General features: G+C 42.0%; 1 protein-coding gene and 1 long non-coding RNA gene across 2 annotated transcripts; both read left to right on the forward strand.

Annotated features, from left to right (window-relative positions):
* Positions 1 to 18,043: 18,043 nt before the first annotated feature.
* On the forward strand, positions 18,044 to 32,182 carry LOC122643425. The gene is made up of 3 exons (XR_006330178.1): positions 18,044 to 18,055; positions 21,419 to 21,422; positions 32,104 to 32,182. It is a non-coding gene; the product is annotated as an uncharacterized LOC122643425 (long non-coding RNA).
* Positions 32,183 to 54,807: 22,625 nt separating this feature from the next.
* Positions 54,808 to 55,215, forward strand: LOC122643520. The gene has a single exon (XM_043837135.1). The coding sequence runs from the start codon at positions 54,808 to 54,810 to the stop codon at positions 55,213 to 55,215; it is 408 nt and encodes a 135-aa protein (XP_043693070.1).
* The last annotated feature ends 16,874 nt before the right edge of the window (positions 55,216 to 72,089 follow it).

Consider the following 72,089-nt stretch of genomic DNA (forward strand, 5'->3'; position numbering starts at 1 on the left):
GTTCTTCACCAACACATAATAGTTACACTCCATCATATGACCTCTTGTAAAGAATGTCTTCTCATAAGACAAATTGTGTAGCGTATCTCCTTGGTTGTGGCATCCTTGGGATATCTCCCTTCCCTAATAAAATCCGCTACATTTGTATACCATGTTTTCCATCAACCTTCAAGGTATGGATGTGATTGGCATATGTCGGTTGATGTCTTAGCTTAATCAAGAATGGATGTTCCTTTGTTTCAGATTCCAGCTCAACCATGGATGCCAAAGTCTCTAGCGCGTCGGTGAACCGATTGTTATCCCTTAGTAGATAGGAGAAAGTGATCTCTTCGAATTCCCTAGATAGCATCTTAACATGTTCTTGATAGGGTATCAACTTCTCGTCCTTAGTTTTCCATTTCCCTTGCATTTGGCATATGACCAAGGAGGAGTCCCCATAGGCTTCTAGTCTCTAGAGTCCTATTGATAAGGCGGCCTCAAGTCCTATGGCGTAAGCTTCGTATTCAGCCATGTTGTTGGTGCATTCAAAGTTTAGCTTAAACGCCCAGAGCATGTGGGTTCTATCGGGAGTGATTAGTAGTATGCTGGATCCACAACCCTTATGATTGGCTGATCCATCAAATAGCAATTGCCAGACCGTATCGGTTTCCTTTAGTTCCAATTGAGCAATATCCTCGCTGGGAAACATGTCTTCCAACGGTCTAGTTTCAAGGGTTAGATGTGCTGATAAGTAATCAATGATTGCTCGTCCTTTGATTGACTTTTGTGTCACATGTTCGAATCAAACTCTGATAATAAAAGCAATCATCGTGCTAATCTTCTTGTTAAGGCAGGTTTCTCAAATAGGTACTTGATTGGATCCATCCTCGAGATCAAGAATACTAGGTGAGCTATCATGTAATGCCTCAACCGCCTTGTGGCCTAGATCAGAGCCATGCAGACCTTCTCTAGTGATGTATAACTAGTCTCATAGTCTATGAACTTCTTGCTCAAAAAGTATATGGCCCGATCTATCTTGTCATCTTCTTGATGTTATGCTAGCATTGCTCCCATTGCTGTATCGATTATAGACAAATATAGCAATAAAGGTTTGCCAGGTATCGGGGTGCCTATACCAGCAGGTTGGCCAGGTATTCCTTGATCGTATCGAATGTAACCTGATACTATTCATTCCATTCTTTTGGCTCATTCTTTTTTAGTAGCTTGAAGATTGGTTCACATACCATGGTTAACCGAGAAATGAACCGACTGATGTATTAGATTCTTCCAAGAAAACCCTGGATTTCTTTTTCGGTTTTTGGTGGTGGCATATCTATGATTGCCTTAATCTTGGTAGGGTCAACCTCAATGCCTCTGTGGCTGACTATAAACCCTAAGAGTTTTTTTACTGTGGTTCCAAATACACACTTATGGGGGTTTAGCCTTAGCTTGTATGTCCTAATTCTTTCAAAGAATTTTCTTAAGGCCTCAACATGTCCCTCACATACTTTTGACTTGACGATTATGTTGTCAACATAGACCTCGATCTCTTTGTGCATTAGGTCAATGTAAAATGGTGGTTTCCACCCTTTGATAGGTTGCCCCTGTTGGATAACCTAGAGGGGGTGAATAGGTTACCTTAGTGAAATTTTTATTCTTTTAAAATTTTACTAGAGTTTTAAAATAGTGCAATTTAAAGCAAATTAAAACAAGAGAAACACAAGCATTTATAGTGGTTCGACTCAACCTTGAGTCTACGTCCACTCCTCTCAACCTTGAGAGAATTCCATTAATCTTTTCTCTTTCAGTACAATAGGTGAGAAAAACACCTTTACAAATCTTTTTACCAGGATAAGAGGATCCTACAATCTTTTAAGGATAAGAGAATATCACAATCTTTTAAGGATAAGAGAATCCCTTACAAAACCTAAGTACAGTCTAGGAAAATGTAAGCACACCTTACCCATCTAGAGTCAACCTGACTCAAGAGTAAGAAAACAAATAATAAAAGAGATGAAAAGGAAAGAGTTATCTAAACGGAAGTATTCCAACTTACTTCATGCAATGTAATTGTGAATATGCAATGACAAGTATGAAGATGCTTGAGCTTTGAGCTTTAAACTAGAAGAAGATAAATCTTCAAGTGATGATGTCAAGCTTGAGTAGCTAAGCTTTCTTCTTGACTTCAAATACTAGCATTAAGAACTTGAATTGACCTTTTCACTTCCCAATAAAGTATTCTTTTGGACTGTAGTGATAGTCACAAGGTCTGACACGATTGGTATTTATAGGCATCATTTAATGCTCAAAACTATATCTCAAAATTGCTCTAACGGCTATAAAACGGCTAGTTTTTAGCTCAATCAGTCGACCGCTTGGTTCTGTCAGTCGACCGCTAGATATAGTCATCGGGGAAAATAGAATCGTTAGGACTCTTAAGTCCAACTGGTCGATAGTCGATCGACTGAGCAACCATTTGGGGGAACCAGTTGAAACTGGTTGCTCACTGTTTCCAGCGGTCAATTTAGCTCTATAGCCAATTGACCGATTGTCCGATCGATAGGGGTTTTTAGGCATTTGGCCAGCCCATATCTGACAGTCTTTGGACCAGTCTTTTCCCAACTAATGCTAAGGACTTCTAGGGTCTTTAAGTACCTTCCTAGAGTCTATATATGATGCACATGCAATTTTATTTGTACGTATACAATTACAATTATGCAAGTGTGTGAATGTGCATAGGAGCATCTTCAACTTGATTTCTTCTTTACAAGATGTTCTTTAATCGTCAAATAGTCTTTACTTTAAGAGCTATTTATCTTAGAAATTCTTTATAGGCTTTGTCTTGAGCTTCCTTGTGAATCAAGCATTGACTCGTTCTTCTTTATTATTGCATTAGACTTGTTGACATAATAGAACGCAATGGCTTATCAACTTGGTTGTTATCATCAAAACATTTATAGAGGGAGGAAAGAGTTTTTCCAACAGCCCCGGTATTCTTAAGCCCAAATGGCATAACTTTGTAACAGTATGTTCCCCATTGAGTTATAAAGGATGTCTTTTGCATGTCCTCGGGTGCCATTTTGATTTGGTTGTACCCTGAAAGCCCGTCCATAAAAGATAGAAAAGCGTGTTTGGCCATATTGTCTATGAGTATATCGATGTGAGGTAGGGGGAAGCCATCTTTCAGACTCGCTTTGTTCAAGTCCCTAAAGTCTACGCACATTCGTACTCGTCCGTCTTTCATGAGCACCGACACAATGTTAGCCAACCATTCAGGGTATTCTGTCACTTCTAGAAATCCTACTTCAAGTTGTTTAGTGACTTCTTCTTTGATCTTTAAGATCCATTCCAATCTCATCCGTCTGAGTTTTTGCTTTACTGGTTTTATTCCAGGGTATAAAGATAGACGATGTGTGATAATGTTTGTGTCAATTCCAGGCATGTCATCGTATGACCATGCGAAGACCTTTATGAATTCTTTCAAAAGTTCAATCAAAGGTTGGACCGCTTATTCATTAAAAGTTGAGCCAATTTTTATTTCTCTTGGCAATGCTGATGATCCTAAATTGATGATTTTAAAGCTCTCAGGGATTGGTTGAGCTCTTTGTTCTTCATTTTGTTGTATTATTTTTAGGAGATTAGGTGAGGATCATTGAACATTTCATCCTTATTGATGTAAGCAAGAAGAGTCACAATGTGCCCGGAAGAAAGTAATTCATTGAAATCAAACTCATCATCTACATCAGACTCAAACATGGACTCAGACGAACTAGAAGGAGGACTAGACTCAGACTTGGACTCAGAACTGAAACTAGAAGAGTTAAAATAAAAACTAGGACTAGGACTAGAACTATCGATGCCTTCATAGAAACGATATTCTAAATATTGGGTCCAATTGGGTATAGCTCCTTCAACTGGGTAGATCATCGCTTATGGGTTTGGATTCCAATCTTCAGGGCCTTCAAGTGCAGCGATCACTCTTCAAACAAGTCTTTAATATGAAAAGAAGTCGCTTCATCCTGCCAGCCTTTGTTGGAGTCCACACGATCTTCTTGAAGGATCTCTAACTAGTCCATTTGATCTGTAAAGAAGATTTCAAGACCTGCCATTAGTTGATGAGAAATTTCATCGTACCATGGTTCATTAAATCCACAGTAAGGGAGGGTATCCCATTATTTGATGAAATATCCATTGAGAGTTTTGGGGTAAGGTATGACAACACTTACCTTGGTTTTGATGCTCTTTAACTTCTTTACCCTCTTGTACTTCTCGGGGTCCTCTTTGTACTGCTTCTTCATGTAAGCTTCATTCTTCTTTTGTTTCTCTTTTTGGACCCGTTTGAAGAGATCTTCTTTGGTTGGGACATAGCCTAGACCACGGTACACTTCATTATGAGAGGGTAGTATGAGTTCTGACATTCCTTGGTGAAAACTTTCCAAGGACAATACCCGAAAAATACCCCATTTTCTTGATCATGTTTGGAACTGATACATTGTAACTGATGAGGTGTGTGAGGGAAAACTTCTCTCTCAAAGGTTGTGCCAAGTATGTAGCACATACTGTGTCAAACCAAAATCTGGCTAATTGGAAGTCTGTTTCTTTGCTGGTCTCTACATTGGCTAGCATGTTTATCACCTTAGGGTCGGTCAAGATGGTAATGACCTTATCATCCACTATGAACTTGAGCTTTTGGTGGAGGAAGGACAGTACTGCCCCGACTGCATGAAGCCATGGCCTTCCATGGAGCATATTGAAAGATGAAGAGATGTCAATAAATTGGAACTTGACCTAAAACTTGGTCGGGCCTATGGTAATTTTGGTGTTCAGGATTCCAATGGCATTCCTTCTAGTGTTGTCGTAGGCTCTCACTCCTTGTGTGGAGGGCTATAGCTTTGCTGGGTTAATCCCTATATGTTGGATGGTTCGTAGTGGGCAAATGTTCAGGGCTAAGCCGTTGTCCACTAAAACTTGAGGGATTCGACTTCCATTATAGTCGATTATGATGTAGTGTACCTTTGTATGGTTCAGTCCTTCAGGTGGAAGATCCTTATTCGAGAAAATGACTACCTTGACCGCATAGAGGGCCCCTACTATGTTGGCTAGGTAGGTTGGTTCCGTTTCAATTGGCACATGTACATTAGCTAATGCTTTTAGGACTGCCTCCCTATGGGTTCGAGAGCCGGTTAGCAAGCCCTAGATTGAGATACTAGCTTGAGTCTTTTTGAGTTGCTTAAGAACTTCATTTTCTGGCTTAATTGTTGCATGGTTCTGGTTCTGGTTCCTTGCCAACTCTACTGGATTATCAACATTGTGTTGGGCTCGTTTGAAATTCTTCCTACTTCTTGTGTTCACATTGTTACACTCTTCATCAGACGAGAAGCAAAGCTTACAATCGAATTGGGCTAGAAGGTGGTCAACATCCTGATCAGACTCTTCCAATTCCCCATCACTTATGATGATTATGTTGATTTTGGGTTCATTGGTGGTTACAATAAGTTCTTGAAGTTTGTCACATATTGCCCACACTAAAGCCTCAATGGTTCGGGTCTCATCATCCAATTCCTTGAGAAGGTCAAAGATCTCATCTTCATGGCAAGGGAAAGGCAAACTCGTTTGTTGCCTTGCGCTCAAGTTGAGTCCCCCAGGCACATTCTTGCGAATGTATGCATTGGACCCTTGGATTAGCTCATTGATGGCATTGACCTGATCTTGGACACTATTCCAAAGGTCTGTGTGCCTATCCCATAGTCTCCAATACCGGTCATCCATCCTTTAGTTCTTATTTCATAGAGTCTCGACCTGCTCCTTCTAGCTGCTATTATATTCTGGCTCATGAGGTTCAAATCCCTATCTTGGTTCTGACACTCTTTGAGAAATGCTTGCATGTGTTGTTGTTGATTGGCCATGTCTCTAGTATGCCCTTTGATGAATTGGGCCAGGTTTTGAGTTCTTGTGCTATCCCTGGTAGGGATCTGATGTCTTCGACCCGCTCGTATTGACAATAAGCTCTTCGAATGTGGGGTCCAAATGGGTTGGGACCTTTTGTAACATAATTCTGGAGAGAAGCATCAACTTCTTTTATGATGCCCAGGGTTACGCTACGAGGTGTAAGTAATAGGATTAAACCATGCGTTGTTGGCATTACCAACGGTGTGTGATAGGGTATGCAAAATATGATGCAAGTTAGTGCATAGAAGTTAACATTCAAAAGCACACAATAAAAGAAAAAGCATGTTACAACAGTACAACATATATGCCAAGCACATCAAAAGTCTGACCTAAATTACACAAGTAAAATTTGCATCCCCAATGGACTCACCACTATGAGGACAATGACAAGGCGAGGGATCGCCATGTGTCTCCACCACATCCCTCTTTCAGGAGAAGGTGAGAGAGAGGAGAATGTGTTGTATCTTTTGGGATTTTAATTTTATACTTGGTTTTTTAGCATTGTTCTTATTCATCTCAACTTTAAAGTTGAAAAGGGTTATTACTAGTGAGTTTAAGGAAACCACTAGGTTTGAATGTGAGCCTAAACACTTGGGTTGTTGTTGAACCTGGAAAAGCAATTTGTGTTGGTTGATAATATTTGATCACAATTAGCGGAAAGTCTAGGGTAGTGCCGCTTGGTAGTGGATGTAGGCATTGGCTGAACCACTTTAAATTGATTGTGTCAACAATTGTCTCTCCCCCATTCACAATTCGTTTTTATCAATCTCCCTTTGCTTTACCACTTTTATCATTTGGGCTATCAAGGTCTATGGGTTGAGTAAAATTTTAATTGTCCATACTTAATCAATTACCCAATTCACCCCTCTTGGGTTGCTTCGATCCAACAAGTGTATTGTACATAAAGGGGAAAAAAAAAGTTAGGTTACATTCTTGTTGTAACCAACCTGGTACAATAAGATTTTCCAATTATATTTGTGTGAGAAAAAATCTTTTTGTAACCAAAGTTGGTGAAAAAGAAGTTATAACCACATTTTTTTACCATTTTAGTACACTACACTTCTTTCAAAGATTGCAAAATCTTGTAATTTAACATGTGTACTTGAAAACACGTCCAAGATAATGACAACTCTTAAAAATGACATAATGGTAAGTTTTTTTTTTTCAAATTACTTAAAAATTCTATTTTTATCTCTAACTCAAAAAACTTTTAATAAAAAAAATAAGGGACAATTAAAAAAAAGGGGAAGATATAGGGACACCCCCTCAACTATGGCCTATTTTCATGTACACCCCCTCATCTTTGAAAGCAAGTAAATTAGTCCATCAAACTAACTGTCATTTAGTTTTAAATGTTAATACTCATCCAACCATTTTTTAAGACCAAATTGCCCAAATTAAAAGTTTAAAGACAAAAATACCCTTTAGGGGTAAATACTAAATACAAATCATGCCTCTTTTTTTTTTCCCTAATCTGCCATAGGGTTGGGCACATCTCTCCTATACCGCCCCCACCCCCAACCCCAACCCCATTTCTACGATCTTCCTCATCCCATCACTCCCCTGTACCGCCCCACCCCACCTCTATTGATTTACTTCACACCCCCATCACTCCCTTGTACCGCTTATTAGAAAAGGAAAGATGTTGGGTCAATATTGGATATTGGACCCAATATTGGATTCCTCTAGCAATAGGGATCTTTCTTTGGTGGGAAAGATTGGATGGGTTGGTGATTAAGCCTCGATAGGAAACTCAATATTCCTTGCCCATGTGTGCTAACAATTTGGGAGTGAGAGGGCAAATCACACATATTCATGAGATTGCCAAAATTCAAGAAACACTCTCTCATCCTTGGAAAATCGGTGGAGCACTCCCCTCCCTAGAACCGTTCTCTCTTCCTCTCCCTCTCTTGGTGTTTGATCTTGGAGAAAGCTTGGGTTTTGAGAACCTTTGTGTGTGGAGGAGTTGGCTTGATCGTGTGGGAACGCCAAGCTTTGCGTAGTGCGTGGAATGACTTTGAAAGGGCTATCATCGGTTGGAGGTCTTGCATCCGTGAGACTCTAGGTAATAATCGATTCCCCTATTGTTCTAGATAATTTAATAGCATTCTCCATTGATAGAATTGATCCTGCCACGCTTCTGCGAATCTATGTTGATCGCCTTCAGTGGCATCAGAGCCTTGCAATCAAATGGAAATGTTTTATTTTTTTTGTATCCATTATTACATGTGAGGCTCTTAGTTTAGATTCATTTAAAAAAAAAAAAATTGTTGTGGCTTATGGGAATCACGCATGAACCAAGGGGTGGGAATGCAAGCCCTAAAAAAAAAAACAAAACGTTTTCAATTTTTTTTTAATTTTTGAAAGAGGATGGTCAACTTTTCTTTTTCCCATGGGCTATCCCTGATGGGACAACAAGCATAGTAAAAAAAAAATTCAATTCTAAGGGTTTTTTGAAAGGAGACTCATTGGGGAAGATGGGAGAAGGGATTTTTCTTTTCACCCATCTTCACCATTTTACATAATGGCTTATTTATTGGTTTTTTGATAAGCATGTATGTGGTATTAATTAAATCATGATGGGCATTAGATGCTCATGGCCATCGTGACATGTTTAGTCATGGTAATGGTGTTTTTATATGTTTTTGGCATTTTTCACATAAAATATGGAATCTATAATCTTTGAGCATCATGTATTTAATGAGGACCATGGTTATGGGATTTAATAATTTACATGCATTAGATGGATGTGTGTGCTAGGCATGGTATGGATGTGATTTTGGATGTAATTATTATTTTTCCGTTCTTCTCCCCATCTCTCATGTAAAGGTTATGTAATTCCCCCTCAGGCAGTTCAAATTAGGGAACTGATTTTCTAAGTTTTATTTACATTTAAAGGGTTATAATAATTTTAAATTAGTTTAAATTATTTATTATAACCGCTTGATGATCATGATAAGATCAAGATCGTGATTTTGATCGTGGATCAAGGATCTTGACGGTTCGTTGGTGAGAAGATTGGAGGAGGGACTTGCTCACTTGGAGTGTCCAAGTTGTTTATAGTTTTGGATTTATTTTCCTGTAATAGTTAGTTGCATCTGCATTATCACATGATTATTGCTATGTGTGGGAGTGACATATGAGGCTGTGATTACCCTCATCCATCTTGTAATCAAAGTGAGTTTACATTGGATATGAACTCATGTTGATTAAAAATGTTATCCCATAGCCATTGGTATTTAATTTTCCTCGAATGGATGTATTTATGTGCTTATACATTGGATGTGTGGTTATGATTTTATGCGTTCCTGTAATCGTTCAATTTTAAAACAAGTGTGATATGGAAAACCCTGATTGGTGGGATTCCCATGGCCTCCCTTAGTTGGTGAGTATAGAAATTTCATTGATCTACTCTTGTAGATACCGATAGGATAATACTTGGATAGTTTGATGAAATTATCTAAATCCATCTCACATGTGATAGGTAGTTGTGTACTGTAATACCCAAAAACATCATAATTTCCTCCAAAATTAAGGGTATACACTTGACTTGAGTGTATGTCAGCCGATAGGAATGGGCATGACACTCAAGTGGCTAAATCACATTGGAAGTCTAAGTGATAGATAGAATAGTCCACTCAGCCAATATGCAAATGATGAACTCTGATAGGCTAAGTCAGGAGCATAAGAGTTGATAAGTTCCAATTCATACCCTATAAGCTAGAGGGAAGCTTTGGGTGTGATTGACCATTGATTGTTTTACCCCATTTTTCAATGGTTGTCGATCATACTAATCGTTATTTTTGTACAACGTATAGATTTTATACTATGTCGACCCAAATCAACTATACAACCCTCATAAAAGACCATATTTTGACCCGCCCAAACTAAGTTAACTGGAGGAGGAACATCAATTTACTCCTGACTGCAGAAGGTCTGATGTCAGTCATTGAGCAAGATGAACCTGAATTCTCATAAAACGAGAACCATATTGCTAAAGCGGCCTATGAGTTGTTTCGTCAGAACAATTCTACGGCCAAACTCCTTATATTGAACTCTGTGGAAAAGACCATCGTTGATTCTGTCAAGGATTTGTACTTGACAAAGGATATGATGGAGGAGTTGAAGGAGATGTATGGGAGAAAAGAAAGACATACCCATCATCAACTACTGACACTTCTCCATGGCACGAAGATGGCCCAAGGAACTCCAGTTATAGATCATGTGATGAAAATGAAGAACTTATTCTAAGATCTGGATAACCTTGAGACGTCTTTTAAGCTGAATTATAAGATGGATGTTATCTTCTACTCTTTGCCTCAGGATATCTATGGATCATTTATTGTTAAGTATAACATGAATAAACTCTCTGTTGAACTTTCTGAGCTGGGCAACATGTTGTAAGAGGTAGAGGCTGCATCCAAAAAGCAGAAAATGGAGGTCTTGACCACAGAGGAGAAGTCTTCTTCTTCTAAGCCTAAGGGTAAGAAGAAGAAGAAGAAGACTGACAAGGGGGAAATACCTAAGGTTGAGTCAAAGGGACCTTAGAAGAACACGAAAAAGGGAACTTGTTTCTCTTGCAAGATGGACGAGCATTGAAAAAAGGAATGTCGAGCTTTCCTGGCTACTCAGAAAAAGAAGCCAGAAGAAGGTATTTCTAAAATCTTAGTCCTTTATGAGTCTAATTTGTCGGAGGAACCTACTAATACATGGTTGGTGGACTCCGGGTCTATCGCCCATATTTTCAACATGTTGCAGGGGTTCAAGCTGACAAGAAGGCTGAGTAAGGATGAAGTTTGTCTAAAAACGGGTACTAGAGCTGAGGCCGTTGGAGATTTTACTTTATATTTTAACAATAAAATTACTTTGATTTTGAGAGGTTGTTTTTATGTTCACCTGTTTAGGAGGAACATTGTTTCTGTATAGTAAGCTAGTGATGGATGGTTATACTTTTCTATTTGTGATAAGTTGACTATTCCGTTTAAAATTTCTTTTGTTACTACTGGCTTACTAGATAACGGATTATATCTCTTAAAACCAGTGTTTGATGTGAATGAAATCTCCAATACATCTATAAAAAGAAAATAAGCCCAAGATAATTCAACATATCTTTGACACTTAAGGTTAGGTCATATTGGAGTAGAAAGGATAAGAAATCTGGTAAAGGATGGACTTTTAGATTCTCTGAAGGTAGAATCTTATCCAACCTGTGAGTCATGTCTATAAGAAAAGATGATCAAGAAATCCTTCTTAAATAAGGGAAGAAGAGCCCAAGCTGTGTTAGAATTGGTACACTCGGATGTGTGTGGACCCATTAATGTTTAAGCGAGGTATGGTTACGAATACTTCGTAACCTTCACTGATGATTACTCTCGTTATGGCTATATATACTTAAAGCACTGCAAGTCGAAAACTTTTGATAAATTCAAAGAATTCTGAGCGGAAGTTGAAAAATAGTTGGATAGTTGCATCAAGTGCCTTTGATCTGATCGAGGAGGAGAGTATTTATCAGATGAGTTCAGGGACTATCTGAAAGAAGCTGGTATAGTATCTCAGTTGACGGCCCCAGGGAGACCTCAACAAAATGGAGTCTCAGAAAGGCAGAATCGAACCTTGTTGGACATGGTTCGATCCATGTGGAGTTATTCAGAATTACCATTAAGTTTGTGGGGTTTTACACTAGAAACTGTCATCTATATACTGAATAGGGTACCCACAAAATCTATACCCAAAACACCTTTTGAATTGTGGTCTCAGAGTGTGGGGTTGCATAGCACATGTGCGGAAGCAAAAGATGGATAAGTTGGAATCTCATACTGATAGATGTTATTTCCTTGGATACCCTAAGATTACAATAGGCGACTACCGGTGAATCAGAAGGTCATAGTTAGTAAGCATGCGACATTTCTAGAGGATGACACCGAGACCGGATCCAGTGGTCATAAAAGAAATATCTAATGACCAGCTACCCTCTGCACCCACAGAAATTTCAGCTAGCGTGCCCACTGAGGAGCAACAACCTCAAGAGCCTAGATGGAGTGGGAGGTCTATACGACCACCGACTCATTTGAATCTTCTCATAGAGGAAGATCAAAGTGTGGAAGAATTCCACATAGTGTCTGATTGTTCAGACACTGATCCTTTTACTTATGTTGAGGCTCTAAAGGATGTTGACTCAGATAAATGGAAGGAAGCAATGCGCTCTGAAATAGACTCCATGCATTCTAACCATATCTGGACTCTTGAGGATCTGCCACAAGGGGTGAAAACCATTGGCTGTAAATGGATCTTCAAGAGAAAAAGATGTATGGATGAAAAGGTGGAACGTTTCAAGGCGAGACTGGTTGCAAAGGGATACACTCAGAAAGAGGGTATCAACTATGATGAGACCTTCTCACTAGTAGCGCTGATTAAATCCATTCCAATTTTATTATCGATTGTTGCATACCATGATTATGAGATTTGGCATATGGATGTACAGACCGCTTTCCTTAACGGATATCTTGATGAGGTCATATATATGGATCAGCCAGAGGGTAATGCTTCCCCAGGGGAGGAAAACAAGGTATGTAGGTTGTTGAGGTCCATTTATGGACTGAAACAGGTTTCCAAAAACTGGAACATCTGTTTTGATCAAACTATCAAGGAATTTGAGTTTGAGCAGAACATTGATGAACCATGCATGTATACGAAAATTTGTGGGGGTGCCGTCTGTTTCCTTGTCCTATATATGGATGATATACTTCTCATTAGGAATGATGTGGAGTTACTTTCATCTGTAAAGATGTGGTTATCCAAAACGTTCTCAATGAAAGATCCAGGTGAAACCAGTTACATCCTAGGAATTAAGCTTATGAGAGATCGCAAGAAGAGGATGTTGGGATTGTCACAATCTACCTATATTGACAAAGTGTTTAACAGGTTCAACATGCAGGATTCTAAGAGAGGCAATGTGCCTCTCAAACATGGAATCGGTCTTTCTAAGTCACAATGCCCTCAAACTTCTGAGGATGTTGAGAATATGAAAAGAGTTTTCTATGCTTTGGTAGTAGGAAGTCTAATGTATGCCATGTTGTGTATCAGACCTGACATTTGTCACGCTGTGGGGATTATGAGCCAATATCAATCCAATTCAGAACAAGAACATTGGACAGCTGTCAAAGGGATCCTCAAGTATTTAAGGAGGACCAAGGATTACTTCCTTGTTTACAGTTGTGATCAGCTGTCAGTAGTTGGATATACCGATTTGGACTTCCAAACTGGCAAAGATAACAGAAAGTCCACCTCTAGGATGGTCTTTATGATTGGTGGTGGTACAGTGATTTGGAGGAGTGCCAAACAAAAATTAACAGCCAATTCCACAACAAAAGCTGAGTACTTGGCAGCTAGTGAAGCAGCTAAAGAAGGTGTCTGGCTCAAGAAATTCTTAACCAACTTAGGGGTAGTGCCTGAGCTAGTGGAGCAACCCATACCATTGTTATGCGACAACAAGGGAGCTATAGCACAAGCATAGGAACCAAGAGCTCATCAAAGGAAAAAGCATGTGGAGCGAAAGTATCACTTGATTCGTGAGATCATTCAGCGTGGTGACATAACCATAGCTAAGGTTGACATGACAGATAATTTATCTGACCCTATAACTAAAGCATTATCTCCTATTGTTTTTGAGAAACATGTTGAAAATATGAAGATAAAGTTTATGGGTAATTGACACTGATGTACAAACTCTTTTTGAATTAATGAATTTAATTTTTTATTTGCATGATCAGTTGTTGTCCATAGGTATTCATACCTAAAATTGTTCACCACTAGGGATGGGACTGGACATCCTGCCCGACATGGTGGTCACACTGTGTGTGCTTAGAAAGGTTACTTTTCCAAGACACAAGGGTGAGGGTACATACGGTGTGTACATTGGATTGGATCACTTGAGAATTTCATATGTAGTGCACTGTCAGTTTATAAAGATAATGAGATTCTCTTAAGTAGTTCTTGATTGGTCCCTTAACCTAAGGGGCCCTTATTGTTGCATTTAGATGTTGTGTGTTTTGGTGCACCAATGGTTGATATCTATCTGACTATATATCGGTGTACTAGATTCACGGTGTCTGACTGTATTCGAAAGAGATGCTCAACATGGAATCCACAGCCCATACATTGGGAAAATGTTGAGGAGAGTATTCTATACAGAATTGGACACAAATCCGAATCTAGTAGCATTTTCAAATTTTTTTTGAAATGTTTTTAGATATATATTTACAAACCATTATCTATTTTCTTGAACATTTTGTTTGAAATATTTTTCCTCGATCCAATCAAAGTAATTAAATCTCTCAATCGGCGTATCGGTTCATTGAGGATTGACAGTCTCGAACACATGTCTTATATTGAACCATGCAACATTATTTTATGGGGAACTAATGCGTGTCTTAACTACTTACCTTGGGTGTTGATTGTTACACTTTGCTTGGCATCTTTGGTGATTGGACACTTTAGAAGCTGAGTAAAATCCCATTACGATCCTACCCCTTTCCTTTCGGTTCCATTCATTTATGCAGCACAGTTGATCATGATTTCCTTTTCGTAATCCTCTTGTAAGATTGGATCTTACAGTAGGATGGAGGAGATTGTTAGAAAAAAAAAGATGTTGGGTCAATATTGGATATTGGACCCAATATTGGATTCCTCTAACAATAGGGATCTTTCCTTGGTGGGAAAGATTGGATGGGTTGGTGATTGAGTCCCAATAGAAAACTCAATATTCCTTGCCCATGTGTGCTACTAATTTGGGAGTAAGAGGACAAATCACATATATTCATGAGATGGCCAAAATTCAAGAAGCACTCTTTCATCCTTGGAAAATCAGTGGAGCACTCCCCTCCCTAGAAACGTTCTCTCTTCCTCTCCCTCTCTTGGTGTTTGATCTTGGAGAAAGCTTGGGTTTTGAGAACCCTTGTGTGTGGAGGAGTTGGCTTGATCGTGTGGGAACACCAAGCTTTGCGTAGTGCGTGGAACGACTGAGAAAGAGCTATCATCGGTTAGAGATCTTGCATCTGTGAGACTCTAGGTAATGATCGATTCCCCTGTTGTTCTAGATAATTTAATTGCATTCTCCATTGATAGAATCGATCCTACCACGTTTTCGCGGATCTATGTTGATCGCCTTCACCGCTCCCATCTCCCACCTCTTAACAAAGGAGAATGAAATCTGATATTTTCATCAAGTCAACAACAAAAAGTGCTTATTTTTCCCATTCCATTATCTGATTATTGAAAAATAAAACCACAAAAGCCATGATGATCAGGAAAAAAAGAAAAACAAAAAAAGTGCTTATAAATGTGAGCTCAATTGGGTAGAAATCAAGGCAACATGAAAAAATCAAGTTGCTTTGGTAGTATATTGGTACAGTAATGGAACTTTCAACACAGTTGCTTTGGTAGTATTTTAACATTTCAACGCAGAAGATGAACTTTCAACACAGTTGGTATTATTTTTCAAAACCTGGTTTCTCAACTATTTCAGAGTTCTAAATAGAAAAAGCCTCAAAGTGGCCATTTTAAGTAAGGAAAAGGCAGCGATTGGGGCTTTTATTTGGGATTCTCAAGGCCTAGTGGTTGGTGCAAGCTGCGATCCAAGAAGCTCAGATGTTGCAGTAACACTTGAAGCGAAGAGCAGCAAAGTGAAATGGGGAATCCACAATCGAGAGAGAGAGAGAGAGATGTAAATCGGAAAATAAATTGGGAGAAAACCGAATACTTTCCATTGATATTAAATGTGAATATATACAAGAGTTTACATAGTTGGTTTCCTGAGATTGAGGGATAGAGATAAGAACTAATGAAGATATGAATGGTGAGTTAAGCTGTGGAGAAGAGCAGTTCCAATAGGAGACGCTGGAGAGTTTGCCACTGGGTTGGACGACTCCTATTGAGTCCCATAATAAGAGCTTAACTAAAGAGTAGTAGCGGCGACCGGAGATGCAAGGTAGACAGCAATCGGAGATGAAGGTGGGGGTCGAGGAGATAGTAGCGATGAGGAGGTTTCCTAAGAGATTTGGGAAATAGGGTAACTGGAAGGGTGGGAGGATTTAGGATAGTTTGGTCTTTTTGATTTTTAATGTATTAAGGTATAGATGGTAAATTAGTAACTTTATGTTTTCTGTTTGTTAGATAATGGTGAGTTAACTCGATGGACTGAGTCAGAAGATTTTAAATATGAGGGGGTGTACATGAAAATAGGCCTTAGTTGAGGTGGTGTCTTGATATTTTCCCCTAAAAAAAAGTTACAACTTTTCGGTTTACCACTTTGGTTGCAACAAGATCCATCCAATGTGTAATATTATTGGATAGGTAAACATATAAAGAGTATCAAAATAACTATCTTACCCTTAACTCAAAGAACAATAAGAAAAAAATAATAATGGGCAATTAAGACAGATTACAACTTTTTAGTTCTCCACTTTGTTTACAACATGATCCACCTAAAATGTAATATTATTAGGCAGGTACATATGTAAAGAGCATCAAAATAGCTTTCTTACCCTTGCCCTCCCACCTAAGCTTACCCTCAACTTCCAAATAAGGGTCAGAGACTCCGGTAAAATGGGTGAATTGGCAAAGGGATTTCACTTGCACCCGTTGATTACAACCAACAATGACGAGGGGGGAGGGGGGAGGGGGGAGGGGAGAGGAGGGAGGGGGGTTGGGGAGACACTCATGGGCCACGTAAAGGTGTCAATCAGCTGTTTGGTTCAGTTTGCAAAGTTACTAGGCCAACCTGAAATCATACCAATCTTTGGATAGGTTCCGATTTTAGTCTGATTTGGTTCAATTTTTTTATCAAGTTTTTGTTATCGGTTTGTAATCAGGCTACTATTGTCTTTGGTCTGGTCTCTTGTTAATATGTATGATAAGGAATATAATGGCGAAATCTTCTCTCTTTTTTTGGCTTCTTGTTTTCTTATCGGGTTACCATCGGTTTTGTCTTAGTTCTTTATCGGGTTTGGTCATGTTTTTCAGATAGGTCTTGGTTTCGGTTTTTATTAGTTCATAAAATCCCAACCCAAAATCAAACCAATAAAAATTTGGTTCAATCTGGGATGAACCAACTGACAGACCGATCGAGCTGAACTTTGACACCTTTCTGGCCATGCGTTATGCTTTTGGGTCCAGTAAAGAGTAAGGACCACGGTTCGGCCATCTTGTTTGTTGTACGGAATATGGCATGAGAGCTCCATTGCGTAACGTCTTCTTAATAGTAGTTTTTTTTTTCTTTGGAAAAAAGAACGCTAACTAGTGTTGTGTGTGGGCGTGTGTACCTGCGCCAAAAGACCGTCGCAGGTACACACCTACACAAAGCACCGGTTAGGTTGTTTCACCCTTTTTCTTTTTATTTTGAGGAAAATATAGGGACACCCCCTCAACTGTGGCCTCTTTTCATGTAGACCCCCTCAACTTCAAAATCTTCTAACTCAGTCCACTGAGTTAACTCACCGTTACCTTACTAACAGAAAATATAAATTTATTAAAATACCCTCTATACCTTAATACATTAAAAATAAAAAAGAGAACAAACTACCTGATGGGACAAAGAACATGACCCCGCGAGAACGGGTTGGTGCCGGCTCGAAGCGCGGGTTGAGATCACACCTGATTCAGTGCGGGCCAATAACTCGCCCTGCACGAGTCTGGGGAGCGACATACGCAGCAGGGTGCCTGGTCACACTCCAGCTCGTGCCACTATTCGGAGGGCATCGTGCCCATACCCAGATGGCAATGACCTGGCCTCAACCAAGGATAGGAGGGACAACCTCCATACTTTGCATAAATAATGCAAAGATTGCCAGGGGCCAGCATAGCCCGAGATTCTCGCCCATGTTCCGCCTAATCAGGCGTGTGGGAAGTTATGGTTAAACATTATCCCACACATCACTCCTAAACGTACTCACTCCACTCCGAGAATCCATCCTTCCTATTCAGGCACGATTCTACCCTCAACCACCTTAAGTAAGGGAGGTAACACTCATCCCAACTATCTGAATTCTCTTGGAATCATCTGTTGCTCAGAGATCTAATTTAAGCATCGGAGTGAGATCACCGGTGACGCTTGATATTCTCTGCTAATCTTGTCTTGCAGGCAGTGCTCGCTCCAGCAGGTTTCTTGACGCAACAGTTTGGCGCCGTCTGTGGGAACAACAGTTGCAAAGCTTTAAAACCTCTACCAACCAATTAGTGCAGATCATGGCCGGTGAACAAAACGCCGTTCCTTCCAACACTGAAGTTCCACCACCTGTGGAGAACCCAGTAACGCGTCGGGTGATGAAGAACACTCACGGTGGGGGGCAAACCAAAAAACAGACCCTGCGGCAAATAAACACTACACCCACCGGATCCCAACTACCGGTGGCAAGAGTCGTGCCAGGATCCCAACCATCAGCAACTGAGGAGGTTGGAACAAACCCAACCCAAGAACAAGGCAAATCCAGCCTAGGTCCGAGGGCACTACCCCCGCCACCACCAATGTCGGAGGGATTTATTCCTACGACCGTGGACCCTAATGCCCTAGCATCTGTGGGTCAGATCCAGGACCTGTAGTGGCAAGTTCTCCATTAGAATGAGTTCCTTAAGGATGTGGTCAAAGAGCTGTAAGCTTTAAGAGCAGCCAACCTGATAGCCGCCGCAGCCGCTGGCCTACCTTCAGTACCAGTTCTGCCCCCAACGCCAGCATTGGTGCTCCCCAGGACTGCACAGGAGAACCCAAGGTCTACTAGAGATGACGCGCGGGCGACATGGAGTAGGGTCGGATCCTCACACCCATCTAGGAGAAATTTACCTCCACCGAAGATCGTCCGTATCGAAAACCTGCCCACTAAAAGCAGGCCCTCGTGCATAGGGGAGCACTCAGCTTCCACCAATCGGAGGACCCATAGTAGAACGGAGTGAACTCTCTCCAAAGCCTTCGACATGTGGACTGAATAAGTCAGCCAGCAAAGGCCACCCCGGCATGACCTCTGGGACGAGTTAAATGTGCATCGCACGTGCGTTGACCCCATCACCAACCAGATCGTGGAGAGCGAGCTTGACCATAAGGTCAGAGAGATGAATACCAAGATCGAGGCCCTGGAAAAAGGTAGCACCCCCAAGGAGAGTTTTAGGCCTGACCAGCATCCCTTCACGGCCGAGATCATGAGGGTCAAACTCCCCAGGGGCTTCAAGCCTCCAACCTTTAAGGCTTACGATGGGAAGGGTACCCTAATGACCGCATCAGTTACTTCAACACCATGATGACTGTATATGGAAGGTCTGACATCGTGCCGTGCCACTCCTTCCCAACCTCCCTTAAAGGACCAGCAGCGCTCTGGTTCACCAAGCTGAAGCCCAACTAGATCAGAAGCTTAACCGAGTTGGCCATAGCGTTCGTGAGCCGCTTCCAGAGCAGCATCAAGCAAAAGAAGACCGCTGCCAACCTCTTGGCAGTCAAGCAGCGACCTGATGAGTCCATCAGGGATTATATCACGTGCTTCAATGGAGAGGCACTGGAGATTAAGGACCTAGACGATGCTAGGGCATTTAACGCCATGCATAACGGGATCACCAACCACGACCTGGTAAAGTCACTTACCCTGGACCTAGTCAGCACCATGTCACAGTTGCTGGGTCGATGGTATCAATACACCAACATGTTCGATATCATGAAGGCGCAAAAGGCGGTGGATCCAAAGGCTCTAGAGAAGAAAAGAGCGAGCGAGAAAGATGAAAAGAAGAAAGACACAAAAAGGGCGAGGTCAAACCAAGATCAGAGCCCAGATTATACACCTCTCAATACAAGCAGGACCAAGATCCTGATGGCGGTGTATGACCGAGGTCTACTGCAATAGCCCAGGCCGATGTTCTCTAAACCTGAAGATAGAAATAAGAACAAGTACTGCAAATTCCACAAGGACGTCGACCACGACACCGAGGATTACAGGTAGCTGAAGAGAGAGATTGAGGACATAATACAGAAGGGCCATCTGAGACGCTATGTCAAGGAGGATGGGAAGGATAACTCCAGAGGTTGTGAAGCCACGAGAAAAGACCATAGAAGAGATGACAGAGCCAGGAGGAGCAGTGATTAGGGCCATCGCGAAGAGAGGCACGACGATCATAAGGAAGCCAGGAGAAATGATAGTGAAGCCAACACCTCCACAACGCCTGCATCCTCACCATCCTGGGGGGACCAGGACAGGAGTCGTCGTGCAAGGCCAAGGCAAAAGCACGGTTTGTGTCAGTGGCCGAAGTAGCCGAGAAAAGGTCACAAAAAGAACCCATGATTACATTCTCCAATGAAGACATGGAAGGGCTGAGTGGCCACACGACGATGCTGTAGTGGTTCAGGTAGTGATAGCCAACCATCCCGTTCACAGGATTTTGGTGGACACAGGGGCGTCAGTTGACATGCTATCATATAACGCCTACTTGCAGTTCGGGATCGAGTCAGGCACGTTGAATCCCGAAGCTACACCCTTATACGGGTTCTCAGGAGCACCCACCCCGATCGAGGGGTCAGTAGAGCTCCTAATGACAGTGGGGACCGCCCCTTGTTAGAAGACCATAAAGGTAAACTTTATGGTAGTTCGGGTTGCGACGGCCTACAACGTTATCTTGGGTAGGCCAAGCTTGAACGAACTGGGAGCAGTGGTCTCCACCAATCACTTGAAGGTCAAGTTCTCCACCCCCAATGGTATAGGGGAATGCCAGACAGAGCAGAAGAAGGCTCGCAAGTGCCATGCTGCCTTCCTGAAACAAATCAAGGGTAACTATAGGGGAACGGCCTACATTGGAGAGGTCACAGACAACCGTGAAGGAGATAAGAGCTACCAGCGAGGCAAGCCAGTTGAGGACCTCATTAAGGTCACGCTGGATAACCAAGACCCCATGCAGGTCATAAAGATTGGGTCACTATTGAAGGCAGAGGAAGCAAGGGAGCTCACCTCGTTCCTCCGAGAAAATAAGGATGTGTTTGCCTGGTCAACAGCTGACATGCCAGGCATACCACGCCACATTGTAGAGCACGCCTTACATGTGGACCCGGCCAAAAAGCCAGTCCAACAGAAAAGAAGAACATCTGTCCAGGAAAGGTAGGCCGTGATGAAAGAAGAAATAGAGAAGCTGAAAGCATCCGACTTCATCAGAGAAGAGCAGTTCCCCACTTGGCTCACCAACGTGGTGATGGTCCCCAAGCAATTGGGAAATGGAGGATGTATGTGGGCCACACCGACCTCAACAAGGCATGCCCTAGGGATGAGTATCCGTTGCCAAGAAAAGATCTCCTGATAGACGCGACTGCTGGGCACGAGAGGTTAAGTTTCATGGATGCATACTCAGGATACAACCAGATCCTGATGTAGGAGGGGGACGAGAAATACACTGCGTTCCGTTCAGACCAGGAGAACTTCTGCTACCTGGTAATGCCTTTTGGCCTGAAAAACACTGGAGCGACCTACCAGAGAATGGTGAATAAGTTGTTCAAAGCCCAAATTGGCAGGAACATGGAGATGTACATGGATGATATGCTGGTAAAAAGCATATGAGCTTAAGACCATTTGGCTGATCTGGACGAGGCATTCCAGGTGTTGCGAGCTCACCAGATGAAACTAAATCCAGCCAAGTGCGCCTTCAGGGTTAGCTCTGGCAAATTCCTGGGTTACATGGTATCTCAAAGGGGAATTGAGGCCAACCCAGCCAAGATAAAAGCCATCCAAAAAATGAGCCCACCCAGGACAGTTCGTAAGGTACAGAGGCTGAATGGGAGGATAGCAGAACTAGCACGGTTTATGTCATGGTCTGGAGATAAATGTCTACCGTTCTTCAAGACTCGGAAGAATCTGAAGGACATCAAGGGTTTTGCATGGACCTAAGAATGTCAAAGGGCCTTTGAGGATCTGAAGGCATACCTTGCCAATCCGCCCCTATTGGCACGTCCGATCCCTGAGAAGGAGTTGCTATTGTACTTAGCTACCTCGCCCGTACCAGTAAGCGTGACCTTAGTACGAGAGGAAGAGGGGGTACAGAAGCCAGTGTACTACATCAGCCACGTGCTGCTGGATGCTGAGACCCGACACCCCCGGATCGAGAAGCTTGCATTCACCCTTGTTAAAGTGGCTAGGAAACTAAGGCCATATTTCCAGGCCTACCCAATAGTAGTCATGACTGATCAGCCACTGAAGAAAGTACTCCACAAGCCCAATGTGTCTAGAAGGCTGACCGCGTGGGCAGTAGAGTTGAGCGAGTACCAAATCGAGTACAGGCCCAGGACAGCCATAAAGGGCCAAGCTTTGGCTGATTTTGTGGTCGAGTGTACCCAGGGCGTGGACGTGCTAAACAAGGGGGACCAGAGGGAAATAAAGACCAGCCCAGAACCATCCTGGACCATGTTCGTAGATGGGTCAAGCAACTCGGAGGTCCATGGAGCAGGCTTCATCCTGACGAGCCCTAAAGACTTCAAGATTCAGTTCGCACTACGCTTCAAGTTCCCAGCCTCAAATAATGAACCAGAGTACGAAGCGTTGATAGCAGGCCTAAGAATGGCCAAAGCCATTCAAGTCAGAAGGCTAGCAGTCCGGGCTGATTCGCAGTTGGTCGTAAACCAAGTGAACGGGCACTATGAAGCCAAAGATGACCGCATGGTGGCCTACCTCAAAGTGGCAAAGAAGATAGCTAGCTCATTCGATGTGTTCGAGATGAGCAACAGGGTGCCGAGGAGCGAGAATGAAAAGGCAGACGCACTCCCGCGCCTCTCAACAGAAGCACTGGCTCAATTAGATGGGTCGGTATACATCGAGGATATAACTGAGCCCTCCCACCAAGTTCGAGAGGTCGCGCTAGTCGACGTAGAACCCAGTTGGATGGACCCAATCGTCACATATTTAAGGGACAACATCCTACCAGAAGATAAGAGTGAGGCGCGTAAGATTCGAGGTCGCGCAGTGCGATATACCCTGGTGAAGGGGGAATTATATAAAAGATCAATATCTACCCCTTTGCTGAAGTGCCTAACTCCTACTCATGCCTTAAACACCTTGATCGAGGTACACCATGGGATATGTGGTAGTCACATGGGAGGACGCCATCTAGCCTATAAAGTGCTAAGGGCGGGATTCTACTGGCCAAATATGTAGAAGGACGCTATCCAGTATGTGAAAAGATGCGAGCAATGCCAGAAATTTGCGTCCATACCACGCCAGCCTGCCACGAAGCTGACCTCCATACTCAGTCCTATCCCATTCGCTATGTGGGGAATGGACATTCTGGGTAACTTCACCCCTGCTTCAAGGGGAAGGAAATATCTAGTTATCGCGGTCGATTACTTCACCAAATGGGTAGAGGCAGAACCGATAGCATCGATTATGCAACAATAGATGGAGAAATTCTTTAGAGACAAGGTCATCTACCGGTTTGGGTTACCAAAGATATTGGTGACAGACAACGGCCTTCAATTCAACAGCCCGCAGTTCAAGGCATTCTATGCCTAGTACGACATTGAGCTCAGAATGACCTCAACAGCCTATCCATAGGCAAATGGCCAAGTAGAAGTCACCAATCGTACCCTACTGGCCGGATTAAAAAGAAGGCTGACAGAAGCAAAGGCAAGGTGGGTGAATGAGCTCCCTAGCTTCTTATGGTCGTATCGAACCACTGTCCGAATGCCCACAGGGGAGAGACCATTTCGGCTAGCCTATGGAACTGAAGCACTAGCCCTAGTTGAGGTGGTAGCGGGCTCGCTGAGGAGCCTTAACTTTAATGAGAGAACATACCAGAATGGGTTGAGGGCAAATCTAGACTCCCTTGATGAAGTCAGAGAGGACGCTTTAATGAGAAACATGGCCTATAAACAAAGAACAGCTTGCTACTACAACTTTAAGGTCAAGGAAAGGACGTTCAGAGCTGGAGACTTAGTATTATGCAAAGTAAGCGCTTCCCAACCACAACACCAGGGCAAGCTGGACGCCAACTGGGAAGGACCTTATGTGGTCTCCAAGCAGATAAGGTCGGGCACATATCGTTTGAAGACCCCAGGGGGCAACAATATACCACGACCTTGGAACTCAGAGAATTTGAAAATTTTTTACCAATAAGGTCGTTGTAAAAAGCTGTGTTCAGCTATTCTATTCGCGATAAATGAAATCTCAGTTCACGCCCTCAATCTTGTGTCTACGATTTTGCGTTTACCTAGAGTAGTCACTCTAAAAAGACTAGCCCGTTGTGCTGGCACGAAAGTCCAACCTTAAGGTTGGCACGAAAGTCCAACCTCAAGGTTGGCGTGAAAGTCTAACCGCAAAGGTTAACACGAAAGACTAACTGCAAAGGTTAGCACGAAAGACTAACTGCAAAGGTTAGCACGAAAGACCAACTCTTAGGGGTTGGCACGAAAGACTAACCTAAAAGGCTAGCACAAGCACAAGAAGCCACGCCCTAAAAGAACAACCTCGGGAGGTGGCACACACAGGTAACATACTAAAAGTGGCAAGATCGCGACTTAAGAAAATGCAAAGGAAGAACGTGCTCAAGCTAATTAAGGAACGAGCTGCGATACTTGGAAAAATATCTTCTATTGATAAGGACGGCATTTAAAAAAAAAAAAAAAAAAAAAGGAGATACAATGTCTTCATTTTTCAGCTGGTGGTGGAAGATCAGAGGCAGAGGCCATGACAGCTAAAGATGAATTCGCAAGAGGAGGATCTGAGGTAGTAGTCGAGTCAGTAGGGACCGGGTCAGAAACAGGAGGATCGACTGGAGTAGGGGGGTCGCCCTCGGCAGCCTGGCCTTCGGGCGTGGGAGCAGCAGGCACTTCTAGAGTCGCGGGCACAGGAGGGATGTAGTACTTGAAACCCAAGAAATCGTAGCTCGAGGTCCCCTTGAGGACAAATTAGACCGTGTCATTCACCCCCCTGTAGCCCATGCGCGCCTGCTTCTTCACGAAGTCCTTCAGTTCCTTCGAAACTTTGAACTCCTCCATGGCCTTCTGGACGGCCTCCTCAATCAGCTTGGGCTGCCACGTCTGGAGATTGAGTAGATCCTCCTGGATAGTCCCAGTCTTCCTCTTCTCCAGGTTTAGCTCCCTCTCCCGCTGCCCTAGTTGCTGCTCCAGCTGCCCCACGCGGTCTGTGAAAGATTTGACCGTCTCCACATGATCCTTGGCTGCGGCCTCTAGTGCAGAGATCCTGGTCGTGGTGTTCATGACTTGCTCCTCTGTGACCTTCCTCTTCTTCTTCTCCTCCTCATATGAGGCAGCCAGGCTCTCCATCGTGTGGTGGATCTCGCTCACCCCCCGGGTGACCTGAGAAGATAATGCAATGTCAGAAAACATCCTATAAAGGAAAGGAAATTAAGGAGCGAAGGTCGACGCTTACCCGGGCAAAGTCCAACGCGAACGAGTCCACCAACTCGTCGTCTGAGAGGGCGCAGACAGCCGCCCCCGTCTCCAGGGGGGCCATGGTCCATCAACTCCTTGGCCACCTACGGAAGCACGAAGCCTGACTCGCCCTTGTAGACTTCCTACTGGTAGCAGAGGCGTTTTTTCCCCTTTGGAGGGGCCTGGCCCTTGCCCCCAGCAATACCCCCCTATGTGGTGCCCAGGGGGCTTTCTCCGAGGTCTCTATCCCCAGCGCAACCTTCTTTGGGGGCTCATCAAGGTCCACCACCTCGTCTTGGCTCCCTTCATCTCGGGGTCTTTTCTCCTTGAGGGGGCCCTTCGGCGGCAGGGACTTATTGGTCTTCTCAACCTTCTCTTGCCCTTCGAGGAGGGCGCCACTTTCTCCTTCGGAGGGGCTGAGGACAAGCCCCCAATAGTGACACCCATTGAAGAATGGGTCTGCCTCTTAGATTGTTTTTCCAAGGCCTTCTGCTTCTCCTCCTCCGCATCTTCGCGGAACTCGTCCAAGTCCAGCTGATAGTCCACTGAAAAGAAAGCAAGCACAAGTCAGAAACTCAACTCGCGAATATACAAAAAAGGGAAAAATAGAGATACAAGGGAAGAACTCACCTCGTGCTGAGCTCAGCCCATGCCTGACCAACGGGGCCTCGTTCGTCAACTCGCACACATCGAAGGTCGTACCCTGCACACACAAGCTGAGAGACCACTGGTCGTACTGGTTCAGCATGGGGACCGAGTTCACGGTCTTCAGCCGCATCCTCTCCCACTCCGCCTTGAAGGGATTGTTGGGGATACTCGCGTAGAAGAACCAGTCCTTCCACTTCTTTGCGGATTAGGGCATGTGGCTTATAAACTCCACAGATGAAAATGACCCCCTCAGGCCGCACAAGGCCATGTAAAACCACTCTTCCGAGGTCTTCTTCAATTGGGAAAAATAGACAAAGAGTGCCCACGAGGCCCTACGATTGAACTGGGCAAAAAATAGATAGAAGCTGAATAGTTGCTTCCAGGAGTTCGCCACCAACTGGCCAGGGGTGATGGCGTGGTGGCGGAGCACGTCCACCACAAACTGATGGACAGGGAAACGGAGGCCGCTTTGGAAGGTGACTTTGTACAAACACGCAGTATTAGGCCATGGGGTGTTCGCCCTCTCCTCTCTGGTGGGCACCCACGTCTGCACCTTCGGAGGAAACCCATACCGGACCCTCAAGGCAGCTAGAGATCATTCGGTCATGGTGCTCTCCCAAGCGGCCACACTGGTGGGCCTCACCAAGACCTCCTCATCATCATCATCATGAGCGCCACCACCTTCGGCGGTGCGCTCCACTAGGCCCTCAGCTGGGGCTTGCGTACCCCCACTGGACTGGGCAGAAGAGGCTTGGGCCAAATGGCCAGCCTGGGCAGCAAACTTCTTGGACTCGAAGAGTGCATATCGCTCCTCTTGGGTCCTCTCAGAGCTGACCTCGGGGTCAAAACCCCCACTCATCCCAATTACACCACCGGAGACCCTATCGGGCTCCGCCTGAGATGAAGACAAAGACATGGTCGAAGAAACTTACTGACTGCAAGATGGCAGAGGCCGGAGACAGAAGTTGAATGAAGAGAAGAGCATGGCTCGAGCGGGGTGCATAGCACGAGCTCGTGAGATACTTGAATGCCGCTGGAGAAAGCTTCAGTTATCGGAGCAGAACACAGCAGCAAAGAGCAATGATCAGAAGAGGCAAAGGTGGTAGTAAAGGCTGCAATGGAGAAGGCAACCCCAATTTATAGGCTGGAAGGGGAAGGAGAAGCACCCGGATCCGATGGTCAGAAATAAAACCCATCGTAGAGCAAGGAACGGTAGTCATTGGGCATGCCCGAGGTGTAATAAAGGCTCAGGCCACGTGTTCGAGTGTCAATGGGTGCCATCGCACTCCAGAGATTGAGCGGTCGTAGGACAAGCCTAGGCTTCATAATGCCTGCGGCCACGTGGCGGATAACGCGTGGGACATCAAACGTTGTTTAGGCGAAGCGGCGATGGTTCGAATCGAGACGTCTTTATGACCTAATCCACGTGTCAACGGACAACTGGGACGTCAAGTCACGTCCAGCCATCAGTGTGCTAGGCCTGCGTGTGCAACAATGGGCGTTAAAGAATTTGAGTCGATTCAACTCCCTAGGATGACAACGTCCAAGGGAGTGGGGGGCTCATGATGGGACAAAGAACATGAGCCCGCGAGAACGGGTTGGTGCCTGTGCGAAGCGCGGGCTGAGACCATGCCTAGTTAAGTGTAGGCCAATAAACTCGCCCTGCACAAGTCTGGGGAGTGACATACACAGCAGGGCGCCTGGTTACACTCCAGCTCGCGCCACTATTCGGAGGGCATCGCGCCCATACCTAGACGGCAACAACTTGACCTCAACCAAGGAGGGACGACCTCCATACTTTGCATAAATAACGCAAAGATTGCCAGGGGCCAGCATAGCCCGAGATTCTCGCCCACATTGTGCCTAATCAGGCGCGTGGGAAGTTATAGATAAACATTATCCCATGCATCTCTCCTAAACGTACTCACTCCACTCCGAGAATCCAACCTTCCTATTCAGGCACGATTCTACCCTCAACCACCTTAAGTAAGGGAGGTAACACTCATCACAACTATCTGAATTCTCTTGGAATCATCTATTGCTCAGAGATCTAATTTAAGCATCGGAGTGAGATCACCGGCAACGCCCGGTATTCTCTGCTAATCTTGTCTTGCAGGCAGTGCTCGCTCCAGCAGGTTTCTTGACACAACACTACCCTAAGTCCTCCCACCCTTCTAGTGATTTCAACATAAATCAAAGAGCCCACCGGAGTTGCTTATCTATCTGGAGAAATTCTTGTTGCTTATCCTCTGATTGAACTCAAAAAATCTCAGACCATCTATGAATCTGAATTCTGGACGAATAAGTGTTTCTTATTCTTTTAACAAGCTATAATGAATAGTCACATCGTGTTCACCATGTTTATCCCACTAATCACAACAACTTTTCCTTCTCTCATTAGATATTTCAGCAGTAACAACGGCCATGTTCTTATAGCTGCAATGGCAGAGCCCACCAAAAAGATCAATTAATCCATTGTAGATATCTACGCAAAAATCTCATTTGTTTATGCACAACCATTCGAGAATCAAGCGTAATTTTTGTTCCTTCTCAAAGTCTAAAGCATTTTTTTTAGGTAAAAAATCTAAAGCATTGGATGCCTCACGCTCTGAAACTAATATGTACAAGCTTATGTTAATTTGTGCGTACACCCAAACATGGGGTTTTCAGGAAATGAATTTTCAAGATTCGGCTAAGCTCCCCCGATTAACATCGCTGGCTCTGTCAACAACTTTACCCACATTAGTAGAACACGGGAGGCGCAAGTGGATGTTTCTTTCGAATGAACAGATTCTAGGCAGAGCTTCCATATATTCAGACGTGGCTCGTGATTTTGGTCTTCCACAGGGTCCCTCGCCATTGCAGGAAGGCACCCATTTCCCCTGTGTTGGGTTGTCCTGGTATTTCATTTAAGCGTAAACCCACCAAACATCTACTAACCTAACTTACTAATGAAGAAGAAGAAGAGGAAGTGGAAGAGGCGCAAGAGCGCTTGGTGTTCTTGCCGGTACTGCCGTCAACAGGGATGTTACAAGGGTGTTAGCAGTAGGACTTGCAGAAGTCGCAAGGCTGTTAGAGGTTGTAGCATGTGGAGTTGCAACGTGGGCAACAAAGGTTTTCACAATACAACGGGGAGCTCCCATGTGTGATAGTTTCGCCTCTCGCCGCTGCTCGCTAGTGTCCAAAAGCCTTTCTTCTACTCCTCTGCTGTGGGTAGACGACCACTACCCACCACCTGTTTTCCCATCTTTTGAAGTACGATGTCATGCTGGGTCACGTTCTTCATAATGCCGGTTTGGCTTTTAATTTGGGTAATCTAGATTCTGGTCCTAAAGAAATAGTTGGGTGAGTATTTACGTTTAAAACAAAGCCGCAGTTAATTTGATGGATTAAAAAAAAATTTACCTCCTTTCAATAGATGAGGGGTGTGTTTGAAATTTTTTGAAGATGAGGTGTGTAACCGTGTACATGAAAAGGTGCCATAGTTGAGGAGGTGTCCCTATATTTTCCATTTCTATTTTTTAGGTTAAATTCACGGACACCCCCCTGTAAGTATGTAATATATCACGGACATACCAAACCTTGTCAAAATATCAACCTTCCCCCTGACGTTAAGCACAGTTAGCACCTAAAGTTAAAATATCCATTTTACCCCTTTAGATATCTTCATCCCAAAACCCCATTTCCTCTTCTTCCTCTCTCCGTTTCTTCTTCTTCTTCCACCAGCACCACCATCATCGCCACCATTGCCGCTGCCGATCCTCTTTCACCGCCAAAACCCATGGCTTTCTTGGCTTGTTCAATCTTTCATGTTCATGAGGTTTACAAGCTCCGACTTGTACAAGGTATGGGCAGAACAAGTTTTGCAAGGTTGGGTCATGCTTGCAAAGAAAACAAAGGCGGCAACAGGTTGCGACTTGCGGAACAGAGGAGGCAATGGAGGGTGATGCTGATGGGTGTTATTGGAGATCCAAAGAAGAAACTGCAAAAGCTGAGTTCTTTACAAACAATTCAACTGAAAACACATGCCTGTGAAGTTGTGAAGAAGACGATGGTAAATGAGGAAGAGATTCTCCTGGAGAAAGCAAAGAAATGGCTAGAAGAGCTTGGACAGTAGGGTAGCACCAGTCATGAGATTGAATACCTTTCTCTTTGTAACATCAAAGTCCTACACTCCCGGAGGGGTTGGATCCTCTGCAACCTCAAACTTCATCCTCACTTATCTATAATTTCCTATTTTGTCTCCTATCCTCTCCTTCAATTCTTCCCTTCTACCATCTGTAGAGCTCTTTTTGTTAATTTCCATGCGCCCTTCTGTAATCTCCTTATCTTATTTTCCCAAGATTCAAAACAGTACCATATTGTTAAAAGGGTTTTTTTTCATACTTTGCAGGACCGAAGTGGGAACTGTCATGTGGGTGCAATAGCAACCATTATCGATGTAGTTGGAGGTGTAGTTATATCAACTTATAAAGGAGACATCAAATTGTCCCTCGATTTCGATATTGCCTACTTCTCTACGGTTAAGATCCAGGTTAATTAATTTGTATGGGAATCAAACTGAGGTTCATTAGAACTCAGCTTGAAAATGTTGTCAGCTAGGTTTTTGTTTTTTGGATTGTTCATGTAAATTGTAGGAAGCGGTAGAGATTGAAGGTAAGGTGGTAGCACACGGAGGAAAGCTTTCATTGTCAACTGTGGAGATTAGGAGGAAGGAGGATAGAGTGCTGGTTGATTTGGGTAAGCAATGGATGACTCAAGTCATCTCTACTCAGAATTTCAGAACTAAACTTTGATTTTGAAGAAATTAGCTTATTAATGGGGGAAAGGAATCTTCATGGGTTACATTCAGAACTCAGCTTTTGCAGTAGGAAAGAAATTTCAATTGCAGGTGGAGAAGTTCCTTGTTCTTGTTTCTTATCCCTCCAGCCCAGTGAAAACGATGAAGAGACAGAGAACGGTGTTTGTATTTGGGGTTTTACCCTTAAGGCTATTATGGGGAGTTCACCCTGTTGGAAGGGTAATTTCGCCATTATAAAAAAGTTAGTAGGGACTTAACTTCTAAGACTTAACGGAGTGGACTAAGTCGATATAAAATAAAAAAATAGGGGGTGTCTGGGATATTTTATTCAAGTTTAGGGTGTCTGTGATATTTTACATATTTAGGGGGTGTCTGTGTAATTAACCCTTATTTTTTTCGGGTTAATTCTAAATGCCCCCCTAAAAATGGCCAAACGTACGGTTGCCCCCCTAAACTTTCACTAATGCAACGTGCCCCCTGCTTTCCAAACTAAGTATCAATATAGTCCCCCCCGTTAGTCTGAGACGTTAAGTGATAACAGAACCTAGTTTTTGAAAACTTATGGACCATTCTACCCCTTGATAGGGTAGAATGACAAAAATACCCTTGTTTGAAAAAAAAAACAAAAAAAAAAAAAACCCTGCAATTCATCTTCCCCAAATCGTTTAGGGTTTGGGGAAGATGAATTTTTGAATCTAAAATAGAACAACTACATCTGAATTGCAGCAAACAAATAAAAGAAAAGAACTTTCAATCAAAGCCCTAACCCTAGCTACAACTGAATTGCATAAGCTTATCCGACGATCTGCCGACAACAAGTTACCAAAAAAAAAAAAAATTAATCCAAAATTTAAAGGACGAACAGATACAAACTTGTAAATAAAAAATCAGTGATGAGTTCTAGAAATTGAATTCATCTGAGAGTCGCAAGTAAAGAATGTCGGGATAAAGATCGTCGTCGATCTGGGGAGGTAGTCTGGACTCTCGACAGGAGGACCCACTCTGCGTCGGAACTGCAAAATAAAGCGAAACCGGATAAAAAATGGATAGATTTTGGAGTCCTCTTTACACTAATTTCATATTCAACAAAAAAAGGCGACTCTATATTATTCTGATCAAACCAATGGAGATTTAATCCAGCTGCATCTATTTGGGAAGATTTGCAACAAACGGCAAGGGAAAGAGATGGGGTTTGGGCCTTTAGGGTTCTCTTGTTCGAGAAGGGAACAAGAATCGTGAAAGGGTGAGTGAAATGTGAATCGATTGGGGTTGTGATGAGAGCGTCGAGGACCATGGGACCGCAGTCGTTGAGATCAATCTGGAAATCTTGGAGTTGGGGTTTGGAAGGGTTGTTAGGATTCCATCGGTAGATGGAGAAGGTCTTGAGCAAAGAGGTGTCTTGTGCTTTGGCTTTGACCTGCTGGGCTTCAGCTTCGGAGGCGTGAGCCCGAGCCCGTAGTAGCTTTGAGGCTGGAGCTAATACCCTTGAAAGTCCTCTACGGAACTGACCCGTCGCCATGGCAGTGAGCAACAAGCACCATCACGGTGGACTCTATTTGGGGATCCGGGTGCCATAACAGTGAGCAACAAGCACCAAAACGAGTTCTTCTTGGAGACCATCACCATCGAAGGGTTTGCTTGTGGTCCTGTTCATTTCGTCTGCAACTCCCGGGTTCAATCCAGGAAATAGGATTTTCTTCTCGATCAGATTGATGTTGGTAAAATTTTCAACTAGTTTTCATATCCAATCGAAGATTCTAAGGTCAATTGCTCAAGAACTCATCTTCCTCAAACCGTAAACGATTTGGGGAAGATGGTTGCTGGTTTTTTTTTTTTTTTTTCTTCAGGCAAGGTCATTTTGGTTATTTGTCCAATCAAGGGATAAAATGGTCCATCGATGTTCAAAAACTGGGATCCGTTAGATTATAACGTCTCTGTCTAACAGGAGGGACTATATTGGTACTTAGTTTGGAAAGCAGGGGGGCACGTTGCATTAGTGAAAGTTCAGGGGGACAACCGTACGTTTGGCCATTTTCAGGGGGGCATTTGGAATTAACCCTTTTTTTTCAGATAAAAACGTCTCCTTAAATAGTTCACGCAATGACGCAATTTTGAAGGCACCGACACCCATATCTCTCTCTTCTCAATCAGTCTATTTTCAGTTTCAGTTTTAGTCCTACTAGGAATTTTAAACTTTCCTTATATATTGTAACCAGTCACCGAAATATAGATAGTTTTGTGAATAAAATTTTAGTTTCATGAATGCTGCTGTGTGCTTGCTGGGACCAAGTTCGATTGATGCGCTCTCTTTCTTTAACTCCCTTGCTCGATTCATCCCTTTTTTTAATCAGGTTTGATTACTTCTCTTTCCCCCCTCTTTCTGTTATTACTTGTTGAAGTGCAGATCGGTTTGGTTCTACTATTGGTTCTGTTGTTAGAGTTTGTAATGTAACTAGATTCATTGTAGCGTCTAGGTTAATTGTGCCCATCCCTGTTTTTTTTAATCAGGTTTGATTACTTCTCTTTCCCCCCTCTTTCTGTTTTTACTTGTTGAAGTGCAGATCGGTTTGGTTCTCCTATTGGTTCTCTTGTTAGAGGTTGTAATGTAACTAGATTCATTTAAGCGTCTAGGTTCATTGTGCCCATGTTAAATGTGCAAGAAAAGGATTGAATCAATCAGTCCATAGTTGTATTATTCTCAAGTTATAAATAAAAGCATGACCTTTGTTTCATTGACAAGCCAAAGTCATTCTCTCCTCTTTTCTCAACTTGGGTATTTTTTTCCTTTTTTTTTTTTTTTTTCATTAGAGATCTCACCGCTGCCACCACTGCTAAGGCTTTTGGTCTCCCATGGCCAATATGGTTGACTGAACATACTCTTCTTGCATGTCGCACCACGTTGACCACCACTAACCATGACCATGACCATCGCTGCCACGTTATTTACTGTTTAATGGCTTTATGGCCCTACCTATCTTGGTCGGGTTCACCATCACCATCGCTAGGCCCTAGTGGCCCTCTAGAAATCTTCTGCCACCATTGCTAGGCCCCTGTCTGGCTTATTGTGCCTCGACCAGGCTATGCTTGCATCTACTGGACATATCCCAATGGTTGCAAGACCATGTTAGGCCTCTGCCAAGCTCTGCCAGGACATGCCAGCCCTTTGGATCCACCAGGCTATTGCTGGCCTTCCTAGCCCACCCTAGGCCCTTTCTGGCCTTCTCAGCCCATGCTAGGCCCTTACCAATGCTGCCAGGTACCCTCCCGACTTATCTGGCCCTCACCATGTCTTTGCCAGCCCCTGCAGGCCATCGCTGGACCTCTACTAGTTCCTGCAGGTCCCTCTGTGCCTTTGTGCTCTTCGACAAGGCTCTTACACTGACAACTTGAGTTTTTATTTGAGTGTCTCCTTATGCCTGCAACAAAGTCCCTCCATCTATTTCTAGTTGCTGTCAGCTACCTTATTAAATGGTTCTCTAAGATTGACATTCTCTCATCTCCAATGAGGTATTTTCTTTCATTCCCATTGTGCTTATGTCTAACTATATGGCGGAAGTTTTTAGTACGTCCCTTGGTTCTGGGGGAAGCGACTTGGGTCACTCTATTGCTCCCCATCATCACCATTTTCTATAGCCATGACCCACAAAATTGAATGGATCGAATTACCTTACATAGTCATGTGCTTGCCTTCTTACCATACGTGGTAACCATTTTTTGGGGTATATTACTAGTGATACACCGTTCCTATTGAAATCCATGGAGTCCACCATTAGATCCAGTTTTGTTCTCTGTAATTTAGCCAAGGAGTTATGTGATGCAATGAAACATATTTATGGGTAGGCCACTAATTAAGCTCAGATCTATGAGCTTCGTCACCAAGTTTGTGACACCACACAGAAAGAATTGTCTGTGCCTGCATATTATTTTGCCCTCACTACATTATGGCAGTAACTGGACTTCTATCATCCCGTTGCCATGAAAAGTCCTACTGATGCAGCCACGTTTGCTAAAGAGCGTGAAATAGAACGTGTGTATGATTTTCTTACTAGTCTCAATCCAGAATATGAACAGAGACACATTCAGGTCTTGAACATGAGCGAATTCCCTACACTTCTTGAGGCTTATAATGTGATTCAACATGAGGACTGTCACCGTTTTGTTATGATGCCTCATATTGCTCCTACTTAGTCTACCCTTGTAAGTACTCCTCAACCCTTTAGGTCTTGAACATGAGCGAATTCACTCTACTTCTTGAGGCTTATAATGTGATTCAACATGAGGACCATCACCTTTCTGTTATGATGCCTCTTGCTGCTCCTACTTAGTCTGCCCTTGTCAGTACTCCACAACCCTCTTATCTGTGGATATTGCTAGTACAGTTAGCAAGTTTGGTGCTACTCGTGAAACTGTGAAATGTGACTATTGTGGCTGTCCTCGTCACACTCGGGAGACTTGTTGAAACTCCATGGCAGTCCCAGAGGGAGTGGGAAAGGAGGAAAATCTGGTTTGACTCGTCCCCAAGCTCACCTGACTGAGACTACTGAGGTTCCTACTGGCTCCTCCTCCCTATCTACTGAACAACTTGTGACCCAACTCTAGCGTATGATGACTCAACTTGGTCTTGCAGCTTCTACCATGACACCCTCTACCTCGTCTGCCTTTCATTTAGGCCAGTCAGGTATCTTTCTTGCTTCCTCTAAGTCTAACCCATCTTGGCTCCTTGATTCTAGGGCATCAGTCCACTTGACCAACACTTCAGATCTTTTCCTTATTTATCTTCCTTGTTCCGGTAAGGACAAGGTCCGAGTTGTAGATGGTTTACTTTCCTCTATTTCTAGCAAAGACTCTATTACTTGTTCTCCTACCATATCTTTATCATCTGTTCTCCATGTCCCTAATTTATATGCCAATTTGCTTTTTATTTCTCGTCTCACTGTTGAACTTCCTCGCAGTGTTCACCATAGTAGGAAAACCAGGTTTTTCAACTTGACAGCTGATGACTCAGCCTAGTCAATCCTAGTCAGAGCAAGTTAGGTTTGTCCTATTTTTAAAATATTTTTAATGTATTTAATTTAATATACATTATATAAAGATTAAAAGAATAGAAGTCAGAAAAATACAAAGCTTGTAAAAATGAATTGGTAAACATCGAACTTCGTAGTTCGAACCACAGTATCACGCTACTTTATGGATTTTGCTTTATGATGTTACATACTTACATTGCCTTTTAAATTTTAAAATAGGGTGCGTCTATTTGTAACCAAGAAAGTTACAAACAGAAATTAACCGTATTGTTTTACCCCCTAACAGGTGACATGTCAATTACTCAAAGAGGGGAGGATGTAAATTTGCCACCCTCCTATCCCTCCTCAAGTCATGCTATCTTTCTTCCAACTTCTGCTCCGACTCCGACTCTGACTCCAACAACCCTTTCTCTTCTCTCATACGATTACTTATTGCCAGTAGTGCAATCTATTTTGGACACTCCGACTGCAACCCGAACCCTCCCTCCCCTGCAACTCCCAGACCCATCATTACATATATGCCCTTCCCTCTCTAATCACTTTCGCTCTTTTCTGCCCTTCACTCCGGAAAATGAGACAAATGTAAGTTGCAAGTGATCCTAACGCTAGAATCAACAAGGACACGTTGTATCAAGATATGGACCGTTTTGTCACGTTTGAAGTTTGAAGTTTGAGAACATTGATTGCGTGGATTAACACCAATGTTGATCCAACCAAGAATTGTATCTTCTTCCAAGCCATCTCTTACAAACTAAAGTAAACTGTTCATTTTGTGAAGAGTGAGGTAGCAAAATAATAACCTAATCAAAACCCTGATAGATGGGTGTGGTGCGGCCTCAAAAGGTCTTACAATGGCTAATTTAAAAGGGCAACATTGATTGGTGTTGGCGACTAAATATGGCCAAAGAGGAGTGGTTGAATGGGATAATTTTGTTCCACCAGGAAAATCCAAATATTTGTTTCAATTTTTACCCGTGCCCTTCAACTAGAGACATAAATAACTCAGGACAGATTCATGAGTTGCAGAAAACTCTCAACGAACGGGTTTTCCCAAGGGGAGAGGGAGAACCAGAGAGGAGAGTGATTGGAGCCGAACTAAATGGAGAAGAAAGGGAAAGAGGGAAAAGGAGGTGTGAAATTACAAAAAAAACACCCTTGTTGTTCCAGTTCCACATGAACAAAGGACTAACAAGACACTTGCCAAGCAAAAAAGCAAAGAAAATTAGTACTAAGACAATAATAACATGGTACAAAAGGGAAATGCCAAAAATCAAGAACCTTACTTCCTGAGAGGACAGCCAATTCGGCATCTCCCTTACAACAGACAATGGAACCGTCCTCTCCTTGGGATGATTGTTATCTACTAACCACATCCGACACGAGGAAAGAAAGACTCGTCCCGAGTCACCAACTTGGGGGAACGTACCCCCAGGTGATCATAGCACCAACACTGCAAAAAATGGAATGTCAGTATAGTACCAGCAAGTTCAAGAACAATGCAAGAAACAAGAGGAAAGGGATTACCTCCGGTACAAACCAAGTGTCGTCAAAGCACTGGGTGTGTCACATCACTAAGGAATCAAGTGTCCTCAGCATATGGGCATATCCTGCTGTAGACGCTGAATTTTGTCACCACCCCTGGCAATGACAACAACCGGACAAGGACGACTGACAACATCCCTCACGGACACCTCTCCAGTTTTTGACCCCCGAAAAGACGAACCTGACATGTGCTAGGCCTGCACCCGAGCCATTGCAAAGCAGTTGCGGCACCCAAGGACCAGACATCATTGTGGCACCGCAGGGGCTCCATGGCATTATGATTGTATCTCGGGAAATGCAGTCCTAAACCCTATTTTTGCCCTTTTCGCCTTCCAAAGCCCCATTTTACCTATTTCGGGGCCAGCCCCATCTCCAATTTCAAATTCTTGAACCTTGTTACTCTGTCCAAAATTCAGATCACCTAAACCTAACTTTCCAACCCATCTACCCTATTCTCTCAAAGATTCAAAGTTTCTCTATGATGTAGTCACTCCGTCCGAGGATCAAGCATTTTGCTCCCAAAATCCTGTGATGCCTTTACTCTGCCCAAGATCTCGGGATTCAACATTCTCAAGCCGTTACTCTGTCCGACAGAGGATAAGTCAATCATTCGTCTCCACCTGAGCCGAGGGATACCATCTCGCATCTTTGGTTTAGCATGCAGGTATACATTTCTTTCATCAACCTTTGATTTTAATACAATGTTTAGGTGCCAATGTGTAGTATACATAGTAGTTAGACTAATGTAGTTTAACTTTCTTTGAATATTTAATGCATCATCATTTAGCCATACATGTTGGTATAGAACATTTTGTAACGGGAGAATATTCGAAAACAAGCATCTAGTTAAAAGATCGATTCACCTGGGCGAGGTGGGTGCCTAACACCTTCTCATTCTCGTAACTTGACCACTTACCCTGAATCTCTGACCAAACCAGACGCAATTATGTAACCCTTCAAAGAACTACACCAATTGGGTCCTAAGCCCTATAACCCTAGATGGCCACTCCATATGATCATATGACCCCCATCCCCCAATAATTGATGTAAGACCATTCTTTCCATCGAGGAGTGCGGATGGCCACGCATTCGTAGGCCACACACCTCCGGGGAAGGGGAGGGAAACCTCCCCGTGAATCCCCCACGCAGGAACGGATCCTCACAATGGCGACTCCACTGGGGAATATGATGATCAAGCTTTCAATACTAGATGCTACTGTTGAACGTAAGAATTTTTCTCCCTTGTGCATTTTTTGAATGATAACATATTTGGCTAACCCCTTTTATTGTACTAACTACATCATGGATCATGTTCGAAATGGCGAGGGTACTCCCTATTGTGCCTCTACCCCCGGGGAGGTGGGGCACATCATTCTAAGTACTTTGAGATTGGATGATAGTCGCTTCCTACACCAACTATCATGCACACACACACGACATGGGAACACATTTAGACCTATGGTTAGTCGTTGGACTTCATGTGTAGTCATGGGTAATTCACAGTGAAGCCACAACCTTTGATATTTACTTTACGGATTTAGAATCACCGGCAAGGGTACTCACTAGTGTGTTGTGGGGTATTTTCAAAATCCAAAAAGGACACTAAGTTGATTACTCTGAGATCGCGTAACCTATTCCTTAGGTATATTAAAAGAACCATGTACCCATGACTCACGTAAAGCGATAGGTATATCGCTTCTATCAATGGTGGCTTTATTCTATCCTATTGGCCAACCTATCACATGCGTCATATAGGAAACTAGACCATATATGATTAGGTTGCGCCAAAAACTAACATCGTAGTTCTGTTAGGGCTATAAGTGAAATTCTCAGTGGTATACCCCTCCTAATATGGATTGTCTGCCATGGGAAAGGATTCCATCCATCCCTCGAATGTCCCTTAATAAAAGTAACATATCTATCTGGATCAGTGTATCGAAAAGTGTAGGCCTTACAAACTAAAGTAAACTGTTCATTCGATGGCTCATCGTTGCCTTTCATGTCTTTGTCCTTGTAGGTACTAACCAAGCAATGGCCAACCAACCATGCAAGTCAGTTGTTCGTCGTCCCCACCGGGTACCATTTGATGCTCGGTGGTTCCAGTCCGATGAGGCATGAGATATTTATGTTGAGCACTATTAGTCGAGGACTATTGTGGAGGGTTGGGACATTATGGCAGATGACTTTGAAGCTTATAGAGTCACCAAGAGGTTCGAGGCTTTGGGGTGGTCAGCCATGCTTACACCTCCCCCATCCTTCTACTCCAAGTTAGTCCGGCATTTCTATGCCAATTTGAGGGTCGAGAATGTAGGCAATCCACAATACCGGATAGTCAGTTATGTGAAGGGGGTGAACATCTCCTTTGATTTTAGACAATTGGCAAGCATTATAGGAATGTCTAAAGAGGGGGAGAGAGTCTATCACTGTCCTATAAGAGATCCCTACAGCTTCCTCAAGTCAGAGCACTACAGGAAGCTATACCTAGCACTTACCAATGGGCACCATGGTTTGAAGGTGACGGAGACCTAATTTGGCAAGTCCCAACGGGTTCTGAGCCGCATTGTCCAACTCAACCTCTTGCCTAAGGGAGAGCACCATAGTGAGCCCTCGATTTATGTGGGCTACTTGGCATTCTGTCTCCACAAGGCAAAGCAATTATGCCTCCCTTATGCGATACTAAGGACAATGGCTTACACTGCGGCTAAGCCTTCCTAGGAGCTTGACTTGCCCTATGGAAGGTTGCTCACTATAGTATTTGAGTACTTCCAAGTCGACTTGAGCGACAAGGAGGCCAAGGAATCTAAGTTGGGCCCTTTTGATCACCACTCCCTCAGAAGGATGAACGTCAAGACCGGCACGAACAATGATGAGGAACCCATTCCTCCAGTAGAAGGCTATGGTATATAGGTTCCACCTCAGCAGGCTACAAATTGACCATCTACATTTGTCCCCTCCGGTGTGACTGACATGGACTAGATCCTACAGGCTGTGGGTCAATTGAACACCAACATTACCTAAGGTTTTGTCGATGTTCAAAGTCAGTTCACTGCGACTCATGGACGTATGGAGCTGCTGGAGAAGCAGATGCATGACCTAAACATTTATATTTTCGGGATGGAGTCCTAGACTTTGGATCCATGAACTTATGTTTATTATGTTTTATGCTCTTTTCTTTAGTTTAATCGAGTTGTAATAGTTTATTTTCTTGTGTAAGAACTTTTGGAAATTTTCTACTGAGTTTTTGTTTTTGGTTAACAATGTAACCACCTCCAAGGGAGGTTATTGTAATGACAGCTGAATATAAAAAATGGAAAGTTATTTCTTTATCACTGTGTCTTGTTATTTATTCATTTATTATTATTGTTATTGGCTTTCGTGCGTAACTAGTCTTCTACCTAGGTTGTGTACTTGTCAATTTATTATCTTGCAAGCTTTTAGGTTTAACCTAGTTGTGTAGAGTAAATCGGACTTTTCGTTAGATTGATTCCAAGTGCAGAGCATCACACTCTAATATCACGCTATCACATCCCCATTCCAACTAGACATATTATACAAGTATAATACTAGGGGTATGATTAGAACGATGCCTGACATCTTATCCAATCACTAGGATCTCAATGCAGTGGCTTAAATCACAATCTACTCAAGTTTACATCACATATAACAACATCAGAGTGCAGAAAAAGGAATACATTGCATTAATGTAAATTGAAAGTGTGGAAGCGTTTAATAATAATAGTTACAAGATGTTCATTTGGCTAAATGGTAAATAGTATTGTACTTTACAAGTTTTCCCAACGATCATCAATTAACTACAAAATACGTATAATAATAAATGTTTATACAATGAAGGTATAAAACTGAAAGGAACAAAAAGGAGTAACTCCTCGATCAATGTGCCCCATAGGCACAGTCATCACAAGGACAACCATCATTGTGATCCTCGGTCATCGACTCTGGGTCCTCAACACCAATATAATCATAATCGGTAGTATGAGCCTCAGGGCTCGATGCATAGCCATCATCTGAAATCACATCTAAAAAGGTTTACACAAGAGGGCTAACCTCCACTGAGCCCAGTGAGGGGATGGGGAACACACAAACAATAGCACATAGTCCATGATGCATGAATTAATTAATCGATTAGCCACCTAGCAACAAGTCTTAGTTACTAGGTCAATGCTACTACAACTAAAGAAACACCCACGAGTCACTTACGATTATCACCGCGGTGCAGCCTCAGTTTTTGCTTTGGAACCCGCACTGATAATAGTACACGCACACAGACCACCCAGTGATACACCCCGATAATCAAGGATCATCTCCGACCTAGCCTCTCTCCACTCCAAAGGCAAGCAGAGAGTCTTGATTATCTAACACCTAAACCCTTGTTGGTAAGGATCGTAGCAAGGGAAACATAACCCTAACCGCATAATACTATGAGTCTATCATGTCGAGAGATATTTCGGGTGCATCAACGTCTCATACCATCTAGTATGAGATGCAAAGAGTCTCAATGTAGAGCTCTCACTCTGATACCAATTGTGAAATAACCTAGAGGGGCTGAATAGGTTATACTAGTGGATTTTGCCTCTTTTGCGATTGCTTATGAATTACAATGTATGATGTGAAATATTGTTAAAGCAATTCACAATAAGTAAATAAACAATTCCACAATTAGAAGAGACACAAAGATTTATAGTGGTTTGACTTTGTAATTCTACATCCACTCCTCTCGACGCTTGAGAAGCCTGTTCCTAGCACACTGAACAAGCCGTACCGTACCATACTAAGCAAAGGTAGAAAGAGAAAAGAAATGTGAACTCTCTCTTAGGGGGTCTTCCTGTACTGAATGACTGATCGACCCGATAGACTATTATTGTACTACTTGTTTGTGGTCTTCCTTACTTACTGACTTGACTGGCTAATTGATTCGGGGAACGAAGCCCCTAGGTAGATGGTTGGCTTGCTTCAGTCATGTCATCAGGGTAAACAAACCTATTGAAGTCAATCAATGCAGGCATTCACTTAGCACTACTCTTGCTATAGGTTAGGTTAGGTTAGGACTTCTATCACACTGTTATAGCTATAGGTAGGCGACAATGAAGGTCTTTCTCAAGCGTTGTACATTCAGTTCAATCCATGGTTGGAATGACTGATCAATGGTACTCTGATTCCATTATCGGCTGACTGAACTGATCCAGGTAGCTCAGATCTAGGTTATACAGTTTGATGTAAGATGGTTCGGTTGGTGTAGTGTGTTAGGGATAGCTGAACAGAGAAAGAGCATCTTTGCACTGTGCTTGGTTCCCAAAGCATTGAAAGAAGACAAGAAGTGGACCTACCTAGAGTAGTTTTTTTTTTTTTTGCCAAATTGCCCGACGCTTTTTCTTTTTTCAATCCAATCGTAGACGCAAATCATAGAGGCTATAAGTACACAATGCCCCACAACTATTTTTAAGTATAGTGGGGTTGAAACACGGGAGTACCCGCCCTTTCTTTCAAGTGGGTCACTTTTTTCGAAACGCAGTCCGGGATAACCTTGACCGTATATATATAAGAAATTTACCAAAATCAAGAGATAGAACCGAAGGCGAATCAGCATCAGCAGATAAAGCTAGAGCTAAAGCTTTTGTAGAGAGACTTTCTTCCAAGAAAGATAGATAAGTCTAGAACAGAAAAAAGGGCAACTAACGAAGATGCTCGCTAAGCTAAGGCCTTTGGCCTTATGAGAGAGAAATTCACTTCCAAAGAACGATTTAAGTCTAGAACCAGAAGCTGGTGAAGCAGATAATATATATATATATATATATATTTATATATATATCTTCGATGCTGAAATGTCCGCTTCAACTACTGTTTCACCTCCTAAGAAGCAAAGTTGGCTTGACAAGAGCAGATGAGGAAGCGGGAGCAAGAAAACCAATAATTTCTTTCTTGTCCTTCCACTTAAGGGGCAAATAGAAGCGCTTTTGCTACTGAGAAAGTGAACGGTCAGCGCAAAGGTTCAAGACTTAGTCGAGCGTTAGCGAAGCGGAACGACGTCCACTATTATTTCTCTTTCAATACAACAGGTAGGGAAATATCACATTTACGAATCTTTTTCAAGGATAAGAGGATCCTTTACAATCTTTTAAGGATAAGATAATCCAATCTTTTGAGGATAAGAGGATCCTTGTAATAGTCTAAGTACGATCTAGACTTATAAAATGTAATCTCTTAATGATGAAAGAGTCCTTGCAATAGTTTAAGTACTGTCTAGAGTAGTGTAGTTTTTACTCCATTCTAGAGTTCACAAACTCAAGAGCTAAAGAACAATTACAAGTAAAAATGGTAAGATATTACCTATCAAGGAGTGTGACACTTTGCTCCTTGTATGAGTGCACAATGATATAATAATGAACAATGATGCACTTGATTCTCTTAGTCAACTTCTCTTTATGGTTTGAGTTGTAGAATGTGTGGACACTTGAATGCTTGAGTTCTTGTTGAAGTAGAATTGAATGTGAATGATGAATTTAAGCCAAAAGACATTGGTACTCTATATAATACAGCTCTTGTTTGTATGGTAGTTGGTTGAATTAATGGAGAGTTAAGAGTAACTTTATAGAGTCACTTTGATGCTTAAAAAGTTGGTGAGAATAAAGCTATACTGGCTATATTTTTACTATTTACGGTCGACCATCATGACTACTGGTCAACTATTAAGATATGACTATTGGTCAAAAATTGCCGTTGGAGGTCTGATGATTGATCACTGGTCATCTGTCAGGCTATTGTCAGATCCCAATTGACTATCAGTCTGATGGCAACAACCATCAAACATCTGTGACTGGTGGTCGAATGTCACATTTAAAAAATCTATTTTATCGGTCGACCGTAAGGCTCAACCATTAGGTTCTTTGCCTTGTTTTTGGCAGTCTGACATTGGGAATCACTTCTCTATCTTACTCCAACTTAATCTAGGGTTTATTGTAGGTTAATGAGATACCTCTTAAGGACTCTATTGAGCTATGAGATGCATATGTATGATATGTAAATTACAATCATGCAATGTGGTGTTCTATCCTAGAATTAAATGCACATGAGCATTTATTCTTTGTCTTATAGGTACTTGATCTTTTTTTCTTCATAGTTCTTCAATTCCTTCTTTCTTCAAATCCTACTTGATCATGTTTTCTTCAAGTGATGTTCCTCAATCTGTAAGTTCCTTAGGTCCTTGATTATCAATTTACTTACAAGACTTGGCTTCTTCAAATAATCAAAGTCCTTGATTCTCAATTTACTTCCAAGGCTTCTTCAAATAATCATTCACTTTAAACATGATGTCAGTATTTTTTTCATGTGTTTGTTATCATCAAAACTTATTAAAATGATGAGTATAACTAACATATACATACAGTGGTGCATGTTAGCAATTTGAGTAAGAGAGGGGCTCTGCAGGTGCACGTTAATGTGGTCTTACGCTAGGGTTTTTATGGCTGATCCTCCCATCACCAGGGAGGGTCTTCCAACGGATCCCTCGTCGTTGGTGGTTGGCAAAGTTTGGGGGAGTGGGGTGCTATTATCTTCTTCTGGTTCTCAGTCATTTTATTCGGTGGTGTCTCAATTTGGCCCTTTAGCAGCAGCCAAGATTTCGGTGAAACCTCCTACAACACATGGGTTTGTCGACTATTTTCTTCACAGTCGAAGAGATCTCCCTCTCGGAGGAACCTTTTCAACTTGTGTTGGTGGCGAAGTTTGCGTATGGTAGACCCTCAATGTTTGATATTAAGAAATTTTTGCAAACCACTTTCCATCTCTTAGTGGATGTCCTTGTTTCATCCTGGATGCTAGACATCTTCTTCTACGCTTCATGAGCCATGCAGATTTTGTTAGAGTTTGGTTAAAGGAAGTAGTTTTTATTCAAGGCTTTTCATTTAGGTTCTTCAAGTGGACTCGATTTTTCAAGGCTGGGGTGGAGTCGCCAATTGTTCTAGTATGGATTTCTTTCCCCAATCTTCCAATGAACCTTTATCAGGGCAATTTTTTTCTCTTGGTAGTAGGTTTTAAAAGTCGATGGAGCAACTCTAGGATGCACCAGAACGGTAGCAGCTTGTACCTGTGTGGAATTGGATCTGCATTCTTTCCATCCTGACCGTATTTAGATAGATTGCGGCTCGTCAGAGTTTTATCAGAAAGTTGTTTACGATCGTAAACCCGTCTTCTGCATGGGTTGTTCTAAATTAGATCACGTCATCGTGAACTGCAGAAAGAGATCCGAAGATCTTAAAAAACAAGATGTTCACTTGGGAACGAAGGAGGTGGGAGCTCTTATTGAGACCATAGTCTGAAATCTCGCCGAGATTCTCAGTTTTTTAGAAATCCGAATCGAGATGGAAGGGAAAACATAAAAGTGCAAGATCTCGTCTCGAAAAAGCTTCAAAAACCAGTGAAAAAATAAGAGGAAAAATGCAAAATCTAGCTGAGATCTCGGCGAGATCTAGGGTCGAAAAGTGGATCTCGGGTATGGGCACCATGATTTGACCCTGATGACTTGTTTTAAGTCTTCAAACAAGTCTGTTTTTGCCTATTTTGTTGACAGAGAGCTCTCCAACACTCTCTTCTTCTCTCTAACTCTCTTCTTTTCTCTTCTTCTCTCAATCTTCTTTCCCATGTTCATTTTTTGGTTGGATTGAAACATTTGGAAGCTGAATTTGGGGGCAAAGTGAAGAATGCAGCTTAATTTTGGAGGATTGCTCAAGTTTGTAAAGGTTTTTTGAAAGGTAAACCCATTTTCCCTAAACCTATTTTTTTGAAAAAAATTTGATGAAATCTTGGTAGATGGGTGTGATTTTGAGTTATGTTATACAAGTTAGGCCGATCTATCACTTGATGGAGGCCGAATTTTTTTTGGGTTATTAAATCATTTATTATAATTTTTGAAAAAAAAAAAGAAGAAAAAAAAAAGGATAAATACTTATTGTTTGGATGTGATCTTGATGTATGTTAGACTAGTTTGCATTCTCTACAGCCTCATGGAGTCATTTTTTTTTTCACCCATTAAAAAAAATATTTTATTTTTTTAGATTTAATAATTATATTATTTAAATAGTTAAAAAAAATATAAAATTAAGAAAAAATACCTATTTTTGTTGGAAAATTATGCACAACAATTGTACATAATGTCCAACTTCAAATGATGTCAAATACATCATTATGTTATAATATTTTATATTTGAAGGTATAATTATTTTTAATAAAATTATAAATATTATTTTTAATTAATAAATAAATACTAGGGTTAGGGAATAAATAAGAGATAGGTATTTGATTGTTCTAGTAGCTTCATATTATGTGTAATAGTTATAAATACAATACTTTAAGTGTTTATTACCTTACTTTAAGTCTATAATAGTTACTAATACATGTTTTTTAATGTAATAGTGTAAAAAATCAGATAAGGGTTATACAATGGGGGATATAGTATGGTTACATAGAGTCCCAATATCTGAGGACAAAAAGAAGTCAAAGTGTAACTACTGTGGGAAGATTCTAAATTCTGGAGGAGCAACTAGGTTAAAGGAACATTTGTCTGGTCTGGGCAAGAATGTTGCCAAATGCCAAAATGTTCTGAGCCAAGTGAAACTGGCAATGGCACAAAATTTAAGAGGAGTACGGACAAAGAAAGCTGAGAGGGAGAGACAACAAATAGCTTTCGATGAGGCAGTGCTAGAGAGGCCTAGTGTAGACATCCTTGGGGGAGTAGGAGATGATACTGAATATAGGCCTACACCTGGTGAGTTCCAATCAGAGGCTGAATGGAGGATTTACCAGCAGACTTTGGCAGCGAGTAGGCAAAGTTTTCATTTTAACAATATCATAACATATGAGCAAGCAAGAGGAGCTGGTGGATCTGGCTCAGCTGCACCAGTGCAAGAAGATGAGAGGAGAAGAAGCACTGCCACAAGAGATATCCCACGGCCCCAAGCTCGACCACGAGCACGTTCCCCAGATACCATTTTTGAGCTGGATCCATCTACCTTTAGGCAACAAGATGCTTTTCAACCAACCATCCCACAAGTGTTTGGTGGTAAACAAGAGGATGCACAGAAAGCCTTCAGCAAGTTCATGCTATTCAATTGCATTCCAGCTAATGTAGCTCAAGGAACCTATTATAATGCATTCCTTGATGCTGCAGGGAGGGCTGGCCCAGGATGGAAGGGGCCTACACCATATGAGTTGTATAATGTATATTTGTCTAAAGAGGTAGAGGAGCTAAAAGAGTACATAGAGGGTCTGAAGCCATTGTGGGACACATATGGGGTTACTCTTATGGTTGATGGTTGGACTGGACCTACTAGACAGTCTATTATAAATTTTATGGTGAGTTGTAATGGGAAGACTGTCTTTTAGAAGTCTGTTGATGCATCAAAGCATGTCAAGGATGCATCATACTTGTACAAGCTACTGAAGCAAGTGGTAGAGGAAAATATAGGAGCAAAGAACGTTATCCAAATTATGACGGATAACGGTTCTAATTTTAAGAAAGCTGGAGAGAAACTGATGAACAAGAACAGTAAGAGGATCCGCCTCTTTTGGACTCCATGTGCAGCCCATTCTATTGATCTAATGCTAAAGGACATGGGGAAAAAAGCTTTGGTGGCTGGTGTGGTCAATAGGGCAAGGTAAGTGACCACCTTTGTATATAACCATGGTTATGCTTTAGCCTTGATGAGGGAGAAATGCAAGGGGGACTTAGTGAGGCCAGGTGTCACTAGATTTGCCACCAATTACATTGCATTGAAGAGCATCCAGTCAAAGGTGGTAGGTCTGAGGTCAATGTTTGTAAGTGACCAATGGTTTACTTGGCCAGGCTCTAGGACATAAGAAGGGAAGCCAGCACAAGAGACCATTGCAAGTAACGGATTTTGGAATGACTTATATAAAGTTGTTGCCATATTAGAACTAGTAATGGCAGTACTAAGGATGGTTGACACTGAGAAGAAGCCTACCTTGCCCCACATATATGCTGCCCTGCAAAAGCTGAAGGAAATTAAAGCTGGTGAGTTCAACACTTCAACATCTATACACTTTATGTGAGTTTTTATATTTACATATTCAAACCTCTAAAGTATTAAGTCACTAACAATTTATATTTATGGTTTCCCCTTTACTAGCATACTATTTGAATCTAAAGTACCAGTACTCGCATGATCTTGGGCTGGACACGGATTTGTTACTGGCAATTGAAGCTGTTATTGAGAAGTTGGAGGTCAATCCCAAGACACAATCTGACTGCAATGATGAGGTGAGACTATAAGACTTTGGTATTTTGCTAGTCAGTAAAGGAATGTAATTACTAAATAACAACTACTAATGCCTCTAACACTATTTCAAATTTTAAATGTAAATAGATCAAGGCCTTCAGAGAGGCCTCAGCAAGTTTCGATCGAAAATCTGTAGTGGAGGGTAGACAAAAGTCAGACCCTGGTAGGTGGCAATGTGGCATGATTTTACATATATGATTTATAATTTTATCCCTTTACAATTTATATATTCTTAATATTCTTTGTTTATAATGCAGCTGACTAGTGGGTGCTGTATGGTACAAGTTCACCCAACCTGAGGAAGGTAGCAATCAAAGTGCTGTCACAAACCTATTCATCGTCTGGCTGCGAGCGCAACTGGAGTACATTCATCTTGATACACTCAAAGAAGCAAAACAGATTGGGTAGTCAACGACTAGAGCAACTGGTGTATGTACATTATAATATGAGACTAAGGATGAGGCACATACATAAAGAATTTGAGAAGAATGACAAAGAGCCCATCGAGCTAGCCAACATATTCCAGGAGGACTCTGATGAGGATGAGGATCCCCTATTCCAGTGGGTGAGGGATCGTGGTGCACCAGAGATGGATGAGACTAGAGGTAGGCTTGATTCCACTATTACATCCGTAACCGGCACAGATGTTGAGGACTATATGTCGCAAGAGGGGCGTGCACATTCTCAGTCACCAAGACCATTTGAGGCTGCAATAGGAACTCCTTCTGATGGTGATGGTGATGGTGATGACCCTGCTGGTGGTGATGACCCTCCTGCTGGTAGTGGTGGTGGTGGTACTGGTGGTGGCATGCCTACTGGTGGTTATTATGATGATCGTCATGAGGGGATGCGCGACCAATACCAGCAAGAAGTGGGAACACAGCAGGACCCTGTGCGTTTCACAGGTGAGTCTCAGTTTACACATGCCACACAAGATCAAGACCATGGTGGCCACAACAAAACTTACAAGAGAAGGACGGGTCGCAAACAGAACCAACCTCAGTATGATGACACGAGTATGAACACCATGGTAGCAAGTTTTGGAAGCATGAGTATGGATATTGGTAGTCAGCGTCAGCCGTGGCAATCATATCAACCTCATTTTGAGTATGATTATGGCCAGCAGAGCACCGGTTCTGAATATAGTTCCTATGGTCAGTTTGGGCAGCCAATACATGCGTATGACTATCAAAGTAGTGAGTCTGGCATTGGGTCCAGCATTGGGTCTATCGATCCGTCCACATTCCAAGTCCCAGGCATTCCTCAATATGACAGTAGCATAAGCGGTGCATCTCATCCTTCATGGCAATGGTCTAACTCCACTGTGGAACAACTATACCCTAGGTTAGGGATGTTGGCATATGTGGATGAAAACTCTTATATGAATGATGTGGAGGACTATACACAACAGTTTAGCAACAATATGTCATGGGAAGACTATGTGGTACAAATAGGGAATGAATATGCCATTCAATCTCATTTTATGTGATGAAGTTGTAACTTGTAACTTAAACATTTGTAATGCTTATTAACTTGTTTCCTATTAATTGAATGTTTTGTTTGAGTTCTATGTACATAAATTATGTCATTAATGTATCTATTATGCTATTTTAATATGTCGCCACCTAGCAACTAAGGGTCCGATGTAAAAGTCATATTTGGACTTTGTTTTTGTAAAATCTAATAATGCCATTGTGTATAAATGGCCTAAAATAGGCTGTGTACCAATTTTCAGACCCAACAGAGCCCTAAAACCCACTGAGATGGGCCTCCGAGTAAAAAAAAAAAAATTTGCAAAAACTCGCTGGCCCAACTCGGTTTTTTCGTGGGCCGAGTTGGCTCCGAAACCCGAGTTTTTGGACCATGATTGAGACTAGAATCAAGCAAAAGGATGACAAAGGAAAGAAAGCATTCAAAGAGAACTCTCATGAGATCGAGATTTTTCTAGGGACTAATGTGGCTTCCATGTCGCCTGTTGTTATAGGTTTGGAAGATGGTCAAACTTCAGTGCAACCTCTAGCAGAAATGCTTCAAGATTTGGTTCAGATTGATGGTGATGCCCTAATGGGAAACGAGAATACATGTACGTGCCTTTCTTGGCGCTCCACGGGAAGACGATTTGATGCCTCTTTGGAAAGGCTTGTGGAAACTCAGTCAGTTGAAGACGATGCCGATGTTGAGTTTGAGGTGCTTACTCGGGGAGACATTGTGAATCTTTCCCACTCACCTATGGAGAATTGCTAGTCTAATAGTGAGAATAAAGAATTTCAAAACCTTCCCAGCAAAGGGCTTTCAACTTCAGATGATCTTATTATTGGCAGAATGCGCAGGAATTTTGATTAGAAAGTGGCTTTGGAGGAACTTCGTACCTCGAGTACAACACTTGATAGATGTTATAGTGCTTATATGAACCGTCTTGTTAAAGAAAGGGATTTGCGTATGGAAGAGAGATCTAAGCATCAAAAGACGACGCAACGTATGTTTACCAGGTCCATGAGACCCATACTTCCCGGTGCTTAATAAATTTGATGATTATTCTTTTTTAGAACATTCGTGGATTGGGAAATAAGCCATCTTTGAGGCATTTGAAATCCATTATTAAAACGTCCCATGTGGATTTGGTAGCAATAGCAGAACCTAAAATCCAATTTGCATGTGCAGTTAAAATTATAAGAAAACTTGGGATGGATGCAGTTTGTTCTAATGGGACAAATAATAGCGAAAGAATCTGGGTCTTTTGGAAAAAATGAAATTCAAGTTTCTGTGGTCAAAGAGCATGTGCAATATATTTCTCTAGAATGCATTATGCAATCCTCCACTAAAATTATTATTACTTTTGTTCATGCATTATGTTCGACAGGTGATTGCAAGGCACTTTGGGGAAGTCTGAGGAAAGATGTTGTCTCAACCTCGTCACCTTGGGCGTGGGGATTTCAATGCCATCTTGGATCCCTCGGAGAAGACTGGGGGAAGACCGGCATGCTCCATCTCCTTGGAGGATTTTGGCACCTTTTTGAATGATGTGGCATTATTTGATGGAGGCTTCGAAGGGAACTCCTTTACTTGGAGCAACAATCAAGAAGGAGGTAAGAAAATTTTGGCTCGTCTTGATCACTTTTTATTTCATAATACTTGGGCAAGAACTTTTGCTTCTAGTAGAGTCCTTCACCTAAATAGACTTTGTTCAGACCAAGCCCTAATTTAGTTGGAATGCTCATTACAAGAAACGACTAAATTTTCTCCGCTCAAATTTCAGCAAATGTGGATATTACATCTTGAATTTATGGATTGTGTTAAGCAGTGTTGGACTACACCAGTGTTTAGATCCCCCCCCCCCCCCTTTATATTCTATCATTGAAATTGAAGTTGTTCCAAAATCACCTTCGAACATGGAATAAATCAGTTTTTGGGTATATTCACCAGAACGTTAGAAATGCAAAAGATCGAGTGAGTAGTGCGGAAATTGGGTATGATCAAAACCCCTATGATGTGACTCGAATAGCGGTTACGGAGGCGAGAACGGCACTGGATGAGGTTCTGTAGTAGGAAGCTAGAAATTTTTTGGAGACAAAATTCCAGAGTGTAGTGGCTTAAAGAGGGAGAAAGAAATACAAATTTTTTTCATTCCTTGGTTAATGTTCGAAGAAGGAAAAACAAGTGTGGAAAAATTAAAGATGGCAATGGGGCGTGGATCTCAGGCGAGGAAGGGATCTCGACAGTGGCTGTTAGATATTTCTCGGATATGTTTGCTTCTCAAGGCACTCAGAGAGATGAAGATTGGTTACAATTTATTCCTAGGTTGGTAATAGATGAAGATAATGCCTTTCTTTTAACCTCTCCGTCACTTGAGGAAGTTAAGAAAGCGGTTTTTTATTTATCCATAGATAATGATTTGGGTCCTGATGGCTTCTCAGGCTATTTCTTTATGGCATGCTGGGATATTGTGGGTACTGATGTTTGGGAGGCGGTCAAGGATTTTTTTGTAGGAGGTTTCCTACCAAGGGGCTACACTTCAGCTCATCTGGTGCTTATTCCCAAAAAAGAAAGTCCTAAGGTAATGTCTGATTTCCGCCCCATAAGCCTTTGCAATTTTTCATATAAAATTATTGCTAAAATAATATCTTCTAGACCGGCTTCTATTCTTCCTTCCATAATACCGGAAGAACAAGGTGGTTTTGTCTAGGGTAGATGCCTTTATGATAATATTGCCTTGGTTCAAGAGGTTGTTCAAGACATAAACAGGACATCTCGAGGCGGGAATGTGGTTGTCAAGCTAGATATGGCTAAGGCGTATGATCGTCTTGTATGGGATTTTCTGAATCAAGTCTTGGCCAGGTTTGATTTTTGTAGAAGGGTGGATTAGACTGATAAAAAAAGCGGTGGAAAACTGTTGGTTCTCAATTGTTTTGAATGGGGGGCCTACTGGGTTCTTCAAATCTTCTAGGGGAGTTCATCAGGGAGATCCCCTCTCACCCTCTCTTTTTATTTTAGCAGAGGAAGTTCTTAGTAGAGGGTTGAGAACTCTTTTTGTGGAGGGAAGGGTGGAGTATTACCAACTGCCGCGGGGATGTCTAGGAATAATTCACAGTCTTTTTGTAGATGGCACAGTAAATTTTTTTGAGGTGCTTGAAAAAATCTCTCAAACAAATTATTGGGCTTATTAGCAGGTATGAAGGATTCTTAGGGCAGCTAGTAAACAAGCAAAAGAGTTGTTTTGTTTTAGGGAAAAAAGTTGATGAACATAAATAATGAATGGTTGAGATGGTTACAGGTTTGACTAGGAAAAATCTGTCAATTACATATCTTGGTGCCCCCTTATATGAAGGCCAGCTCTGTTTCAGCTTCTTTGATGATTTTTTGGCGAAAATGCACAAGAAGGTGGCGGAGTGGAAAGGAAACTATCTGCGAGCGGAAGATTTATTCTCCTCAGGCATGTCCTCTCCTCTATGCCCATTCATATTATTTCTATTTTGGATCTACCCAATATGGTGATTAAAAAATTTAAAAGCATTTGTTCTGATTTTTTATGGGGACTTTCGCATTGGGGGAAGTGCCATCATTTGGTGGGATGGTATAAGGTTGCGCGACCAGTGGAGAAAGGGGGGCTTGGTATTCGGTGATTAGAAGACATTAGCAGTGCCCTAAGACTTGAGGGTCTTTGGAGAATCATGACATAAAAATCTTTGTGGTGCAATTTCTTTAAAGCCAAATTCCTTAAAAATGACCACATTGTTTTGGCCGATGTGAGAGATGTTGGGTCGATTTCTTGGAGAAGAGCTTTAGAGATGAAAGATTTTTTACTGTCAAAATCCAGATGGTTAATTGGATCAGGGAGCATCAATTTTTGGCTTGATAATTGGTCGGGTTGGGTTCTTCTTATGGATCACGTTGATGGGGCACTCCATCTGGATCTCAATTTGCAAGTTAGAGACGTTCTTACTGTTGAGGGAAACTGGAATCAGGAATTGCTGCTTCAAATTGACTATCAGGAAGTGCGTGATAGCATCCTCGGTAATAATTATTGTTTAACTAACAAAGATGACAGGTTAGTGTGGACACCGGTAAGTGATGGGAAAATTTCCACCAAATTGTTATGGAATGAAATCAGAAATGTTGAGGAGAAAAAACCTTTTTCAAAATGGTTTTTGAATCGTACGATTCCTTCAAAGATTGGATTCTTCTCATGGCAGGTTATTTGTGGAGGCATTTCGACAGATGAGGCTTTGAAGAAATTGGGAGTGTCTCTTGTATCCAAATGTCTGTGTTGTGCCAAGCCTAATTGTGATTCAACTTCCCATTGTTTGGTTGAGGGTAACACTGCCTCTAAGGTGTGGGCTTGCTTCTCAAGGCGTTTTGAAGTGGGAGTGGTTCCCTTGCAGGTCGGTAAAAACAGTGTTGTTCTGGCATAATCACACTTTTGGTGGGAGTTTTTGTGGGCTGATAATGGGTTTTATTCCCTCATTTATCATATGGGAACTTTGGAAAGAGAGAAATTATAGGAGACATGGGGAAAGAGCACGATCGGCTGGCTACATTTTTTAGGCGGTTAAAATTTGGATTAAAGAGATTCCCTATTTTTGCTCTTTCTCAAAATCTCCATCATTAAAGGAATCTCTTATCCTTCAAATTTTTAACCTATCTCACCCCCTAGTTATCCACAAAATGCCAATTCCTGTGTACTGGTATCCCCCCTTCAATGCTGTCAAGCTCAATGTGGATGGTGCATGTAGGGGGAATCCTGGGTCTGGGGATGGAGGGGGCATTATTAGAGGTTATGATGGTCGGATTCTCGCTGCTTTTGCTAACTTTTATGGGGATTGTACCAATTCCATTGTAGAAATTAGAGCATTGAGGGATGATCTCCAAATTTGTGCTGAGATGGGGTTTTCCTATTTTCATGTTAACTCAGACTCTACCATGGTTGTGCGTTGTACTTCCTCGAAAAGATGCAATCTTTGGAAAGGCTGGTATTGGTTCCACGAAATTCAGGTTTTGATTGATTCGCTCCGCCCAATGATCACTTTCACCTGTAGAGAAGGTAACAGTGTAGCCGATTGGCTGGCAAATTGAGCATGCAATTCGGCAAATGACTCTTTCTTCTCTTTTGATTCTGAGCTCCCTTCGGAGCTCAAGCGTATATTGCGCGAGGATGTTGTTGGTATTCCAGTTTTGGAAAACGTTAGTTGTTTATTTGGGTTTTGTATGAGAGTGAGGTCTCAGCTGTGCGAGTGTGTGATTGAGATTGTATTCAACTCCGGTTGGGGTAAGGCGGGTATGTGCATCCCCCCCCCCTTGTAATCTGTTTTCTTGATTGATTTGATTATTAATAAAAGGCTAGGGGCCAGCCCGGGTCCCAGAGAATATTCGGGTTTTTTTTTAAAAAAAAAATCTTATTATATGGAGAGGGGCATTCCAACATTAATGAAATGTTACGTTGGGTATTTGAAGCGAAAGAGATTTTATGGTTCTAGAAATCTAGGGCCTTATATGTCTCTCAAGGTGACAGTAATCATAGTTGTCACGGCATCTAGGCGACCCCAGGCATTGGAAAGGGTCCAAAATCAACGTGACACCAACTAGGCGATCAAGGCATCCACCTAGGCCCCCAAGTTAACAAGGTGTCTGGACGCTTAGGCAATGCCTTGACAACTATGATTTTAATACTCGTTTCTATCACTCTATGGCCTCTATTCACAAGCATACTCAATCCATTGATTGTGTTAGAGATCAAGATGGTAATTTAGTCTCTGAGGTTACTATGATTGCAAAAGTTTTTTCTAATCATTTCCGCTGCATTTTTACAACCTCTAATCATTTGGATCCCTGTTTTTATTGAATCCCTTTTTCAACCTATTATTTCCTAACATGAAAATGAGGATTCAATCTCACTCCTGTCTATGGATGAGATTAAAAATGTTGTTTTTAGCATTGGGGCTTATAAAGCCCCTGGTCATGATGGTATTTCAGCCATTTTTATCACAATTGTTGGGATTTCTTGTCTCTTAATATACAATGTTTTGTCGATTCTTTCTTCAATCATCTCTCTCTTCATTTTGGTACAAATCACACTTTGATAACTCATAGTCCTAAAAAGTCCAAAGCTCTATCCCCTGATGAATTTCGGCTCATCTGTTTATGCACAATTAGTTGCATATAAGATCATTTTAGAACTCTTAGCTAATCACCTACAAGGGTTTCTCAATAAAATCATATCCCCATTCCAATCCGCAGCATATGATAGATCGGAATGGGGGTAAATCCATGCTGTTTTTTAATTGCTGGGTTTTTAATCTCATTGGTGTGGTCTCATCAGCTACTTGGTCTCGGCTGTCACTTATTTTGCTAAGATTTAGAGTGGAGCTTATGAATTTTTGAACCCTCATGAGGGATTCGCCAGGAATGTCCGCTTAGTCATTATCTATTCATTTTGGCCATGGAGGGACTTTCCCGTTTATTAGCTGTATAGAGATTTAAAACAACTTTTTAAGGGTATTAAAATTGCTAGATCTTCTCCTGAAGTCACTCATCTTTTATTTGCAGATGATGCTTTTATTTTTGTCAAGCTAATTTAGAAGATGGATGTACTGTTCAAGCTGCTCCTCACCTTTTTTAGGATCTCATTGGATTATGTATTAATGGGTAAATGATACCCAGGGTACGTAACATTTTGCTAAATTATAGTATAGATATCCAACGTTTTGCCTATTGCATTTGAAATAGCTAAACGGGATTATAATTAATCGATTACTTAATTTATTTTATATTTTCAATTTTACCTTTACAAATAAAATTTTCTTTCAATTTTTAATAAAAAACCCTAGTGAGACCCACATTACCATCCCTCTCCTTCTTCCTCTTCCTACAACCACCGCCCCAGCCCCAACTGCAACCCACCCGCCTGCAATTCAACTCACAACCATGCCCCACTATCCGCTACAACCCCCCTCCCGTCCCACCCTCCTCAAGACCCTCCCATATTCTTCCTACAGCACTATAGTCTGCTGCAACCCCCCTCCTGCCCTACCTACCGCTGCAATCCACTCCCTGAAACCTCAGCCCTGGGATCCACATTACCTCCCCCCTTGCCACCCGTGCCCTTGCACCAACCTCCATCTCTACCTTCCCCCCTCTCTCTCCCTCCTTACTCTTTATCTCGCCTGTGTTTAGCTCTTCAGGTGGTCAGTGTTTAATCCTCGGCAACCAAAGCCAAAAATCTCCAGATTTTAGTCATGTTGAAGGAGAGATAAGAGGAGACCTTACCCTTTGAGTTGCAGAGATTTTGGCGTCTCACTGAGATTCGAACTCCAAAACCTATCGGATAGTTCGAAATTAAAATAACTAATAAAAAATGCATTTTGAGTTCTACTCCAAACACATTTCTAGAATATGTTTGACAATTACAGAGCATTGGGGGAACGATGGATGGTGAATGTCGAGGGGGAGGGGAAAGAGATTAAGGTGAGCATTGGGGGACGAACGACAGGGGGGAAGGGGAAGAAATCAGAGTTAAAATTGGGGGAACGACAGACAGTGAAAGACAAATAACAAAGCTCATACATTACTAATAAAAAAATAAGGGTAAATTACAGATCACCCCTTGGTTTTCAATCGAAATCCTCTGGTTTTTGAAAAAACTCAAATTATCCCTTCTACAGTAACGGTGTTAGTCTGTTGTTAATTATTGGTGTGAAAGGACTATTTTACCCTTGTACTAAAACATTATAACTAAATTGACAATATTACCCTTCATCTTCAACCTATAATACCTACCCCTTTCCTGCAACTCCGGTGGCAGCACCGCCACTACCGTCGCCGCCTCTGCTTCGCCCTAGCCCTATGGTCCATTTGACAGGGACAATAGTGTGACCGCCACCATTGAACCTACTAAGTATCCAACGTTCTTCATTTTAGCTTTGTTCAGCTCTTACCAGAGATTCAGTCTTGAGCAGAGACCAAGCCTCACACTACTAAATTTGTTTCTCCTCCTTCTCCGTAACTTCTTACTTTTTTTCTTGTTTAAGTATACACCCTGGATTCTTCAACTGTTACATTCCTTTTATCATTTTCATTTTTCATTTTTTCCCCACTGTTTCCTGGTTCTGTGTCACTTGTCTATTTCTGGGTTGCAATTAAAGCTTCCGTTTCTGGGTTCATTTTCATTCAGTTTTTGCCTTTTGGGTTTGATTGATCATGGCTGGAAAAAAGAGGAGAGGAGACAAAGTCTTCTGAGAAATAAGGTTGGTAGACATTTGGGAGACAAAAAGGGCTGAAAAGGGGCAGTGGGTTTTTCTAGGAAGTTGCAGTATAGATTGAAAAAGGATTCATGGAGAGAGAGGCTAGTAGACATTTGGGAGACAAAAAGGGTTGAAAAGGGGTAGTGGGTTTTTCTGAGAAGTTGCAGTGGAGATAAAAATATTCATGGATAGAGAGAGACCTAAGAATCTAAACAGAGAAGCGAAGCAAACTGACAAGATCTATGCTGAGCACTCTAACCTGATCGAGACGAGTCAAAGGTCTTCGGGGGTGAAAGTGTTGGTCAAACAATGGTCCAGGGATCAAACCATGGTTCCCTAGGAAAACCAATATATAGAAAAATTAGGGTTTTGTACTCCCTGGGTTATCCCATGGTGTCCCGTGGGTGCCCCATTAATTTTATGGTTTCCCATGGTCGCCCATGGGAACCCTGGTGCATCCCTATTAGGGTTTCTCCTTCTCTATTACGTCCCATAAAATTAATTATCACAATAGGGATAGAGAAATTCATCTCTAGTCCATCACATGGCAAGAGAGATCTATCCCATACTCAAATGCGCAGTGGAAATTAATCGATTCGAGTATCTTTCGCATCCCATAAATATTAATAATCAATGAGCTGAAGGAATTAATAAAGAACTGCTAACTTGGTGAGCCTCAAGTGTTGCTCCTCCATAAACAGTGGTTCTTCCTCCAGTGAGCGCTCCAAGCAAACAGATCTGAACCTCCAATGGTGCTACCAAGGTTCTACACGCCAATCCCAGATGCCCTCAAACTCCTCAGCACAGATCTAGGGTTTCACAAACCCTAACTCTCAAACACAGGTGAGAGAAGCAAGAAGAAGAAGAGAGATCACAAGAGGGAGAGAGAGAGAAAACAAAAATGAGGAGAGAGAGTGTCTGCTCCAAAAACATGGAGAGCTGCTTCTCCCTCCTGCGTGTTGGTCCCCTATTCATAATAATAGGATTTAATTAAATTCTAGATAGATTTAATAGAGCCCTAGTGAGAGTCTAACTCTCTCTCTCTTAGTCTGGCAGTTCTGTTTAAACTCAAAGTGCTACACAGGTGAAGAAGCAGAATCTAATAGGAAAAGTATTAATTAGATTCTTTATTTAATTATTAATGGATAATTATAATTAGCACCAAATCCATTAATTAAATAAAAATCCAATTAAATTAGCAAATTCCAAATAACTCCCTATATGATAACAATTTATTATATACAACCCCCCCACTAATCAACACCATCATTATGGAATCTAGGGCATGTACACATGTACTGCCAAACCCCAATCCATAGTACATGTCCATATAAGAGCGTCTGTGCATCTGATCGGGTCCCGCAAAACTCAATAAAACACTTTATTTAAAATAACTATAAATAATGTATCATTTAATGTAAAATAAAATTTTGCAAAACCATTTCCAAAATGGTACTGGATCCAGATTCTGATCTGACCATGCACAGGTAGTCTCTATCTTGGTGTTCCCCAATCGGGCAGTGGTGACCGTGTTGGATAACTCCTTCACTCACAAAGTGTTCACGCATTCCCAGAACACTAGCTTTGACTCGTTTGAGTCTCAGTCATTGATGAACCAAAGAATGCGATCACACTTTGCAGTGATAGGGTTCCCTCAGGTACAGGGTGTCGGTGACACATGGCTATCCCTTCCTACATCTGGCAGTAATACATGAGGGAATCGACAAAGTAGATTCTTCGTCAATGCACACATCAAACATGTGAGCACTCGTATGTGTACTCTGACATCACATGTCTAGGCATACCCAGTACGACGACCATATGATAAAGGTGCCCAACCCAAACCCTAGTCATGACTACCATTTTAAGTATAACTTACGGACACATAATGCTCAAAAAGTTTATATCGCATGTGACAATATTAAACTAAAATGTATAAATATTCAATACAAAGGTGAACCGGGTTGAACCGGACCGAACCAGGTTTGATGGACACACACTTGTCCAACAATCTCCCATTTGTACATCAAAGCCAATTCTCCATACATTTTAAACCCATGCCCTCCATGTGTTTCTCAAACACACCTGGTGACAAACCCTTTGTCATGGCATCAGACACACTTTCAGTTGTGTCCACTTTGGAGATACACACGTCACCCTGCTGGATATCTCTCTGATGAGATGATACTTCCGCTACACGTGCTTGTTCCTCTGATGAGCCCTAGGCTCCTTAGCTTGTGCAATGGCCCATCTGTTGTCACATAATAGGGGAGTAGGGCCCTTGACAAGATCAGAGACTACCTCCAAATCTGATAGGAATTTCCTTAGCCAAACACCTTCTTTTGCTGCATCACAAGCTGCAAGGTATTCTGCTTCAGTAGTAGAATCGGCTGTAGACTTTTGTTTCGTACTCCGCCACACAATGGCACCTCCACCCATTAGATATACCATCCCAGACGTGGATTTTCTGTCATCCTTGTCAATTTGGAAATCCGAATCTGTGTATCCCAATACTGACAATTGATCAGATCCAAAAACTAAGAAATATTCCTTAGTCCTTCTCAGGTACTTGAGGATATTCTTGACAGCACTCCAATGCTCGTGTCCAGGGTTAGATTGATAACGACTTACCATACCCACTGCATAGCAAATGTCCGGCTTTGTACACAACATAGCGTATATAAGACTCCCTCCTATTGAGGCATAGGGAATCCTCTTCATCTCTTCAATGTCTGTCTGAGACTGAGGACATTGAGATCTAGAAAGACTGACTCCATGTCTGAAGGGAACACTTCCCCTCTTAGAGTTCTCCATATTAAATCTGGCCAGGACTTTGTCTATATAGGTAGCCTGGGACAAGCCTAGCATTCTTTTCTGGTGATCTCTTACGAGTTTGATCCCAAGGATATAGCTATCTTCACCAAGGTCTTTCATTGAAAATGTTGTGGATAACCACTATTTTACTGACGAAAGAAAACCTACATCGTTACCAATCAGCAATATGTCATCTACGTATAAAACAAGAAAACATACTGCCCTCCCACTGATCTTCTTGTAAATGCATGGTTCATCCATGTTTTGATCAAAACCAAACGATTTGATTGATTGATCAAACCTGATGTTCCAGCTCCTGGAAGCCTGCTTCAGCCCATAAATGGACCTCTGCAATTTGAACACCCTTCTTTCTTCCTCCAAGGAAGAGAACCCCTCTGGCTGTTCCATATAGATTTCCTATTGAAGGAACCCATTTAGAAATGCAGTCTGCACATCCATCTGCCAGATCTCATAATCAAAGTGTGTGGCGATAGCCAATAAAATCCTGATGGATTTCATCATCGCTATTGGTGAAAAGGTTTCCTCATAGTCTATACCCTTTTTCTGGGTATAACCCTTTGCCACCAGTCTCACTTTGAATCTCTCGACCTTTCCATCTGCGCCTTTCTTCCTCTTGAAGATCCATTTACATCCAATCAGCTTGACGCCAAGTGGTGGATCGACTAGAGTCCAGACCTTGTTGGAATACATCGAATCAATTTCAGAGCGCATTGCTTCCAGCCACCTAGTGACATCAACATCCTTTAGAGCCTCAGAGTATGTCGTCGGAGCATCATCCGATTCAACCGATACCATGTGGAACTCTTCCACTGTTTTCTCTTCGGTTAGAAGAGTAAGCCTGGTGGGTGGTCTAATAGTCCTCCCACTATGTCGAGGTTCTTCAGGTGTTGGTATTTCAGTGGGTATCTCAGTTGGTCTCACTTCTGGAAGTGATGTTTCTGAGCTATCTGATAGCTCTTTAATGACTACTGGTTCGGACCTCTGCATCATCATTTCTTCCTCTAGAAATGTGACATGTTTACTTACAATGACCTTCTGGTCAACTGGGTCATAGAAATAATAGCCTATCGTGCTTTTGGGGTAGCCTATGAAATGGCATCTTGAAGTCCTGGATTCCAACTTGTCTGTCTGTTGCTATCGCACATGTGCTATACAACCCTATACCCTAAGGTGTTGGATACTGGGCTTACGCCCTTTCCATAACTCAAAGGGTGTCTTGGCTACAGACTTGGATGGAACCCTATTCAAGATGTAAATTGTCGTTTCTAAAACATATCCTCAGAAAGAGAGAGGCAACTCACTATAAGTGAGCATCGTCCGGACCATATCCAATAGGGTCCAATTGCATCGTTCGGATACACCATTTTGTTGTGGTGTACCTGGATTAGTTAGTTGACTAACTATCCCTTGTGATATGAGATGATCTTTAAATTCATCCGATAGATACTCCCCTCCATGATCTGATCGTAAGGACTTGACGCGTTTGTCGAGCTATCTTTCGACCTCGGCTTGGAATTCTTTGAATTTATCAAAGGCTTCTGATTTCCTACGCATCAAGTATATGTAACCATATCTTGAGTAATCATCGGTGAATGTTATAAAGTACTCATACCCATATCTTGCTTGTATGTTTATGGGTCCACACACATCAGTATATATCAACTCTAACAGATCTGTGGCTCTAGCACCTTTATTGATAAAGGGTTTCTTGGTCATTTTGCCCTGAAGGCATGATTCACATGTGGGGAATGATTCCACCCTCAGACTCTCTAAGGGTCCATCCCTAACTAATCTACTGATTCGGTCCACATTGATGTGACCTAATCTTAGATGCTATAGGTATGTTGAGTTCACTGGAGCTGCTTTCTGTTTCAAATCAACATTTGAAACAACATTCGTTCTAACATGGCATTCTAGAAAATACAAACCACTTTGCATATAAACGGATGCCACAAAGGAATTATTAAAATGAATAATTAACTTAGTATTAAAGGATAAGCTATACCCGTTCAAAACAAGTTTTGAAACTGAAATAATCTTCCTCTTAAAAGAGGGTACATAATAGCAATCCTTTAAAACTAAACAAGCAGAACAAAAATTCAAAATAAAAGTTTTCACAGCCATTGCCATGGTCTCAGCTCCAGTGCCCATCCGAAGACGCACCTCATTTCTTTCCAGGTTCCTTGTCTCCTTGAACCCCTGTAAATCATTGCAAATGTGAACAGTGGAACCACTATCCACCAACCAACAATTGGTCGGTTCAAAAGACAAATTAGACTCATAAAGAATGTAAACATCACATGTACCTTCTTTAGCAGCCTCTGTTTCATCCGGCTTCTTGTCTTTCAAAGTTGCCAGGTAAGCACAACAGTTTCTTTTCCAGTGACCCTCCTTCTTACAATAGAAGCACTTGCCTTTGCCTTTATTGCTAGACTTCCCACCCTTGGCTTTCAGGGTCTTACCCTTACTTCCCTTTTTCTTCTTCTTCCCGTTTGAAGAAGGCTTTGCCTCAGTTGTATTGACCTCAGCCTTGTCCTTTTACAAGGACGCTTCAGCCTCTACCAGTGCATTAGCAAGCTCGGTGAGCTCCATCTCCTTCTCAGACATCTTGTAGGACATCCTAAAAGGTGCGTAGGCAGAAGTGAGTGACGCTAAGATCACATCAGTCTTGTATCGCAGGCTGAAATCGGTCCCCATGGATTCTAGTTTTTCAAACAGATTAATCATTTTCATTACATGATCCATCACTAAAGTCCCCTGGGACATCTTGGAGTTATGGATTTGACTCACCGCATTAGAATGTGCATGGGTCAACTGCCTATTGAACAATTCAGCAAGCCTATCCATTTTACCCCTAACAGTGCTTATATCCTTGACTAAGTCTACAACTGACTTTTCCAACGATCCTAGGATATAGAGTGATGCCTTGGAATCCCTCATGAGAAAAGCCTGCATCTCTTCATTTGTCTCAAAATTGTTCGGGTCGGGTTGAGGAGGAACTTGTTCATCTAGAACTATGTACAGTCCTTCAGCAGTCAAGAGCAACTTAATGCTCCGGTACCAATCGACATAGTTTGTACCATTAAGTTTGTATTTACTAATGAGTGTTAACAGGTTGGAATGAATGGCAGCCATCGTATATTAATCTACACATGCACAAGTAAATAACCACATGCCAATTAATGACTATTGAAAATAATAAATTGAGCACACACATCAATGGTCTTTCATGATTTGGGTTTTCCTCATAACCCAAAAGATGAATTGGATACCTACAACCCTTGCATGCATAACTTACCCGGTCTCATTATACATACCGTGGTAGTGTAGACTAAGCTGTCCGCCTCATGGGCTTCCAATATTTTCGGCCACCTGGGTGCCATGTTCAAATCTTGTCAGCTGACACACACCCAAGTCATGTATTTACCTATCGTATAAGTTAGAATCATGGAATCATGAAAGATGGCCTACTGTTGCAGTGCCCTCTCACTATCCATACCCTAACGTATCTCGATAGAGGTAAATATAAATAAATGTGACAGTGGTCCTGGCAATGTCCTGTTGGCATATGCGGGCCATATCACACAATCTCTACATTTATCTTCAATAGGAGGCCGTGGACATGTCTACCGATTAAGACTAGTCCATATCATACATGTATTATGATTAAAGAGGGATTAAGCAACACTCACATACATATCATGGATGGAATAAAATAACATAATTAATCAACATTACTTAAAAGTGATTATGGGATGGCGGCATTTTTATCAGAAGCAATTAAAGAATCCTCCCAATAAAAATAAAACTAATAACTTTGGGTGCATTTATCATGCCATGGATGCCACGCCTCGATCATCTCCTCCGTCCGATCACGTCTTCAAAGTAGGTGACTTGCATCTCCATAAGCTTTGAGCGCCACATGTGGATCACCGTCTACATGCCCTGAGAATCCTAACTCCTCTAAAATTACAATGGAAACCTAGGAAAAATTCTATACACTTTCCTTTCCATAATAATAAAGAAACCATGCATGGAGAAACCAACCCACCATTTGGGCTGCCCATGGGGTGGAGTATATTTGTTTATAAAAAAGATAGGGGGAGAGAGAGAAAGAGAGAGAAGCATCACATCCACCCATAACCCCATGTATCACATACATAAACAATCCATCCATTTATTAGAATGCCATTCCCATACTCACATCATAATATAATTTCATGCATGGGCATTAAAGCAAGTAAACAAAAATTATAACATGGATTCCATCAATTATTGAACCACCACATCACATGTGATAACATGTATCCAAGCCCAAAAATTAAAATCATAATTTTAATTACAAGTGGGTAAAGGGGGGAATCCCTTCATCCATCTTCATCCTCCAAAAAACAAAACAAATGAATAAATTCTGTTTTGAAAAATCTATTTTTTTATTTATTGTTAAACTGGAGGGAAAACAAGGGGGGTGCATGCAGCCCACATGCCCAGGTTGCAGGCACTCCTTGCACAGCTCGCAAGCCCAAGGCCCACGGGCAGTAGCCCATGGCCAAGCTCGTAGGCCTGCTGCCCGTAGGCTTACTGCCCATGGACAACAGCCTGTAGGCTGCAGCCCTCAGGCTTGCTGCCCGCAGGCAACAGCCCACAAAGGGAATGCGTACATAGGCAGGCAATAGGGGGAGGGCGTACGTAGAGGCTTGGCAGCATGTGCCCCCCCCCCCCCACATATAAATCATGATTAAAAAAATTTAAATTAATAAAACTAATAATCACTCCTTAAGGATACATGCTTCAATAATTAGAATAAATAAAACAAACAAAATCCATCATCACATGGGAAGGTTGTTACAACAACCATAATTTTAACCACCCATGTGTAACTTGCATCCCACTCATGACAATCATATTAACCATTAATTATTCAATATTCATGGGTGGAAAAGGTGGCTCTGATACCACACTGTTGGTCAAACAACGGTCCAGGGATCAAACCATGGTTCCCTAGTGAAACCAATATATAGAAAAATTAGGGTTTTGCACGCCCTAGGTTATCCCATGGTGTCCCATGGGTGCCCCATTAATTTTAGGGTTTCCCATGGTCGTCCGTGGGAACCCTGGTGCATCCCTATTAGGGTTTCTCCTTCCCTATTGCGCCCCATAAAATTAATTATCACAATAGGGACGGAGAAATTCATCTCTAGTCCATCACATGGCAAGAGGGATCCATCCCATACTCGAATGCGCAGCGGAAATTAATCGATTCGAGTTTCTTTCGCATCCCATAAATATTAATAATCAATGAAGTGAAGGAATTAATAAATAACTGTTAACTTGGTGAGCCTCAAGTGTTGCTCCTCCAATAGACAGTGGTTCTTCCTCCAGTGAGGGCTCCAAGCAAATAGATCTGAACCTCCAATGGTGCTACCAAGGTTCTACACGTCAATCCCAAATGCCCTCAAACTCCTCAGCAGAGATCTAGGGTTTCACAAACCCTAACTCTCAAACACAGGTGAGAGAAGCAAGAAGAAGAAGAGAGATCACAAAAGGGAGAGAGAGAAACCAAAAACATAGGAGAGAGAGTGTCTGCTCCAAAAACATGGAGAGCTGCTTCTCCCTCCTGTGTGTTGGTCCCCTATTTATAATAATAGGGTTTAATTAAATCCTAGATAGATTTAATAGAGCCCTAATGAGAGTTTAACTCTCTCTCTCTCAATTTGGTGGTTCTGTTTAAACTCAAAGTGCTACACAGGTGAAGAAGCAGAATCTAATAGGGAAAGTATTAATTCAATTTTTTATTTAATTATTAATGAATAATTACAATTAGCACCAAATCCATTAATTAAATAAAGAGCCAATTAAATTAGTAAATTCCAAATAACTCCCTATATGATAACAATTTATCATATACAACCCCCCCCATCAATCAACACCATCATTATGGAATCTAGGGCATGTACACATGTACTGCCAAACCCCAATCCATAGTACATGTCCATATAAGAGCGTCTGTGCATCTGATCGGGTCCCGCATGTTGGGAGTGACCCAAAATGCCCTGCCCAGATCCCGACTTGGGCGAGGGAGCGATGCACGCTGGCTGGTGTGCAATAAGGAATTAAAGTTGCACCTTCTCTTATAAGGCATCTTTTGAGAGATTGGCAAGCGCTTGGTTCTATAATTGGTATCAGAGAAAATGGTCGCGAGTTCGAGTCTCCCCGGTGCCATGGGTGCTCTGTTATTGGGCGTACATTAGTGCCATCGGTGCTCTGTTATTGGGCGTGCATTTGGGGGGGGGGATTGTTGGGAGTGACCCAAAATGCCCTGCCCAGATCCCGGCTCAGACGAGGGAGTGATGCGCGCTGGCTGGTGTGCAATAAGGAATTAAAGTTGCATCTTGCCTCACAAGGCGTCTTTTGGGGGATTGGCAAGCGCTTGGTTCTACACTGCAAAACTCGATAAAACACTTTATTTAAAATAACTATAAATAATGTATCATTTTATGTAAAATAAAATTTTGCAAAACCATTTCCCAAACGGTACTGGATCCAGATTCTGATCCGACCATGCACAGACAGTCTCTATCTTGGTATTCCCCAATCGGATAGTGGTGACCGTGTTGGATAACTCCTTCACTCATAAAGTATTCACGCATTCCCAGAACACTGGCTTTGACTCGCTTGAGTCTTAGTCATTGATGAACCAAAGAATGCGATCACACTTTGCAGTGACAGGGTTCCCTTAGGTACAGGGTGTCGGTGACACATGTCTATCCCTTCCTACATCTGGTAGTAATACATGAGGGAATCGACAAAGTAGATTCTTCGCCAATGCACACATCAAACGTGTGAGCACTCGCATTTGTACCCTGACATCATATGTCTAGGCATACCCAATGTGACGACCATATGATAAGGGTGCCCAGCCCAAACCCTAGTCGTGACTACCATTTTAAGTATAACTTACAGACATATAATGCTCAAAAAGTTTATATCGCATGTGACAATATTAAACTAAAATGTATAAATGTTCAATACAAAGGTGAACCAGGTTGAACCAGACCGAACCAGGTTTGATGGACACACACTTGTCCAACAGAAAGAACCAGCAAGACCGAAGCCAACCTAGACGGCTGGACCTGCCGCTTCAATCTCCGACTCGTTGAAATTGCTGGAGTCCCTCTTAATTCCTTAAGAAGAAGAAGAAGAAGAAGAGTAATGGTGTTTTTTAAATAAACTCTGATTTTTCCTCCATTTACCCTAACCAAAACCCTCTTCTATTTCCCTTCCTATCTCAATTCCCTGAACAACCGAACTCATCTTCTTCCATTTTTTCTATTCCTATTGCCTACTTTCAAACCCCTTTTCCTATTTTCCTAACACTTGCTTCCCACTAACCTAGAATCCCATTATCCATCTCTCTTCCCATCCATTTCTTTTTGTTTTCTTCTTATCCCACCTCCACCGAGATACCAGCCACCATCTAATCCACCGAAAATCCCATTCTATTCTTCCCTCCATTAACCTGAAACATCTGCAACTCATCTTTTCATTTTGCTTGAGGTTGACTTGCAGGTGTGAGGAAGAAGATGAATTTGAGGTTTTTAGTTACAAAGGTAAAATCGTAAATCAATATTGGTCAAGGGTAGTTTAGGGATTTAAATTTATTTAACTGGTTGACAACATCACTTAACAGCATAAAACTAAAGGTATGGACTAATTTGTCATATTGGGGTCTAAATCAGGGGGTGATTTGAGTTTTTTCAAAAACCAGGGGGTGATCTGAGTTTCATTTGAAAATCAGGGGTGATCTGTAATTTACTCAAAAAATAACAAAGCTCATACATAACTAATAAAAAACACATCTCCAAATTTCGTTTGATGCTTACAAAGAGTTGGGGGGGGGGAAGGGGAAGAGATCAGGGTGAGTGTTGGGGGAACGATGGACAGTGAACGGTAAGGGGGAAGAGAAAGATATCAAGGTGAGCATTGGGGGAACGAAGGACGGTGAACAAATGGGGGAAGGGGGAGAGAGATCAAAGTGAGCATTGGGGGAACGACAAAAAAACAAGTTCGTTGTTCTACCGCTAAAAATGTATGCGAAGGGGAAGGTGATGTGGGTTCTGTGGGGCTGAGATTTCAGGGAGTGGATTGTAGGGATAGGTGGGAGGGGGGTTGCAGCACACTATAAGTGCTTTAGGAAGAACATGGGAGAGGCTTCAGGGTGGAGCGGGTGGGGGATTGCAGCAGACGGTGGGGCATGGCGGTAGGTTGGATTTTAGGCTGGTGGGATTGGGGTGGGTTGTAGTTGGGGCTAGGGCGGTGGTTGTAGGCAGAGGAAGATGGAGAGGGATGGTAATGTGGGTCCCATAGGGTTTTATATTAAAAATTAAAAAGAAAAATTATTTATAAGGGTAAAATTGGAAATATAAAATAAATTGAGTAACCGATTAATTATAATCTAGATTAGGTATTCGAAAAGCAATATGTAACACGTTGGGTATCTATACTATAATTTAGCAAAACGTTAGATACCATGGGTGTCATTTACCCTATATTAATTATACTAGAAATGAATTGTTTTTAGTAAGAATACATCTCAATGCTTGAAATCTCAGATTTACAGACAATTACGTATGAATAAAATGCCCTCTTCTACTTAACTTAGCTCCCCATTACTTACACCTAGGTCCAAATTACCCTCTCTTTCTCAGATTGTTTCCAAAGGTAAACTTAGGTACCATTTGACAACATTTTGTTTCTGTTGTTTCTGTGCTATTAATGTTTCCAGCACACAATTAGCACAGAAAACGCGTTTGAGAAATATGTTTTGTTTCACTTGTTTTTTATAACAAAAATAGAAATTTATACCAATTTATGAATTTAAAAACGTTTTTGTAATAACAACAATTTGTTGTTTTTACATTTGTTGGACCAAAACCTAAAAATTGTTACCCAATAGTTTGCTATCTCCATCTCTCGCTCACTCAACCTACCTCTCTCTCTCGCTCATCTCTCTCTTTGGCACACACTCAAGACCCAAACCCTAGAAATCCCCAAGCTCCAACTCTCTCTCTCTCTCTCTCTCTCTCTCTCTCTCTCTCTTTGACACACGCTCAAGATCCACTGTGAAGGCGTCTGCTTGAGTTGGGACCTGAAGTCATCATCGTCCTCACCTCAAGCTCGAGGAGCTCTGCTGCTATCCCTCCACCGTCCAGGTAAATCTCTCTCTCTCTCTCTCTCTCTCTCTCTCTCTCTCTCTCTCTCTCTCTCTCTCATTTATGGTGGAACGAACTGGTTTTCTCTACAAGAAAATTTACTGCTATGAAACCCTAGATGTCAACAACAAAATTAGTCATTTTTAGGTGAAATTTGGAGGACCATTACAGCACCCCAAGACCTCCACTTGACTGTAGTTTTGAGGCTATCTGAACCCTCATTTGGGAGAAATTAAAAACCCCTATCTGTTCATCTCTGTCTCTGTTTCTCGCCTCTCTCTCTTGCTCTGTATGGATGGTCATATTTCTCTTATTTCAACTGCAATACATGTACCAATATTTTTTTTTCCCTTATGATTTTATCATGTGCATTTTTGCTTATTCTGGATACCCCTTTTCTTTATATTCCATATCCATACTTGATCTAGATTAAGTTCAGAAACTTCTTCCATTATATAAAATGTTGTGGAAAGTGTAGAATCTAAAGGTCTCAAATTTGATAGTTCACTGCATCATATAACCCTTTTGTATTGGATTGTTCCTTGTGTATTTTCATCTGATGTGCCTTCTCAGCCAAGATAATGCTTAATGAACCCTGCCCGTGTCCTTTGGACATTTCAGACTGGAAGGGCTAAATGCAGAAAAGGAAAAATTAGTGATTTTGGTGTGCTCATGCATTCAGGATGTCAAGCAGAAAATAAAAAAGAAGAAACCCTTTTTCTATTGCATCAATTGGAGGGAGGTTGTGGGAGATAGAACAAAGATAACTTGCAGAGGGAGATGAACAATTGGTCATGCAGACTTGAACTTCCAAGGCCAATATCAGGCTTCTTATCTCCAAAGAATTCCCTTGAGAGCCTTGTGCTTCACAGACAAACCTGACTCAGAAATGAAACCTGTGAAGTAGTTCCCAACACTGTGAAGTTCAGTTCCCACAACATCATTTACCCCCAAATAGTCCTTAAGAAACCACTCAACCATAACTTAAATTTTCAAGGAAAAACTTGGGCAAGACAGCTCTTCCAAAAACAACAAAATAGGACAAGAAAGAAGCAATAAGAAGGCTCTAAAAATGCTACCACCCTCAAAGGCAACCAACATGAAATAAGGAAAGAAAGACTGAGACCTTAATAAGGTACCATGAATGTCACAAACTAAGGTCTAAAAAGCCCTACATTCCAAACTGCATTTGGTCACACTAGGGAATGGAGAAGCTTGTTGTGATGATTTGAGAGATGGGTTTCTATAAAAAAAACCCATAATACTTTCTGATCTTAATGGCTACTAAGTAACATGGCGTGGCCAAGAACTGGTATAAAAGCCAATCTACAAGCTTGAGAAGAACCAAGTGAAAGACCATGGTTTTTAGTCTAGAAGTGAGTAAATAGGTGTTGGTGATTGTAGGGTTTCAAGTGTTAGATGCTGAAGGCCAAGTGATGAGAAGAGAATATATAGAGAGAGGATTCATAGACTAAAGTGAGTAAATAGGTGTCAAATTTGTTGTAATGTACTGCCCATGCTATAGAAGGATGTTAAACAATAAGGTCCTACATTTAAAACTTTGGAACCTGGATATAGTTTTATATAATTAGACATACTATATATTCTTTGTAATCAGTAGAAGCAAACAGGCTCTCTAATGTGGAATTTTGAGTAAATTGTT

Source organism: Telopea speciosissima, chromosome 10, assembly GCF_018873765.1.
Source record: "Telopea speciosissima isolate NSW1024214 ecotype Mountain lineage chromosome 10, Tspe_v1, whole genome shotgun sequence".
NCBI classification, from domain to species: Eukaryota; Viridiplantae; Streptophyta; class Magnoliopsida; order Proteales; family Proteaceae; genus Telopea; species Telopea speciosissima.

What these genes read in the sequence shown, in the direction of transcription:
- LOC122643520 (XM_043837135.1), top strand. Translation starts at nt 54,808, where the DNA reads ATGCCAATTCCTGTGTACTGGTATCCCCCCTTCAATGCTGTCAAGCTC.